This window comes from Hemiscyllium ocellatum, chromosome 49, assembly GCF_020745735.1.
Source record: "Hemiscyllium ocellatum isolate sHemOce1 chromosome 49, sHemOce1.pat.X.cur, whole genome shotgun sequence".
Lineage (NCBI taxonomy): Eukaryota > Metazoa > Chordata > Chondrichthyes > Orectolobiformes > Hemiscylliidae > Hemiscyllium > Hemiscyllium ocellatum.
The window spans coordinates 2,680,320-2,752,408 of record NC_083449.1 but is presented as its reverse complement, the minus strand read 5'-3'; the positions used below and the strand labels follow the sequence as shown (position 1 = coordinate 2,752,408).

At 44.4% G+C, this 72,089-nt stretch overlaps 1 protein-coding gene across 5 annotated transcripts; it reads right to left on the bottom strand.

Annotated features, from left to right (window-relative positions):
- Positions 1 to 25,679: 25,679 nt before the first annotated feature.
- On the bottom strand, positions 25,680 to 60,840 carry LOC132837091 (platelet endothelial cell adhesion molecule-like). 5 transcript variants are annotated; one of them, XM_060856767.1, is made up of 15 exons: positions 60,666 to 60,840; positions 57,430 to 57,553; positions 56,008 to 56,037; positions 52,103 to 52,351; positions 46,021 to 46,287; positions 45,415 to 45,693; positions 44,195 to 44,479; positions 42,570 to 42,872; positions 41,229 to 41,330; positions 40,438 to 40,468; positions 37,566 to 37,657; positions 34,772 to 34,828; positions 33,622 to 33,687; positions 30,785 to 30,816; positions 25,680 to 28,277 (listed from the first exon to the last, which is right to left on the bottom strand). In XM_060856767.1, the coding sequence occupies exons 2-15, from the start codon at positions 57,464 to 57,466 to the stop codon at positions 28,146 to 28,148; spliced, it is 1,962 nt and encodes a 653-aa protein (XP_060712750.1). In that variant the 5' UTR covers positions 57,467 to 57,553; positions 60,666 to 60,840; the 3' UTR covers positions 25,680 to 28,145. The 5 variants fall into 5 exon arrangements, with proteins under 5 accessions (XP_060712750.1, XP_060712749.1, XP_060712751.1 ...); XM_060856766.1 differs by lacking the exon at positions 60,666 to 60,840 and adding an exon at positions 58,287 to 58,366; XM_060856768.1 differs by lacking the exons at positions 34,772 to 34,828; positions 60,666 to 60,840 and adding an exon at positions 58,287 to 58,366.
- Positions 60,841 to 72,089: the final 11,249 nt, after the last annotated feature.

Here is a 72,089-nt window from a genome sequence, read left to right as displayed (position 1 = left end):
AAGATGTGGAAATGCAGTAATCAGCTCCCTTTATCCATCAGATGTGAGTACCATTTTTTATCGTTCCTTTCTTAACGGTTGAAGATTCATAATAGAGACAAATTCTCATCCTTCCCCACATTTCAGAGTCATGCATTGCAGAGCTAGAGACAAACAGCACAGAGTAATGGACGGGCCATTTAGGACTGAGATGAGGAGAAACGTCTTCTCCCAGAGAGTGGAGAGCCTGGGGGATTAACTGTCCCAGAAAATTATGGATCATATAAATGTCAACAGGCCATTCGATTCTTCCAGTTTTCTGTGCCCATTCACAAGGATTGTGGCTGATTATCCACTTCAGTCTCCAAACCCCTTGCACTCTTCCTTTCGGCCCTGATAACTCTATCCAACTCCTTCTTGAACAATATTCAATGTCCCAGCTCTGACCAATTTCTGTGACAGAAAATTCCACAGGCTTCCCACTCGCTGAGTGATGACATTATACCCGTCTGAGTGCTACGCTATCTCTTTTGGACTGTGACCCCCGGATGTCTCTCGATTATCTATAATATCTTTCCTGTATTTAACACGTCTAATTAGAAAATGTTCAGATTACATGAATATTGGTGGTGTTGTAGATACCGAGGAAGATAGCCAAATAATATAGTTCTGCCTGAAAGTTGTGTATAGAAATGGCAGATGCAGTTTAATCCTCACTAGTGGAAAGTTTAAAAATATATAGGTCCGTTGGGCCGGAAGGGATTTATCCTAGAATTCTCTTGAAAGACAGTGTCGAGATTCCCAAGCCATTGGCTTTGATGCTTATGTTGTCATTATCCACAGGAATAGTGCAGAAGACTGGAGGATAACAAATGTTGATCCCTTGTTCAAGAAGTGAATTAGAGACCACCCTGGTAATTATAGGTCCATGAACCTTACTTCGGTGGTGGGTGAAGTGTTGGAAAGGTTCAGAAGGGACAGGGTTTATAATCATCTGGAGATGAATAAGCTGATTAGGGCTGGTCAACACGATTTTGTTAAGGATAGGTCGTGCCTCACAAACCTTTCTGAGTACTTTGAGAATGTATCCAAATAGGCGGATGAAGGTAAAGTGGTTAACGTGTTGCATATGATTTCAGTAAGGCGTTTGATAAGGTTCCCCACGGGAGGCTATTGCAAAAGATACAGAGGCATGGGGTTGAGAGGGATTTAGCGGCTTGGATTAGAAATCCTCAAGCTGCAAGAAAATAGAGGATGGTGGTTCAAGGGAAATATTCATCCTGAAGTTCCATTACTATTGCATATGGCAGGAATCTGTTTAGGGGTCACTACTGTTTGTCGTCCAAACAATGACCTGGATGAGGGTATAGAGGATGAGTTAATAAATTTTCAGATGATGCTCATGACGATAGGGACGAAGAGTGTTGTAGTTTACAGAGAGACATAGATGAGCTGCAGAGCTGGGCTGTGAGCAATGCAGTTTAATGCGGAAACTTGTGAGGTGTGATTCACTTTGGAAAGATTAGCATGAACGCAGAGTACTGGGCTTACTGTAAGATTCTTGGCAGTGCAGGTGAGCAGAGAGATCTCGGTGTTTGTGTTCATCGATCCATGAAATTTGCCTGAAAGGTTAGTAGGGTCGCTAAGAAGCCATAGGGTGTGTTAGCTTGTATTGGTAGAGGGAAAGCGTTTCGGAACCATGAGGTCATGCTGCGACTCTCCAAATCTCGGCTGTGGCCACATTTGGAGTATTATGTACACTTCTGTCACCACATTCTCGGAAGGGTGTAGAAGCTTTGGAAATGGTTCAGGGAAGGTTTACTAGGAGGTTGCCTGGTATGGAGTGAAGGTCTTATGAGGAAAGACTTGAAGTTGTGTTCGTCAGACGGTTGAGAGGTAACTTAATTGAGACATATAAGATAATCAGAGGGTTAGATAGGTTGGACAGTGAGATAATTTTCTCCTGTATAGTGATGGCTCACATAGGGGACATATCCTTAAATTGAGGATTATTAGATATAGGACAGATGTTTGAGGCAGTTTTGCTACTCAGACATAGCAAGTGGAATGCATTGCCTGCACCAGTAGTGGACTGGCCAGTTTTAAGGGCATTTCAATGGACATTGGATAGGTATATGGGCGAGAATGGAATAGCGTAAGTTCGATGGGCTTCAGACTGATTCCACAGGTTGGTGCAACATTGAGGGCCTTAGGGCCTGTGCTGTACTGTAATGTTCTGTGTTCTATGTCCGAATGTAAGGTGATGCATTTTTGGGAAGTGAAATGTTACAGGAAAATATACAATAAATTGCAGAATCCTTAAAAGCGTTGATATACAGAGGGATATTGCGGTGCAAGTCCATTGCTACCTGAAAGTGGAAGCACAAATGGATAAGATGTTTAAGAAGGCAGATGGCATGTTTGTTGTCATCGATTTGTCAATTACTACAATATTTGGCAAGTCATACTGAGCCGTATAAGACTTTAGTTCCAACACATTTCGTAGATTGGTCTCCAAACGATCGGAAAGATGTGGAGGATTTTGAGAGTTGCAAAACAGATTTATCTGGATATTGCCTAGACTGGAGTATGTGATCTATGAGGAAAGTTTGGACAAACTTGAATTGTTTTCACGAGAGCAACGCAGAGTGAGGGGGGAGCCACCTGACATATACAAAATTTTGAGTTGTAAGATTGCTCGCTTGGTTGGAAGGTCTGTTTTCAGACGATTCGTCACCATACTCGGTATCATCATCCAGTTAAGCACTGGTGTTATGTATGCTTTCCCATTATGTGCTTTGTTTTCTTCGGTTGAGTGAACTTAGAGCATTGAACATTACAGCAGGGTTCAGGCTCTTCGGCCCTTGATGTTGCACCAAGCTGTGGAGACAATCTGAAGCCCATCGAACCTACACTGTTCCTTTTTCATCTATATGTCTATATAATGACCATTTAAATGCCCTTAAAGTTGCCGAGTCTCCTACCGTTGCAGACTGGTCGTTCTGTGCCTTTACTACTCTCTGAGTAAGAAACTACCTCTGATATCTGTCCTATATATCATCCCTCAGTTTAAAGTTTGGAAAAGGCTCTCACTACCACCCTATCCAACCCACTGATTATCTTATAAGTCACTGCTCGACCTTCTTCTCTTTAATGAAACAACCTCACATCCCTCAGCTTTTCCTCTTAAAACCTTCCCTCTATACCAGGCAACACCCTAGTAAATCTCCTTTGAACCTTTTCCAAAGCTTCCACATTCTTCCTGTTATATGATAACCAGAATTGTATGCAATGCTCAAAGTGCGTCCTCACCAAAGTTTTGTACACAGTTTTGACCTCATGGCTCTTAAATTCAATCCCTCTCCAAACACACCATACACCTTCTTAACAAACTTATCAACCATGGTGAAAACTTCCATGGATTAACGTAATTGGGCACTGAGATCTCTCTGCCCATCTACACTTCCAAGAGTCTTACCATTAGTCCAAGATTCTTCACTCATGTTGTTCCTTCCAAAATAAATCACCTTGTATGTGAACCCCATTAACCTCCATTGCCACTTCTCAGCCAGCTCTGCAGTGTATCTATGTCGCTCTGCAACCCAAAACATCCTTCTTCACTGTCCACAACTCTACCGACCTTATTAACTGATTCTTCTATGCCCTCATCCAGGTCATTTACAATAATGAAAAAAAAATCAACGACCGCAAAACAGATCCTTGTGGTACAGAAAAATTCGACTGAACTCCAGGGTGAACATTTCCCCTTAATTATCACCCTCTGTCTTCTTTCAGCTAGCCAATGTCTGATCCAAACGTGTAATCGCCGTCGACCCCATGTCTCCATATTTTGCGCAATAGCCCAAATAGTTGACGTCATTTCTTCCTCTTTGTCTCAGAGGATGGTAGTTGAGCTCCCAATCGATGTGTTTCTTGATAGTCATCCAGCTGGATTTCTATGGTTTTAGGAAGTCTTGTGTGTGCCTCTGTTTGGCTTGTCCGTGGATCGATGTTTGACCTAGTCAAAGTGGTGTCTTTCTTCGTCTGTGTCTAAGGATACTGAGTGAGAGTGGACCATGTCTTTTGGTGGCTAGTTGAAGTTCGTGTATTCTGATGGCTAGTTTTCTGCCTGTGTGTCTGATATACTGCTTTTTACAGTCCTTCTAAATCGGGAATTCTGTCAATAAACACGTCGAGTTGTACCCTATCTCCCATCTCCAGAGAAAAAGAACCGAACATGTCATCACCCAACCAAAGAAATCTTGAAGTTCACTGAAGATGTTATCTAGTATATGATGAAATGTCTGAAAGCAAATGTTGCAGATCAGCGAGCAAACTTGCATCCAGAACCTTAACCTGAGCTGGAAATATTTTCACAAATCAAAAAAATTATGAGAGGCATGAACAGACTGAATAGTCAGTCTTTCGCCAAGGTTGGAAATGTCAAAAATTTGGATAGGGACCACAGGTTTTGGGTAACAGGAGTACTGTGTAAGGGAGATGTGCGAGGAAAGGTTACCTCAGAGTACAAAAAAATGATCAGACCACCCAATGGACCGAGGAGAGGCAGATGGATTTTAATTTAGATAAATACGAGGTGGTGCATTTTGGAAACGCAAATCAGAGCAGGGCATATACACTTAATGGTAAGGTCTTGAACAAAGTGACCTTGTACTGCAGGTTCATAGTTTCTTGAAAGCGGAGTATCAGACTGATATGATGATGAGGAAAGCGTTTGATATACTATCCTTTATCAATTGGAGTGTTGAGTATACGATTTGAAAGGTCATGGTTAGGTTGTACTGGACATTAGGAGGACTTATGCCCGAAAGGTCGAATTTCCTACTCCTCGGATGCTGTATGGCCTACTGTGCTTTTCCAGCACCACTCTAATCTAGATTCTGGTTTCCATCATCTGATTTCCAAGGATATTACCCAGGTTGGAGGTTTTGCACGAGAAGGAGAGGCTGAATAGGCTGGGGCTGTTTTCTCTGCAGTATCGGAGGCTGAGAGATGACTCTACACTGTTTCATAAAGTCATCAAGGATATGGATAGAATAATAGACAATGTTTGTCCTATATCTAGAGCATATAGGTTTACGGTCAGAGGAGAAAAATATTAAAATGGACCAAAGGGGCAACTGTTTCACACAAAAGGTGGTGCATATCTGGAATGAGCTGCCAGAGGAAATGGTGGAGGCTGTTAAGATTACAACATTAGAGCATCTGGTTAGGTTTATGAATTGGTACAGTTTAGAGGGATATGGTTCATGGGCTGGCAAAGAGGACTGCATTAATTTAGGATATCTGATCGGCATGTCGAGTTGGACTGAAGGGTCTGTCACCGTGCTGTGCATATCTATGACCCGATTAATCTACACAGAATGATGCCTGGCACATACTGACAAAGCACGCGATAGAAACAAATATGAGAACAATGCTTAAATGCATTTAGACAGGCACTTGAATACGCAGGGAACAAGTGGATACAGACCACATGCAGTCAGATGGAATTCGTATAGAGTGACGTAACAGTCGAATGCAAACATGGTGTGTTGAAGGGCCTGTCCATGTGCCGTTCTGTTCTACGTCCAAATAATTCAGAGAATCAGCTCATGTTCTGGACTCTAATCACACCTTACCAGATGGTAGAATCTGTATTGAATTCTAATGGGGATCTACGTGACTCCTGTCTCACAACCCTTAACTACCCTCTGTGCAATTAGAGATGAGCGATAAATGTTGGATTACCCAGTGACACTCACATCCAATGAACAACAGAAGCAAAAGGATATGCATTTTTACGTGATTGTGATAATTTTCATAGTTGAGTTTGCAATTGATTTCACCAAACACAAGGATTTAGCATTTGTCTATGTTTACAGGAATTTCAATGTCAAAACCAGAATTAATAATTCAACCCAGACAGAAGCTAATCGTAGGATTTACAGGATCCTTAATCTGTTCAGTCTCCAAGGGTTCTCTGCCGATATGCTACCAATTCTACAAGGGGTGAAGTGTGGAGCTGGACTGGGAGTTTGGGAGTTTTTTTGGCAAAATTGGAGCTATGAGGAGAAGGGACGAAGGACTTTACATTTGCTCAGAGAGAAATGAGGTAACAGACCCTCAGCAGGGTGAAGACATAGAGATCACAGTAATTAGTAAGTTCACAAGAGCTGTCTCCCAAAAAGTAACTGAACCATTATCACAGGGACTACTACTGTTCGGATCAATCAAAGTTGGTACTTTGTCCTTGAAGACTAGTTTTGAATAAAGCAGCACAGAGAGAGACAGCTGTGTGTGTGTGTTGGGGGTGAGGGGTGTAAGAGAGGACGGCAGATGCTAGGGTTCAGTCTCAAACAATGTGGTGCTGTCAAGTGGCATCTGAGTAGCAGCAGCATCGACGTTTTGGGCATATGATCTTCAAAGACAAAGTTTGAGTTGATCCGAACAGCAGTAGTCCCTGGGCTAATGGTTCAGTTACTCTTTGGGAGAGAGCCCTTGTGAACTTACCTATTACTCCCAACAGCTTTCCGCCTTCCGCAAAGACCATTCCATACATGACTACCTGGTCAGGTCCACTCCCCCCTACAACCCACCCTCCCTTCCTGGCACCTTGCCTTGCCACCGCAGGAATTGCAAAACCTGCGCCCACACCTCCTCCCTCCCCTCTATCCAAGGCCCTAAAGGAGTATATCCACCAATTTCATTTATTGTATCCGTTGCTCCCGATGTAGTCTCCTCTACATTGGGGAGATTGGACGCCTCCTCGCAGAGCACTTCAGGGAAGATCTCTGGGACACCCGCACTAATCAACCACACCGCACTGTGGCCCAACATTTCAACTCCCTCTCCCACTCCACCGAGGACATGGAGGTCCTGGACCTCCTTCACCGCTGCTCCCTCACCATCCGATGCCTGGAAGAATAACGCTTCACCTTCCGCCTCGGAACACTTCAACCCCAGGGCATCAATGTGAACTTCAACAGTTTCTTCATTTCTCCTTCCCCCACCTCACCCCACTTCCAAATTTCGAACTCAGCACTGTCCTCATGACTTGTCCTTGTTGCCTATCGTCTTTTTCACCTATCCACTCCACCTTCCTACCTGACCTATCAACTTCATCCCCTCCCCCACTCACCTATTGTACTGTATGCTACAGTTTCCACACACCCACCCTCCTCTCGTTTATCTCTCCACCCTTCAGGCACTCTATCTGTATTGCTGATGAAGGGCTTTTGCCCGAAACGTCGACTTTACTGCTCCTCGGATGCTGTCTGAACTGCTGTACTTTTCCAGCATCTGTAATCCAGAATCTGGTTTCCAGCCTCTGCAGTCATTGTTTTTGCTCTGTTTATTCCTGGCATCATCTTTGCAAATTTCTTCAGCATTCTTTCCAGTTTAATAACATCCCTCCTTGAAAATTATTTTTTTGAACACATCGCATTGCCTAACTCTCTTTTAAATTATTAGCATCAAACTGGTTCCCGCTGATCATCTGAATCAATGGGTGAATTCAATGTATTTTGACCTTGGTGTGTTTTCAACTCAGTTCCTGTCACAGATACTGAGCTGATTTCCTCCACCAACGCGATTGAGATACACTCAGAGGAAAAGCTTGTCCTCTGTTGTCAGGTGAATGAAGGCATTAAGGCCTAGATCGTTTGGTACCGTGACAACGTGCTGCTAAGAAACGACAGTCCAAGCTACCATGTGACTGACAATGGCGTGGAGCTGGTTATTTATTCATTCGAGAGAGATGATGTTGGGAGGTATTACTGTTCTTCAATCAACACTGGAAGCAACTGCACCATTTTTAATGTGACCAGCAACTATATTGAATTCACGCCGCGAGGTAACAGTGACAGTCTGATCGAGCATAGACAGAGCAAAGAGAAAGCCATTCAGCCCATTCAGTCTGTGCCTGTCAAAATCAGTTAACCATCTTAATTGGGGAGGAGATGACCTTGGTGATATTATCGAGAGGTTATTAATCATGAGACTTCAGTCGTATCCCTAGAATCCTGGTTGAAATCCTGCCCATTCCAGATGGTGGCACTTGAGCGGAATAAAAACCTGGAATTGTAGGTTTTATGGGAGAGCGCAGAGGAGATTCATCAGGATATTTCCTGGAATGGAACGTTTCAGCGATGAATAGATGCTGGATAAGCTCGGGCTGTCTTTTTGGAGCAGGGTAGGCTGAGGTTGGGAGCTAATAGAGGTGTAAGGTTATAAGGACATGAACGGGGGAATAAGAGTTGTTCCCTTCCTCTAAGGTTCAATAACAAGGGTGGCATCACCGTAAAGTGGAAGGCAGGAGTTGTAGAAAGGGATTTGAGTACTGTTTCACCCAGTGGCTTGGAAAGCATTGTTTGGGAAGGAAGTTGAGGGGTAAGCTCACAACCTTTAAAAAGTACTTTGATCAGCAAGTGAATTGTCATAACATTGAAGGGTGTGGGGAGTTAGTGTGGGAAAGTGGGATTCGGAATGGTCGCTCAGTGGACCGAATTCTCGCGCACTGTGAGACTCTGGATACCCCACTATGGGTGGTGGAGATAAGTATTGTTGGGATTGGTCAGTCTGATGATAACAGTGTATCTCACACAAGGTTGATTTGGTAGAACTTCCCAGTGAATTTATTCAGGTGGGCCAAATATTCTTGTCGGATTCCAGCTTGGAGGTACTCCATGGAAATTACAGTCTCACTCCTTTCAGTTCCATGTTCGTTGGCCTTATTGTGTCGGAGGGGTTAAGTAGTTGGCAGTCCGTTTTCATTTGCCCCGTCTGGTAGCAGCAGTGTGTACTATCTACAAGGTGCACTGCGCAAAGTCACCAAAGATCACTAGATAGCACCTTCTAAATCCACAGCTATTTCCATCTAGAAGGACCAGGGCAGCAAATGGGAACATCAACCCTTGCGCATTCCCCTCTGACCTTCTCACCATCTTTCAGGAATACATTGGCCATTCGTTCAGTGTCGCTGGGTCAAATTGCTGCAATTCCCTCCCTTAGTGAATTGTGAGTATACCTACAACATATGGCTGTACAGTGGCTCAGGAAGGCAGCTCACAGTAAAATTCTCACAAGAGCACTTGGAGACAGGACAACAAATGAATTTGGAATCTGTGGGAGGCAGAGTGGCACAGTGGTTAGCACTGCTGCCTCACAGCGCCAGAGATCCGGGTTCAATTCCTTCCTCAGGTGACTGTCTGTATGGAGTTTTCACATTCTCCCCGTGTCTGCGTGGATTTCCTCTGGGAGCTCCGGTTTTGTCCCACAGTCCAAAAATGTGGATGTTAGGTGAATTGGTCATGCTAAACTGCCTGTAGTGTGAGGTGTAGGGGAATGGGTCTGGGTGGGTTGCGCTGTGGTGGGTCGGTGTGGACTTGTTGGGCCGACGGGCGTGTTTCCACACAATAAGTAATCTAAAAAAAAACGCTGGGCCCAGGCAGCGATGCTGCCATTCCATAAGTAAATGGAAACAAAATCAAACTCCCCTCCAACTACTCTGTTCCAAAGAAAGCAAGACGAATTATCCAGCTTTTCTTCATTGTTAAAATGTTCCATCCCAGACAACATCTTGAGGAATCTCTTCTGCACTACTCCACTGCAATCTCATTCTTCCGGAAGTGCAGAGATTGAAACTGCTCACAATGGCCTCACCAAAACTCTGTCCCGCTCAAACATCACCATTCCACTTCTGTAATCCAAACAGCTCACCACAGGAGCATAAGGGAATTCAACCCTGCCCTCCTGGCTCAGAGATACTACCACTGTTCCACCAGATTTCAAACTCACAGATGCTGAACTGCCTGCTGGTGATTCCCATTTTCTCACAGCGTAGTGTATCACATACTCTGCATTGAACCTCAGCGAGCCCTTGCAGAAAGAAGATGGAACAGATGGAAACGTCTATTAGAGTATTCCGCCCAAGTAAGAAGCAAGAAGACAGACTAGGAAGGAGGGGTGGGGTTCGTTTGACTCTATCGATCGTTTGGTGAAGTGTTTTCATGTAACTCCTGAGTACAGAAAACAGACTTGTGAACATTATGATGGAAATACTGTTTCACAAAGCATTTGACTCCAATCGTTTTCTTCCGTGGAAGTTATTTTCACGTCGTTGTGTCTGTCAATCTATTCTGAGCCTCACAGACCACGGCGTTTTACATTTGACATTTATTTCGGCTGCCAGTGGTCGTTGTAAATTTAATTCCTGCCTTTCCTTCGTTCTCATATACATATCTGAGGATTGAGCTTTTTCAGTTGGCCCATGTTTAAGGGGAGGAATACTGTGAATGGACGATTCGGAATCTCTCCCATTTTGACTATCTTTGAACAGGAATCGTCAGACTGATCTAACAGGTGGGAAATGCTAAACCAGAAACCGAGCAGCTACATTGGTTACTGTTCAGGGTGAAAGTGTCCTGGGACGAGGGGCTTCAACTCGCAACTTCTGGCAGCACAGGCAGAACAGACACTGAGCGACAAGTCACTGACGATCCAGATAGAGGAGACACGGCTGACAGGGAGTCCCTACGGAAAAGCCTAAATCTCCTAAAGATCCGACAACCTGCTGAAAGCCTCGGCCTGGCTTTCTGAGTTTCTGAACACCATTGTGGGAATGTATGGGATTGCTCTCGCTGCAGATATTTTGGAAATGCCACGATGATGGGAGTGGGCGTATAAAAATGTTGGAGTGGTGCTATTATGGGTGGACTGTTAATCCAGAGACTCCATTCATACTCTGGGGACCGTAGCGTGAATCACATGACGGCAGATGGAGGAATTTGATTCCAACAAAATTCTGGAATTAAGAGGCTGATGGTGACAGTGAATCGATTATCAGTAAAACCCATCTGGTTCACTAATGTCTTTGAGGAAAGGAAGCTGCTATCAGGCCGACATGTGACTCCAGACCCACAGCAATATGGCTGGCAGTTAAAGGCCCTCTTAGCTTTTAGGAATGGGAAATAAGTATTGGCCTGTCCAGTGATGCCCTCCTCCCATGTGTAAAATAAATGTTGACCTCTCAGTCCAGCGGTAGGGACACTACTATGACACAACTTAAGGGATCGGACTGATGTAAATGAAGGCTTTGTTGAAGATGTTAATAGTTTAACACCGCCCACGTGCGGATCTGATAACTGCAGCACACCAAGAAAGGAGCAGTGCGTGTCTGATTACAAACTGGTAAACAACATCAGGGACAACGCCAGCGTGAGGGCCAAAGCTCCTACTCAATACGTGACATGTGTCTATGAAAAGAACAACAGGACTATGCGAATGAATTGTTAAAGATTAGAGCAAGCACAGACTGCGATAAAATTCTCTAGCTGTTCGTTCCATATATGCACCACCCAGGTCCATTTTAAAACTTTCCTCTCTCACCTTTAACATAATCCCTCAACTTTGGACTCCCCTTCCCCGGAGGTAAAGAACTTTGTTATTCATCTTATCAGTGCACCTCATGATTTTATAAACCGCTACAGAATCTATCCCTTAACCTCTGACATTCCAGGGAACAAAAGCGCCAGCCTATTCAAACTCTCCTTATTACTCCAAACCTCCAATCTTAATAACATTCTTGTAGATCTTTCCTGCATCATTTCCAGTTTAATAACAGCCTTCTTACAGCAAGGCGACCAGAAGTGCATGCAGTACTCCAAATGTGATATCATTAATTTCTGTTACAGCTATATCATAACATCTCAGTGTCCTCAGCGTTCTTTTAACAATCCATCACAATTTACGTAATAGTCCACTTCCCGTTCTTCTTCCGGGATTGGATAACCATATGTCGACTCACTTTAAACTGCATCTGCCATGCATTGGCCCACTCACTCAACTTATCCAAATCACAATGAAGCACCTCTACATCCGCTTTCACAGCTTCCCTCCCTCAAAATTTGTGTTGAGATGGAAAATGACAGAAAAACACGATGGGCTTGGTATTTATTCAGCAGTGGAAAGTTTAATTCCTCCACAATCACCTGATGATGGAACAGCATTCCGAAAGCTAGTGTGCTTCCAATTAAACCTGTTGGACTATCACCTGGTGTTGTGTGTTTTTTAACTTTGTACATAACAGTCCAACACCGGCATCTGCAAATCATGACTATTCACGGATGGTGTAATTTGGGACGGGTCTAATCTATCACTGAGTTGCTGGAAATGTAATTTCTTGGTGGGCTTTGCTTTTGTACACAATAATTCTATATTTGATAATAAGCAAATTTCCAGTGCATAACATTTTGATAGTCAATAAAAATTAAGTAGAGGTAAGCTGGCGGAATCCTATTGGTCTGATTTGAGATGATTATCCGATAGTGAAACTCGAAATAACTCTTTATGCAATAATCAGAAGAAAAAATCGTAGCAATTGCTAGAAATGCTGAGCAGGTCTGGCACCATTTGTGGAGAGAAATCAGAGTTAATGTTTCAGGTCATTTAAACTTTCCTGAGAACTGTGTGGCTAAGAGGGATAGAATGAAGAGTTTTGGGTGAAGAGGAAATGAGCGAGGGGGCTAGAGTGCGGTGGCGGGGAAGCAGTGGAGGAGAATGGAGTGGGATCAGGGGAAACACAGGAAGGGAGTAGAGAGAGGGCCAGTGGAAACAGGGTAGGGGCATAGTGGGGGACAGGGGAAACGGGGAGGGGAATAGAGTGGGGGATGGGGAAAGAAGGGAGAGGCTTAAAGTGGGGTGTAAGGATGACACATGAGTGGGATAATGAGGGTATGGTAAACGGGGGGGTATTTAGAGTTAGAGGACAGAAAAACAGAGAAGGGCCACAGAGTGGGTACAGAGGAAACATGGGAAGGGGAATCGAGTGCAGAGGGTAGGGGAAACGGGATGGATGTAGAGTGGGGTGTGGCGAGATTGAGAGGACATGGGCGGAGGCAATATTGAGGGGAAAAGAGGGTTAGAGTGGGAGTGCAGCGAGATTGAGAAGAAATAGGTGTAGGAGATATTGAGGTAAAAAGGAGGGATAGAGTAGGAGTGCGTTGAGATTGATAGGAAATGGGCAGACAGGATATTTGTGGGAAAATGGGACAGGCAGTTGGAGGGGTATGTTAAGGGGAAAAGGGGAATAGTATAGAGGACGATTGAGGAGACATAGGCGACGGGGTCAGAGTGAACGGAGATTGGGGTATACGGGCAAGGCTGAGAGAGTAAAGGGAGAGTGAGATAAAAGCAGGGAAGGAGGAATGGGGTAATGATGAAGGGGATTGAGTGGTTGTGAAAGAGGATAGAGTAGTGGAATCGGGGTAGGGCACTGATGGATTTTGGCAAGGGGAATGGAATGTGGACGATTGATGTTGAATGACGTGAGATAGAGTGTGGAGAATGGTGAACCGGATAGAGTGTGAATGAAAGGTGATCGAATAAGGGAAATAGGGGCAGAGTATAGACTGGGGAGAGTTTGAAGGTATACGTTGCAAGGGAATGGATTGGGGCATTTTTAAGAAATGGGGAGGGGGTTCAGTTTGACAGCGATTGTGGGGAGAAGGTCAGATTAGCGGTCTGGGGATGGGTAGGGGTATAGATTGGGGGACAGGTGACACTAGTAGAGCTGGGAGGAGTAAAGAGTGGGGATCGGAGGAAACAGGAAAGGGATAGAGTGGGGGTGCAGGGGAACTGGGGAGTGGAATAGAGTTGGAGTTGGCGAAACAGGGCAGGGGTTAGAATGGGGAAACATGAGAGGGGAATAGTACGTAGGGCAGGGCAAACGCTGGAGGCATTTGAGTGGGGAGCAGGGTGAAGGTGGAGGTTTTAGAGTGGGGCACGGGAAACAGAGGATGGTGATAGAGTGGAGGCAGTGTAAGGGAGTGCGAATTGAATGGGGGTCAGATGAAACAGGGGTGGGGGATCGAGTGAAAGCGTGGAGGGTACGGAATAGAGTTGGGTCATAGGAAATGTGGAAGTATGATAGATTGTGTGGGAGAGAGTGAAGGGAAACCGGGAATGCGCATGGAGTGGGGGTAAAAGTGGGGAGGAGGGAAGGGGGTAGATTGGAATGAAGGGAAATAGGGAAGTTTGATAGAGTATAGGGCGAAGAATGAGGGGAATAGGAGGCAAATGGATTGGTGGAAGGAGGGAAGGGCATTGAGTGGGGGAGGAGAGAAGGATAGAATGAGGTGAAGGGAAATTGCGAATGGATGGACTGCAGTGGAGGAGATATCGGGAAGCGTGTGGTAGGTGTCGATTTGGAGTCGTCTGAGGGGATACAGAGGGAGGTCGATAAAGTGTAGGGCATTGATGGGAAAAGTGGACGGGATAGAGTGGGAGCATGGGAAACAGGGGAGGGTGATAGAGTAGAGGACAGGGTAACAGGGGAGGTGGAGTGACGGGGCTGAAGAAATAGGGTTAGGTGATGGAGTCGAATGACAAGTGAAAAAGAGGGGACCTGGGAGTTGGCAAAGAGTGGGTACCTGGGGATGAAAGGGAGGCGGTAGTCTGCGGTTGGGAAACAGGAGGCCACAGGCTGGGGGGGGGGGGGGTGTCGGTCAAGGGAAAAAGGAAGGGGATCAAATGCGGGAGATTGTGGAGCAGGGAGAATAGAGTGGGGGTAATGATGAGAGGGAATGTGTGTTTACTGAGGAGAAATGGGGAGGGGGATAGAGTGGGGAGACTGAGGGGAAACGGGGCAAGAAGATGCAGTGGGGAAGAGGTAAGGGAATAGAGCGAGGTGATAGAGTGGGAGATAGACCGGGGGTAATAGGGATAGAATGGGGCAGATGGAGATAGATTGGGGAGTGATGGAGATAAAGTGGGGAAAATTGGGTAGAGTGGAGGTGTAGGGGATAGAGTGTTAGGGTATAGAGTGGGGGGAGTGGGGTTGACTGTGGAAGGATAGTGAGAGGGCGGCGAATAGGGGCAATAGAGTGGGGTGAGGGGAAACAGGTGAGTGATGGAGAATGGAGTGGTGGGAATGGAGAGAGGGAAGGATGATAGAGTGGGATAAGGAAAACAGGAGAAGGGGAAGGAGGACAAAGTGGGGGAAGTGAAATTTAAAAGGGGCAAGTGGGTTGGAGTTGGGCAATGACAAAGAGTTGGGGGAAAAGGTCGTTTGATTTGGGGGGTCATGTGTGAGTGTGTGTCTGTCTGTGCGTGTTTGTGATTGTCATTTCAACCTCCTTTTCTGTAGAGCGATATCATTGCCACACAGAGAGTGCACGCGTGTGTGTGTGTGAGAGAGAGAGTACATGTGAGAGAGGGATTTTGTGTGAGAGTGAGGCAATGTGTGCATGTGTGTGAGAAAGACTATGTGTGTGTATGGGTGCCAGTGCGGGTCGCCAAGAGAAAAATGTGTGTCTGCGAGAGGGAATGTGTGTGTGTGTGCCTGTGTGTGTACGATGTGTGTGTGTGTGTGTATGTGTGTGTGTGCGCGTGTGAAAGAGGGGAAGTGCTTGTGTGCGTGCTTTTGTTTGTGTGAGATAGAGCGTGTGTATGGATAGAGAGTGTGTGTTTGTGTGAGTGAGATGGACTGAGTGCATGAGAGAGAGGAAGTGGGTGTGCTTGAGTGAGAGAGGGAGTACACGTTTGTGTGAGAGAAGGCGTGCCTGTGACACAGAGAGAAGGCGTATGTGAGAGCAAGTGTATTTGTGTGTAAGAGTGTGTATGCGTGAGAGAGAGTGCGAATATGTGCAAGAGAGCATGGGCACGTGTATGAGAGAGGTACTGCATGTGAGAGAGAAAGTGCATGTGAGAGAGGCTGTGTGTTTGTGAGAGCGAATGTGTGCATGTGTATGAGAGCGTGCGTGTGTGAGAGAGAGTGAGAGGGAGTGCACGTCAGAGAGGGAGAGCGTGTGTGTGTGAGAGAGAGAGTGTGTGCATGTGTGAGAGAGACAGTGTGCATGAGAGTGTGTGTGAGAGAGGGTGCGAGAAAGGGTGAGTGTCAAAGAGGGTGCGTGTGTGTGACAGAGAGTGTGTATGGGAGAGATTATGCATGTGTGAGACAGTGCATGTTTGTGAGAGTGCGTGTCAGAGAGAGACAATACATGTGTGTGAGAAAGAGTGCATGTGTGTGAGCGAGGGAGTGCATGTGTGTGTATGCGTTGAGAGAGAGTGTGTGTACGTGTGAGTGAGTGTGCTTGTGAGAGAGAAAGCGTGCATAGTTGTGAGAGACTGTGTGAGCGAGAGAGTGTGTGTGCGAGAGGGTGTGTGAGAGAGAGAGAGGTGGAGAATATATCTATGAGAGAGAGTGCGAGTGTATGTGTGAGGGAGAGGATTTGTGTGTGAGACAGAGAGAATATGTGTGTGTGAGAGAGCGTGCATGTATGTGCATATGTGAGGGAGAGAGAAATAGACTGTGAATGCGAGACAGATTGCGATTGCGTGTGTGTGTGTGAGACAGTACATGTGCATGAGAGAGAGTGTTCGTGTGAGAGGGAGTGTTTGTGAGGGAGTGCGTCTGTATGAGTGTGTGTGTGTGGGTGTGTGTACATGAGAGAGAGAGAACGTGTGTGAGAGACAGAATCTGTATGTATGAGTGGGAGTGCATGTGTGTGAGAGTGAGTGGGTGCGAGTGTGCATCTATGAGACAGAAAGTATGTGTGAGAGAAAGAGTGCATGTGCATGTGTGACAGAGACTGTGTGCGTGTGTGTGAGAGAAGTAAAGTGCGTGCGTACGAGACAAAGGGAGAAAATGCGTGTGTGTGTATCTCGCGCCCGCGTGTATCTGTGCCTGTGTAAAAGAGAGAGTGTGTGTGCGAGGAAGTTAGAATGCATGTCTGTGTGAGTGACGGTATGTGTTTGTGTGCGTGAGAGAGAGAGAGTGCATGTGTATGTGAGGGAGGTGGATAGAGTGAAGGTGTGTGAGAGAGACAGCGCATGTGTGTGGGACAGAGACAGAATGTGTGTGTGTGAGAAAGAGAGAGAGAGTGTATGTGTTTATGCGTGAGAGAGATACCGACTCTGTGTGTGTGTGTGTGTGTGTGTGTGTGTGTGTGTGTGTGTGTGTGTGTGTGTTTGAGAGAGAGAGAGAGGGGGCTGTGTGCGTGTGAGAGAGAGAGCATGTGTGTGTGTGAGAGAAAGAGTATGTGTGTATGTGAGGTGGTTGAGAGATTGCATGTGTGTGGGAGTGTGTGTGCGTGTGTGTGTGAGAGAGAGGGTGTGTGCTTGCTTAGGAAGAGAGCACATGTGTGTGTGGGAGTGACTGCGTGTGTGAGACAGAGAGCGAGAGACAGTATGTGTGTGATTGTGAAAGAGCGAGACCAAGTGCGTGGATTTGTGAAAATTAGTGTGTGTGTGTGTGTGTGAGAGAGAGAGAGACAGAGAGAGAGAGAGAGAGAGAGAGAGAGAGAGAGAAGGTCTGTGTGTGCGTGAGAGAGAGCATGTGTGTATGTGAGAGAATTTAGAGAGTGCATGTGTATGGGATAGAGTGTGTGTGCTTGTGTAGATAGAGAGAGCACATGTGTATGTTAAAAAGACAACGTGTGTGAGAGAGAGAGAGATTGTGTGCTTGTGAGAGAAAGAGGTAGAGAGAAAGTACCTGCTCGTACTTGTGTGTGTGTGTGTGAGAGAGAGAGACAGAGAGAGAGAGAGAGAGAGAGAGAGAGAGACAGTACGTGAGATGGTGGCATTGTCTGTCACGGAAAGACGTTGAGGCCAAAACATTGAATGTTTTTCAGTGAGGAGCTGTATAGAGTTTAATGAAAACCAGGATGTGCTTGATAAACACGAGCAGCATCTGTTAAAGAGAGAGAATAAACACGTTTCAGTCGAGTGACACTTCTTCAGAACAGAGAGACAAAGTTCAATTTATACAATGCTGAAGTGGTCCTTCGGCCCATCATATTCTTGGGACTAAAGGGATCAAATGGTATGTGGGAGGAGAGGAAGATTGTTGGGGGCAGGGGACATGATTAGTTAGCCATGATCCTGGTGAATGGCAAGGAGCGGGGAAGCAGGCTTGGAGGGCATACTCTGGATCCTATTTGTGGTGGATGTATTTTTTTTGCGATCAGGCGAGGTAATTTTACACAGAAGCAACATTTCTGTTACCTGCCACCTCAGTGTTGTGGCTGTGGTGGAGAGAATGTGACATTTTCTGCCCTATAATTCCACAGACTTCTTAGGGTGCACCCACCCCCAACACTGTCGGGTTCACTCGTGGCTAGGGACCACGTTGATGACATTACCCATTGCTATTTCCTCACGGAGCTGCCTCACAGCACACGGTGCCTTTCGCGTTGAGCTTAGCCCGGCTGTCAATCACATGTTTCACAGCAGGTTGGTTACGGTGGCGGGGTTGCTGGGGGTGGGGGAGTGGGGCGGGGGGGGGGGGAGGGAGCTCACCCAGATGGATTGAAGCAGAGGTTGATCAATCAAAATTGAACTTGTCACCAGCAAAGAGGAAATGTGCTGAAGGTCCTCTTCCTGTGCTCTCCCATCTCCATCACTTCAAAAATTAAATCCTTAGCAATCCCAAGAATGTGGTCACCAACTCAACTCTCTTCATGTTAAAGGAAGATGTCCAGTTATTTTACATTAATTCATGGGACGGGGGAGCCACTGGCTAGGCCATCGTTTATTGCACCCATCCCTAATTGCCCCGGGGGGGGGGGCTTTTAAGATCAATTGCATAGAATCAGCGAGATCTGCAGTAGAAAAAAAAGACCCATCAGCCCATTGAGTCCATGCTGGTCAATAGCAGCTAGCTCACTATTTCCTGATCCCAATTCCCCAGGTCTTGTCTCATAGCCTTGTCATCGTGTGTGCACGTGTACATCCTTATTCAATGTGATGAGGGTTTCTTCCTCTCTCACCCTTACAAGCAGTGAGTTCCAGATTCCCCACAACCCTCTGAGTGAACAAGATCATACCCCTCTCTAAAACTCCTGCGCCTTACCTTCAATAACACACTTCTTCTCTTCCAGTCTTTCATTCATTCTCTCTTTCATACACATTGTCTCTCTCCCACGCTCTCTTTCTCTCACACACACACATTTTCTCTCACACACACAAGATTGGTGCTGTAGTGGACAGCGAAGGAGGTTCTCTGTGAATGCAGTGAGATGAGAAAGTTCTCCAGTCTGATGAAGAATAGCAGATAGACTTCAATTTGTAAAATTTTAAGTTGCTGCATTTAGCTAAGTTGAAACAGGGCACGACTTACACAATCTGGAGAATGCTGTAGAACAAAGAGATCTATGGGTACAGGTTCATTGCTCCTTGAAAATAGAGTCGAAATGTAAACAGGTTGATGAAGAAGGCTTTCGATATGTGTGCGTTTATCGGCCAGAGCATTGAATATAGGATTTTAGATGTATTTTTGAAGATGTACAAGACATTGGTCATTCCACTTTTGGGTACTATGTGCAATTTCGGCTACCCTCCTAGAGTAAAGATATTTTTAAAACTAGAAATAGCTCAGAAAAGATTTATCACGATTCTACCTGGACTGGAAGGCTTGAGTTATAAGGAGTGGTTGGATAGGCTGGGACTTCTTTGCCTGAAGTGTAGGACATTGAAGGGCGACCTCGTCGAGTTCTATAAAGTCATGATAGGCATAGATAAGTTGGATAGCTGGCAGCTTCTCCCCATTTTAGGGAAACTAAAATTAGAGTGCATATGTTTAATGTAAGATGGAAGAGATACAAAATAGTTAAGAGGTGCAATTTTTTCACACAGAATGTCTGGAACAGGATGCCTGTAAGCGAGTACGGTTTTGTTATTTCAGAAACACTTAAGCAGGTGCATGGATTGGATAGGTATGGAAGGGTATGGAAGGTTATGGACCAAACATAAGCTCATGGGACTATTTTAACTTGTGAAAACTGAGTTGACAGGGCAAGTTGACCGGCAAGTCTGTTTCCATGCTGTTGATATTTATGACTCTATGTCTGAACTCTGTCCCACACTCTGTTTTGCGCACAATCTGTGTGTGTGTGTTTGTGTGTGTGTGTCTGCGTGTATGTGTGTGTGTGTGTGTGTCTGTCTGTCTGTCTGTCTGTCTGTCTCTGTCTCTCTCTCTCTAACACAGACAGCCTCACCCACACTCTCACACACTCTTACACACACACTCTGTCTCACCCACACTCTATCTCTCTCACACACACTCTCTCAAACACACAGAAGCAGTCTCACGCAAACACTGTCTCACACACACTCTGTCTCACACAATCCCTTTGTCTCAAACACACTCATGCTCTCTCTATCACACACATGTCCTATTCATTCATGATGCCATCCCCTGCATTTTATCTGAAACAAACCAGCTAAAGATACAGCTACTGTAAAGAAGAGGAAATCTGGGGATTCTGTAAAAAATTGACTCGCTGTGCAGCCAAAAAATAAACTGCCCATATTCAGAAAACAGAGGGCGAAAGTAACATGCAAATGGATAAGTTGCAAATAGAAAGTGGAGCAGATCAGCAAAACTTGCATAAGTCAATATAAAACAGAACACAAATGCTTGTTTTAAATGTAAATAGGAAAGGAGATTTGAATCCAGGCTGAGACGGATTAGGGATGGAAAGAGGGGGCAATCAATGCAGATTCGTGGTGAATGCTGATTTTATAGAGATACGAACTAGATTTCGTGTTGCTCAGGGAATGCATATCACCCACTGAATAAGATTAACATAAGATCTACCCATGTCCAGTCATACCGTGATACTCTGTAATTCTCTCTGATGTTGTGGGACATGAGGAACACTTCAAAAGCACCAGCTGCAAATATAGGAGATTGTTTTAAGACCTCAAGCACTTGAGAAAACTAATTATTAGTATCTAGTAGTTGTTCGGATTCCAGAGGTAGAAACAACTTTTTTTTAAAAAATGAAACACACTCCCATACAGAAATTCCTTATCAGCGGAATCTGGAAGTCAGTGAGTCACAAAAATCGTATCAATATTTAGCAGGTCGCAGGGAAACCTTCATTTCAAAGGAAATGGTGGATAAAAGTTCAGAAGTTTAAAAAAAAATGCAAGGCACTAGTCGTACCACACCTGGGATTCTTATCTAAAAGGTAGGCTGGTCATTAGAAACACTCAGCTGATCCCGGTTATGGAAGGACGGTCTGACGAGGGAGAGGTTGGGTAGTTCGGTCCTGTTCTTGTTGGAGTTTTCAAGAAAGAGAGGCGACCTTATTGAGGATTTTTAGATGCATTTGACAGAGGAGATGTGAATAGAGGTTGTTTTCTCTTATGTGGGAGACTATAGAACCAGAGGTGCACAGTCTCAGAATAAGGAGTAGCCACTCTTTATATACGGAGATAGGAGGAATTGCGTCTCTATGAGGGGAGTGAATCTGTGGAAATCTTTTCGACAGAGGGCTGTCGAGACTGGACCTTTCAGAATATTCAAGGCTGACAGAGAGATTTTAATCAGGAAAGGGAATGGAGGATGAGAAAAGTGCAGTTGAGAATGATCTTATCATCTCCAATCTGTTTAAATAACAGAACAGACGCTATGGGCTGAATGGCCTACTCCTAGTCATATGGACCGCATTCCCATAAATCGTAGTCACATAATCCTGTGTTTCCTTTCTGACAGGGCTATGCAGAGTTAGTTTGAAATGTGTCACCCCAGTCTTTCCTCTTCACTTGTGCAGCAGTGGACATACTTGCACCAGGAGTGGAGCAATTAGTACCTGATACAAATTTGTCAGGTTCCAACATAATGCTGGACTCAGGAAATCTGAAACCAACACAGAGAGCACTGTAGAAACTCAGCAAGTCTGGCGGCATCTCTGGAGAGAGGCGAAATGAAAATAATTAATATTACAGTTTATAAGCACAGAAAGTGCTGCAGAAAGTCGGCAGGTCTGGCAAAATCTGTTGACAGACAGAGAAAAAACAGAGGTAATGATACAGTTTATACACACAGGAAATGTTCTACAAAATCAGCAGGTCTGGCAATATCTGTGGAGAGAGAGAGAGAGAGGAAGAGAGTTAGCGTTTTGAGTATGTAGATTTTAATCAGTACTTCTGCTTTGCAGGGCAAGTGTTTCTAATAGATAAGGAGCTCACTGTGTCAACTCATGCAGCTTAGTTCCTCTTTTTATGTTTCAGTTGCAGGCATCCATCAGAGTTGTTTCTGGGTGGTTAGTAACATATCCTGTTCTCGCAAACCCAAGGTTGCCCCACAGACGCCACTAGAGTTTCCATGTGACCCTACAGAGCAGCAGACCGATCTGCAAATCCCAACTCTGACCCTTGCCCCACCCCTTTGAGTTGTCTCCCTCGACCCTGGAGTCGGGGGGGTGGGGGTGGAGTGGCGCGTTGTTGGGGTCCGTACCTCAAGGGTAATGTACCCTTTGGAAAGGCTGAGCATTGTTCGGTCATATTTTTCTGGCATATTGATGGAAGAAAAAGGGAAGAGAAAAATAGAAGCAATCCATTCCCTTTGAAGAATCTATTGTAGAAATTTATCCTAAGGCAAAGTCCTCTAATGAATGAAATAGAAATGCCTCAGATGCTACGGAGAGAATGCTATTAATCTGGAAAGTGTGCAGAAAGATTTGAAAAGGATGCTACGAGGACTGAAAGGTTAGAGTTGTAGTGAGAGACTAGATAGCCTGGGACTTCTTTCCCTAGAGCATCTGAGGCTGAGGGGTGACCTTCAAATCATGTGTAAGATCATGAGGGGCATAGATTGGGTGAATAGCCAAAGTCGTTTCTCCTGATAAAGGAGGCCAACACTGTAGGGCAATGGTTGAAGGTTAGCGGGAAAACATTTCTAATGGAGCGAAGGGGCAACTTCTTCACACAGAGGGCGGTGCATGTATGGAGTAAGCCTCCAGAGGAAGTAGTAAAGGTCGGTACACTTTTAACATTTAAAACATATTTGTACAGGTACATGAAAAGGTTAGGATTAGCAAGATATGGGCCAATTGCGGGTAAATGTGTCTAGTTCAGTTTGGGAAACCTGGCCACCATGGATGAGTTGGTCGGAAGTGCCTATTTCCACGCTGTATGATTCGATGACTGCTGAACTCCCTTTACTTCTCGCAGTTAAAGTGGGAAAATTGGGGGAAATGAAGAGGTTGGGAGAAACCAGCTTGTAACACATTCGGGGAGATAGATCATCTCAGGCTGCAACTATCCTGTTGGAAATAGAATGGGTGGCATCTTTCCCAGCTCACTAACACCACACACTCATAAATTTTGTTTGTAAGGAAAGCCAAAGGAGAAATTAATTGCCTCCTTGAAGTGCTTCCCTCCCAGAGAGGGAAGATGTCGATTTAATGTTTGGATTCCATGTGATCATGCATATGATGACATTTTGCCTGCTCGTTTTCTATAAGAGATCGTTACGGACTTATATATAAATGAAACATTGTGTTTGTTTGTCTATCAGATCAATCACAACCAAATTAGATGTCAGAGCCATGCTGTTCAAAAGAGCTAAAATAATTCAAATAGATTTGCGTATTCGAACCTGAAATTAAAATTTATGGAAGTGAGAAGGATGGGTCGAGAGAGATAGAAAGAGAGACGTGGCAGAATTGAAAGACAAAGAGGGAGAGAGAGATGTGGGCTGGTTTAAAGGAAGGGAAAGAGAGAGATGGCGGCAGGATTGAGGGAGAGAAATGGGGCCTGATTAATAGAGAGAGATGAGGCAGGATTGAGGAAGAGAGATGGGGACAGAATTGAAGGTGACAGAGAGGGACAGGTTTGAGGGAGAGAGATGAGGACAGGATTGTCGAAGCGGGTGAGAGATCCAGGCTGGATTGAGGGAGCAAGATGGGGGCAAGATTGAGGGAGATGGAGAGATTTGGGGGCACGATCGAGGGAGTAAAGTGGCAATAAAATTGAGAGAGAGATGAACGCAGGATTGAGTTAGAGGAAGAGAGGTGGGGTTAGGATTGAGGGAGAGAAAAAGAGGGAGATAGAGTAGGATAGAAGGAGGGACATGTGAGCATGATTGAGGGAAAGAGGTGGGTGCAGGACTGAGGGAGCGAGATGGGGGCAGGATTTAGGAAGATGTGGAGAAATGGGGGCTATATTGATGGAGACAAAGAGAGAGAGATGCGAGCAGGAATGAGGGCCAGAGATGGGGTTGGAACTGAGAGAGAGAGGGAAAGAGAGAAAGAGATGGCGGCAACATGGATGCAAAGATACATAGATGGGGGCCAGATTGTGTGTGTGTGAGAGAGTGAGAATGAGAGTGAGAGTGAGAGAGTGAGAGTGAGTCACAGAGAGAGAGGGACAGGATTGAGGGAGAGAGATGACGATAAGACTGAGGGAGTAAGATGGGGCAGGATTTAGGGAGAGGGAGAGATATGGTGGCAGGATTAAGGGAGGTTTGGAGAGAGATGTAGGCAGGATTGAGGTAGAGAAGAAAAGAAAGATTGGGGTATGATTATCAGAGAGAGATAGATGGGGCGTGATTGAGGGAGAGAGGTGGAGGTAGAATTGAGATAGAGAGCGAGAGAGAGAGAGAGAGAGAGAGAGTGAGAGAGAGAGAGAGAGAGAGATGAGGCCGAAATCATGGAGTGAAAGATAGATTGGGAAATGATTGGGGAGAAAGAGAGAGATGGGAGTAGAATTGAGGGAGAGGGAGAGAGAGGTGGCAGGTTTGAGAGTAGAGAGAGGAAAATTGAGATGAGAGAAGGATTGGTAGAGGGAGATATGGGGTCAGGATTGAAATAAAGTGTGAGAGATAGCGAGAGAGAAAGTTAGTCAGAGTATTGAGAGAGACAAACACTTGAGGCAGAGAGATCGAGACACGGAGAGAGAGAGATGTGGTAGGCTTTGAAGAGAGAGAGACAGAGGTGGATGGGGTTGTAAAGAAGGGACATTGCGTCAATGGAATCCAATGGCCATCCTTCAATGCTGTGAAGAAAGGAAAGAAAAAAGCCAAAATTGGTTGTTTGTAAAACTGTTCATTGTGCTTTCAAACAGAGTTAACCGTGTTGATTGTTCCATAAATTAAATTTGACTTATTAAATATTTTGCACTGCATGATGGAAACAAAATCAGTTTGCATTCCTAATCCCTGCCATACAGCAACACAAGAGCATTCCAGATCATGCATCAGGGTGATGTCCTGTCTAAATCAGAAAATAGAAGGGAATTAGCCAATTGTATTTTCTGTACAAGGAACATTATGATCCGTCAGCTACAATGCAGTTGAATTGCTCATTGCACTTTCACTCAGTTGTAAATAGATTCAGTTTACACTGATTGTTACTTCAGCAGCATTTGGAAAAGTACATCACTAAGCACTGAAACAAAAAAAGAACCGATTGCATTCTGAACACCAACACTTTTATATCATTAGTCTGTTACATTCTGCACGATACAAGAGAGAGAGTTCCATTGTGGTTCCTACCTAACTTGACTCTGAAGAACAGCATAGTCTCCTTTCAGTAGCAGTGCGTTACATTTTTACTTGTATGTGATTCTTACAGACAGCAACAATTAAAGCACTTCGGCCGTTTGCCATTCATTACAGGAGACATGTACTGCGATACAGACTGACAGCACAAGAGAAAACTCACTGTCATGCAGCCAGTGAATGCTGCAAGGAAAATAATGAAATTTAGCCTCATTTATTTCCAATATGAATTGATGTCCAAACCACTGATCACGGCTGAGGTTATAAAATATTTGCAGTGCCCAGTAGTTAACAATAAAGTCCACTACACACATATATAGACACACACATAAACAGTGAAAAGAAACTGAGACTGAAATGCAATACAATTAAATGATATTGAAAAGAGTTTATTTAGAGAGTTTATGTTGCATTTAGACATAAAATCGCAACTGAATAGCGGAGAATACTCATCAGAGCGATACTCATCACAGCCAGCACTATACATATTAAAAGTCAGTTGACTGCAGAACTCGTGTCAAATTGTCATTTCAACAGTAACAATGAGCAGATCAAGTTCACATTTACAAAATTTTCTGCAGAATTGATGCATTATACAATGTCGCAGTACAGACATAATGCGATGAATGGTCTTCTCGTGTGCTGTACCATGTCAGTTTTTCTGATGTCTGTTAGAAAGGAGATGACATGCTGGTGTGTTGTGTTGTGTCTCGATATTTAAAAGCCGTTCAGAAATGGAATAACATGCAAAATAAGACTCTCTCACGCACAAAAAATGCAATGTCTGGGTCCAAAATGAAAGCAGGTGTCTCAGTATGAACTGACTCTCAAACCAAACAGGAAATGTGCGATCCTGATTCGAAATGGTTCTCAGAATAAAGCAGTCTACCTCCTGTCGTTGCCCTATCTATTGTCTCCCCTACCCACACCACAGACTGACAGTCAACCCATAAATTGCAAAATGCAGAAGAAATTAAGACGTCTTCTCTGCACCCTAATAATAGCTCTCACAGAATGAATCACACAGTCACGGCAAATATCAGAGAATTAAGCCACTTATAGACACACTAGTAGAAACTGATAAGTACAGACTGATAGCTACACTCACTCTATCATGTTGCAGAAACAAACAAGTGAGGGGATACAGTTACTGCGATGCAAATGTGTGACTATCAGTCTCCATCGGTCCATTTCTGTTCACTTAAGTCACATATTCGCATTACAAGACCTGTCGGCGATAGATTAATAACTGTTTTCTCAGTCACAAAGCTAAAACTGGCAGGAACAGAATGATAACTACGTTCCCAGTTTCACAGAAAATAAACGGACCAGCACAGGCTGATAACGACACTCTCACATTCACAGGGCAAAATCTCACAGATAGAAATTGGTACGTGGACTGTTCACGTTCACCAAACAGGATCTGACAAGTAGAAATCGATAAGTAAATTCACATATTGACAAAGCAGAAAATGAGAGGCATAGATTGTTAACTGCATTCACATATCATACAGGATAACCTGAGAGATACGGATTAATATTGATACTCTCAAATCACAGCAGGAACAGACTCATAAATGCATTCATATCCACATAGAATAAACTTACAGGAACAAAATGTTAACTACATTGTTTATACAAATGATTAGGGGTTGGGTGTTGAGGATATAATCTTTAAATTTGCAGGTGAGAAGAGAGAATTGTGAGAATGATGCTGAGAGACTTCACAGGGATATTAACAACTTGGCCAAATGGGCAGAAACCTGGCAGTTGCATTGCAATGCCAAGAAGTGTAAGGTAATGCGTTTTGCTACCAGAAACACACGGTAATATTGCAGGTTCAATGAAACGTCTTTGAGGGGAGTCGTGGAGTAGGTGGACATCAGGGTTCACGTGTATCAATCTCTGAAGGTGGCCAGGCAAGCTGAAATCGCTGTGAAGATGACTCAAACAATCCATGTGTTTAGAAGTAGAGGCATTGAGTATAAAATTGAGGAAGTGAAGCCATACCTCTACAAATTTTTGGTCAGATCACATTTGTATTATTTCTGGGCATCTAATTTAATGTAAGATGCTCAAGATCTGGAAATGGTTCTTTGGAGATACACTAAAATGGTAAGAGGAACGAAGGATTTTATATAAAAGGAAAGATTAGGGGCATCGGGTTTATGCCCCTTTGAACAGAAACAAAGTAAAGGTCGAAGTTCTGAAGGTGTTCAAAAATATGAAGAATTTTGACGGGAAGGAAGAAGTGTCTTTCTATTGGTTGGAATATCAGTACCTAGAGGTCACAATTTCAAGATTATCTGAAAGAGAGCTAGGAGTGAGATGAGGAGAAATTTCTTTATTCAGAGAGTTGTTCGGATTGGAATGTGCAGCCTGGGGTCGTTATAGAGGTAGATTCCATGTGAGGTATGTAAAGAGAGCTGGTTAAAATTATTGAATGTGATGAAGTTAGAGAGCAGTAAAGATACGTTTGGAGAATGAACCTGTCTTGAGTTAATTGCAACACACCACAGTTTTAAAGAAAGATCTAGAGTGCATTCAATAAATTGACTCATCTTCCTCGACCAATTGACCAGATCAAATGAATATGCAAGATAGGAGTGGACTGCACAAAATTTCAAAACTTAGTTGCACAACAGCAGGATAAATTGAAACACTGAGGGTTGTGCAATGGACAATTATTTAAGTGGTTTCGCAAAGACTAGTTCATCTTTGGGACTGACATCTTGCTGCGTGAATTGAAACAAAGCCTAGCCTAGTCGCAGAAATGTGACATTGTCATGCCTTCTCTTCCTCGTCCTCCTTAGTTGCTGGAAGATAGAGTTGTTACTGATCGATTTGTGAAGCTTCGAAGGCATTCTTCTGTGCTGTCTCACAGTGTCCGTGGAAGGTTGGCATAAACGTTTCTTTCTTGGTCTTGATCAGCTTCCTCATCCCCTCCTGTATCGGTGTGTCTCAGGGTGGCGTATATGATGCAGGATTGTTGCTGCTCCGCTTGGTCAGCCTGAGAAAAGTTCAACACATAATTGCAGTAGATTGAAGCAGGAGCAAAACTGGTTGAATTTTGCACAGAGAAAAGGGATATCTAAGAGTACAATGAAAATTTGATCAGCTGTGCCAGTGGGCCACGGAATGGCAGGTGAAGTTTAATTTAGATAGATCTGAGGCATTACATTTTGGTAAGGCAAAATATGGGTAGGACTTATGCAGTAAATAGAACAACTCTGAGTAGTGTTGCCGAGCAAGGAGTCCGAGGGGTTCCCGTACATTGTTCCTTGAATGTGGCGTCGCAGCCCGACACAGTGGTGAAGACGGCGTTTGGTACACTTGCTTTCATCAGTCAGAACATTGACAACAGGAGTTTGGTACATAATGATACAATCATACAGGATGTTGGTGAGGCCACGTTTAGAATACTGTGTACAGTTCTGGTCAGCGTGCTGTAGAAAGGCTGTTGTTAAACTACAAAACATTTTCAAAAATGTTACGAAAACTGGAGAGTTTCAGCTCGAAGGAGAAGCTGCATAAGCTGGGAGCTTTTCACCACAGGAGCAGTGGAGGCTGAGGGGTGAATTTACTGATTCTTAGATAAGATGAGAAGTTACTATCTTTCCCCCCAGGATAGGGGAGTCCAAAACAATTGGACATATACTTAAGGCGAGAGGGGAAAGATTAGAAAGGGACTTGAGGGGAAAATATGAAATGAGCTGCAAGAGGAAGTAGTAGAGGCAGGTACAATTACAACATTTCAAAGACATTTGGAAAGTTTCATGGATAAGAAAGGATTAAAGAGGTATGGTACAAATGCAGACAAATGGGATTGGTTGAGTTTGGGAAACCTGGTCAGCGTGGGCGAGTTAGGCCGAAGGGCTTGTTTCCGTGCTGTGTGACTCTATGAAAATGGATGAGAATAACAAACGTTGCTTGTAAGGCAATTAGAGTGTACAGGAGGACCTCTGAATATTTGGGGTCACTACACCGATCTTTTCTGGTGGCAAGGCACGTCACTGGAATAAGACTAAACCTGACTCCGGCACATATTATTTCTCTGTACTCTGAACAGGGCATGACCATCTCTGTCGTGATGGGAAGTGAATGCCAATTATGAAATGTCCTTGAACTGATCGACTTGCTCAACCAGAAAGCAGTGAGGAGTTTGCAAAGAGTTAGGATTCATGTACAGAGCAGACCGGATAAGGAGGACAGATTTCAATCTCTTAAGGACAATCATAGAGGGGAACAAGTCCCACGAGCCCTAATCAGCCATTCAATAGCATTGTGACTGATCCCCCATTCCTCACTTTTATTTTCCTGCACTTAACCCGTAACACTCGGTTTCCCGACTCTATCTACTCCAGCCATAAATTTTCTCCCTGTCTCCACACACAACTGTCTGTGGCAAGGAGTTCTAAAGAATCACAACCTTCTGAGAGAAGAAATTCCTCCACATCTTAGTCTTAAACTTTGAACTAGATAGTTCTTTTTTCCTGGCAACAGTCGTCATTAGAATCTTCTGATCTGTTTTTGTTTAAATCGAATTCCAAATCCACCATCTGCCACAGCAAGATTCAAATTCACATCTGCAGGGCATACCCTGAGGAGCTGAAAACATAGGGTTTTGCTTCCCTATTATTTCAGAAATTGAAAGAAATCTCATCAAAATGCAATATTGAGATCAGGATAAATTACATCACATCGCTCAATTAGACATTGATATTCTTCGAATCCCTACAGTGTGGGAAGTGGCCATTCAACCCATCTATTCTGCACCAAGACTCTGGAGAGCATGCTGTACAAACACTGATCTTATCTCCATATTAATCATGGCCAGTCCCCTTAACTTGTACATCATACAAACCTAGAGTATGGAAGAAGGCTTTTCGTACCATCGAGTCTACTGTGATCCATTGAGTAGCATCCGACCCAGACCCATCCCTATAAATATGCATTTCTCTGGCTAGCCCTCCTGGCTGGCCTATCGCTCACACTTTGGGCAACTTAGCATGGCCAATGTATTTCACCTGAACATCTTTGCATTGTGGGAGGAAACCGGAACATCCAAATGAAACCCACGCAGACACGGGGAGAATGCAAAAGCTCCACATGGAAGGACAGTCACTCGAGGTTGGAAATGCACCTGTGCCCCTGATGCTGGGAGGCAGCAGTGCGAACCATTAAGCCACGGTGCTCCCCAATGTGTTTGTTACGGGCCAAGTTAGGTTTGGTTAGCTCAGTTGGGTCTATTGTTTGTTGTTAATGTATTGTCACACTGACAATATGCAGTTCAATTGCTGCTCTGCTTGAGATTGCAAGCAGATGTGGTGACCATCAGAATACACATTTCTTGCTCTCTCTCTCTCTCTCTCTCTCACACACACACACACACACACACACACACACACACACACACACACACACACACACACACATCCCTCACTCTAAACAGATAATGGTGACTTTATTTTAAAAATATAACTTTGCTGATTAAAAATTCAATGCAAAAAGACTTACTTGTTTCGTTCCTGATGCACCATCAGAGTGTGCTGCAAATAAAAAAAAATGCATTTTACCGACGGTATATATCGCAATGAACTGTGAGAGATGGAGCACAGGAAGATTTATCAGCATATTGCCTTGGGGGCTGGGTAATTACAGTGATTGAGAGAGATTGGATGAACTATAGTCGTTGTCTTTACAGCAGAATGGATTGAAAGAGAGGGAAGTATAAAACGATGAGGGGCGCAGATAGCATGGCAGGAATAAACATACGCCCCTGGATGGAGGGATCAATGATTAAGGGAGAGGCATAGATTGAAGTTAAAAGGCTGGAGGTTTCGATGGGATATAAGGAAAGTCTTGTTCACACAAATGCTGGTGGGCATCCGGAACTCACTGCCTGTAAGGTTGGGAGAGGAAGAAAATATTATCACATTGAAGGAGAATTTAGATGTGCATTCATGACGCCAAGGCTTTGGGCCAAGTGTTGGGAAATGGGATTTAGAGAATATTGAGGTGGATGTTTCGGACCATCACAAACTCGATGGACCGATGGACATTTTACTCCAACACTATGACTGAGCAAATTGCGACGTGTATTTTACATCCAAGATACGATCAAAATGTAACGTGATTTAGGGTTTGTTTTCAAAAGAAAGATTGAACAATTCAGGCCGATACTCTCTGGAGTTTCAAGAAAAAACTGAGTTCTCACTGAGGGATGTAAGATGATTGAGAAAGTGGGATTGACAAAGGAAATGGAGAAAGAATATTTTCTCATGTGGAACAATCTAGAACGTTTCAGGAGAAGGGTGTGAGGCAGATTGAAAACGGAGATGGGGAGGAATAGTTTCCCTCCAAAGGAGAGGGGGTGGGAATCGGTGGGGATTCACGACAACTCCCCCCACCAACCTCCTCCCCCCACTGCAAAATGGAAATAGTGTGTGAGACATGTCGGGACACGAATAAGTTGAAGGAGGGGGATAGACAGATTGTTATTCAGTGAGGGATTAAAGGAAATGAGCACAGGAAACTGGAGTTGAGGCTAAAATTATATCAGCCACTGTCGTATAGAATGGGGGAAGTAGCCTCCTGAGGGCTCCTATCCCGTATGTTGTGTTGGTCGTCCAGCTGCCTGAACATATTTTAGTGTGGGTGGCTCATAGCACGTGCTCACAAGCTCTAAATTGGATGGGCTAACCTGTGCGAGGCATCACATACTTTAATCACTTAGTAACCAAGATCATAAGATTTAACAGGCATTCGGCCATCAAGTCTACTCCGCCATTACATCATGGCTGTTATGTTTCTCAATCCCATTCTCCTGGAACACTCCATATCCTTACTAATGAAGAACCTATCTATCTCTGTGTTAACAACATTTAATGGAAGCCCTCTGTGGTAATGAGTGCCACGGATTCCCCACTCGCTGGCTGAAGAAATTCCGCCTCATCTCAGTTCTAAAGGGTCATTCCTTCAATCTGAATTGGCACAGTGACTCAGTGGTTAGGGACCCAGGTTCAATTCGTGCCTCGGGCAATTGTCTGTGTGGAGTTTGCACAGTCTCCCGTGTCTGCTTGAGATTCCTCTGGGTGCTCCGGTTTCCTTCCACAGTCCAAAGATGTGCAGGTCAGGTGAATTCACCATGCTAAACTGCACGAAGTGCAAGGTGGATTAGTCAAGAGGAAATGTAGGGGAATGGGTCTGGGTTGCTCTTCAAAGGGTCGATGTGGACCAGGTTGGCCCGAAGGGACACTGGAGGGAATCGGATCTAGACTCTCCTACTCGTGGAAACATCTTCTCCATGACCACTCTCTCCGGACCTCCCTATTCTGTAAGTTACAATCAGATTCTCCCTCATCTTTCTAAACTCCATTGAGTCCAGACCCAGAGTCCTCAACGTTTCTTAATGTGACAAGTTCCTCAACCGGAGGATCTTTCTTGTAAATCCCCTCTGGACTCCCTCCAAGTTTGGCACATCTTTCCTTAGATAGGGGGCCCAAATCTTCACACAATATTCCAAATACAGTCTCAGCAGTACATTCCTGGTCTTTCATTCTAACCCTCTTTATTAATTCCAACTTTACGTTTGCCTTCCTAACTGCCAACCAAATCTACCTATTAATAGGGAGAAAATCCTGAACTCGGACTCTGAAGTACCTTTGTGCTTCCGATTTGCCAAACCTTTTGCATTTAGAAAACAGTCTGTGACTCTATTCTTCCTGACCTCCTACTTTCCCACATCCTAGTATATCTGTCATTTCGTTTGCCACTCCCCAGGCCTGTCCAAGTCCTTCTGCAGCCTTCTGCTTCCTTAACATTACCTTCCCTTCCATCTACCTTTTTGGCGCCTGAGAAACACTCGCGACAATGAGATGGCAATGCTCCCCGTGAGAATGATGCGAGGCCAAGAGCAAATGGCTCCTTGCCCCAGAGACCAATGGCAGAAGGTGCCACTGTCAGACATTAAGCTGTTGTATTGGAGCAATAAACAGCTTGACTCCCCAGGGCCAAAAGATTAGGCATCCCTCAAAACAAGATGAACAATATAGTAATTAGCCATCATTGTAACTTTCAAGCTCCAGTTCACATTGCCCTGTTGTTAATTTAGTTGACGTAAAGGGAAGATGACTATGATTTAGAGGATAAAAAAACATTATCGGTTATTAATAAATTCAAGATGTAGAAAGATTTGAAACCCTGGGAAGATCTTAATTCCATGGCTTTGGGAAAAGAAACACCAGTGATGTTTAAAAGTGGCTGATGTTTTGAGGGTTTGAGATAGACCGGAGAAAATCGCCACTTTCACTGCGCCAGAAATGTGATAGAAGTATGCTTATTGTATCCTTTACCAGCGTTTCTTGGCTTTGAGACCTTTACGACCGAGTACAACAAACTCCCATCCATTTTGGAGTCATCTAATAATCGAGAAACAATAAGCATAGTGAATTGAAGGATTAGACAACACAATGTTAATCAGCAGCAAATGACTCCTTAATTTAAATACGGAGTGATAATTAAGGTCAGACTGCCAATCAAGCAGGAACGTAAACTTAAGCTATTGGCTCTATATCTTGGCTCAATACCATTGAATGGATATTTTGCATCAACGTTCACTACAAATTTTGGACGCACTCTCCCAGAACAAGCGAACAATGGGGAGAGTGCAGGCCCCAGTAAATTTTACAATTTTTAAAAAAATGGCACTCATGGCACGTGTCCATCACTCTCTGGGCCCAGCGTTTATCTCCCAATTCATCACTAGTTTCCCACTTCAGAAGGTGGGGATGAGCTGTTTTCTTGAACTGCTGCAGTCCATGTACTGTAGATAGACACACATTGCCCAGAGGGAAGAAATCCCAAGATTTTGATCCAATGATACTGAACGAATGGCGTTATATTTCTGAGTCAGGACACTGAGAGGCCCGAAGGGGAAATTGTAGAGGGTGGGTGTTCCCATGTATCTGCTGCACTTGTCCTTCTAAATGGAAGGTGTTGCGGATTCGGAAAGTGTTGTCTGAGGATCTTTGGTGATCTTCTGCAGTACATCTTGTAGCTGGTACATAATGCTGCTACTGAGCTTTGGGTGTGGAGGGAATGGATGCTTTTGGATGTTGTGTCAATAACCAGGCCTGCTTTTTCTCTTGGATGGGATCAAGCTTCTCGAATGTTGTTGGAGCTGCCACCATACAGGCAAGTGGGGGGTATTCCCTCACACTTCTGGTCTGTAACTGAGGTACTTGGAATGGCTCAGTCAGGACAGCCTCTGATCATGTAGATCCCGCTGAAGAATAAAGGAATGATATCACGAAGAATCAATATTGTTCTGTCTTCCTCCGATGGATCCTAGGGTCTATCCTACAAATCACAACTTGAGCCATACCCATCACACACAGCCTTCCTCATATAAATGGCCTTGATTTTCCACCGTTTCTTAATAATTCTCAGAGTACGCCCCCTTGCTCGACAATCTCGAGGTTTGCAAGCAAAACCAATAGTTACCATTGTGTGTGTCTGTGTTCTTTCCTGAACAGTACACGGCTGCAGCACAGCTCGAAACTAAAGAGTCAAAAGAAAAGGTAGAAAATTGTCTTCAACGGCAATAGTCAGTCCCCAGATGGTAAATAATATCTGTCCCTGCTGAGTTTCTCCAACAATTTCTGTGTTTCTTTTTTATTTCTGACATGCGTTGCCTGAAGAAAGCTAATGGAATGCTGGTCTTTACATCGAGAGGACTGGAGTACAAGGATACAGAAGAGATACTGCAGTTATACTAAATCTCGGTTAGACCCCACTCGGAACAAACTGAACACCACACCTGAGGATGGATAGATTGACCTGGGCGGGAGTACATTATAGGTTTACAAAAGTGATACCTGGACTTCAAGTAATGAGTGGAGATTAGACAAATGAGGCCTGTTTTCTCTAGTGTTTTAAGATTTAAGGGCTGATCTGAGGGATGATGTTGAAAGGAAAAGGCAGGTTGAGAAAATAGAAACTATTTCCACTGTTTCGAGATTCTGGAACTAGTGAGGGCATAGTCTGCGAATTAGTGCCAGACCGTTCAGGAGAGATGTTAGGAAGCACTTTTACCCACAAAGGGTTGGAGAGGATTGGACGTCTCTTCCACAAACAGTAGGGAATGCTAGATCAGTTGTTAGTTTTCAATCTGCAAGAGAGAGGCTTTTTTGTTGAGCTAATGTATTGGATATATTCTTCTAAACATGTTCCCAAACTAAACGAGTCACACTTGGCAGAGTTTAATTCATATCTCTCCAAACATTTCCATACTATGTACTTCCTCAGATGTTCTTTAAACATTGTAACTGTACCCACATTCACCACTTCCCCAGCAAGCCCATTCCACACACGAACCTCCCTCTGTGTAAAAAAGTAACTCCTCGTGTTTTTTTCAAAAAAAACTTTCTACTCTGACTTTAAAATTAACCCCAGTTTTGAAGTCCCTCACCATAGAGAAAATGCACCTGCCATTCACTTTATCTATACCTTTCGTGATTTCATAAACGTCTGTAAAGTGACCCTTCAAACTTTTATGGTCCAGTGAAAGTAGTTCCAGTCCATCCAGCCTCTCATATAACTCAAACCCTCCATTCTCACCAATATTCTTCTACAACGTTTCTGAGCACTCCCCAGCGTAATAACATCCACTTCTAACAAGGCAATTAGAATTGGCCACAGTACACCAGAACAGACTTCAACAATGTCCTGTACGACCACAGCACAGTGTCCGAACTTCACCACTCAATGGTTTGAGCAATGAAGGCATGTGTTCTAAATGCCTTCTCAAAGACCCTGTCTACTGTGACTCAAACTTCAAAAACATTATTTACCTGAACCCCTAGGTCTGTCTGCTCTACAATATTGCTACCGTACGCACCACTATCATAATCCCCTCCTTCAGCAACCTTCTGTGTTGTAAAGAAAATAAACTGAGTTTCTCACCAGCGCTTGCAGAAAGAGAATTAGTTTGGTTGATCATCTCAGCTAGACGAATACCAGCATGGACGCTGCCCAATGCCGGACGTTATTGAATTATAGAGTCATAGAGACATACAGCATGGAAGCAGACCCTTCAGTCCAACTCGTCCATGCCGACCAGATATCCCAACCAAATCTAGTACTACCTGCCAGCACCCGGCCCATATCCCTCCAAACCCTTCTTATTCATATACCCATCCAAATGCCTCTTAAATGTTGCAATTGAAACAGCCTCCACCACATCTCCTGGCAGCTCATTTCGTACACGTACTACCCTCTCCGTGAGAACTTTGCCCCTTAGGTCTCTTTTAAATCGTTCCTCTCTCACCCTAAACCTATGCCCTCCAGTTCTGGACTCCCCGACTCCAGGGAAAAGATTTTATCTATTTACCCTATCCATGCCCCTCATAATTTTTAAAGCTCTATAAGGTCACCACTCAGCCTGCGACGCTCCAGGGAAAAGAGCCCCAGCCTGTTCAGCCTCTCCCTGTAGCTTAGATCCTCCAACCCTGGCAACATCTTGTAAATCTTTTGTGAACACTTTCAGGTTTCACAACATCTTTCCGATAGGAAGAAGACCAGAATTACACACAATATTCCAATAGTTGCCTAATCAATGTCCTGTACAGCCCCAACATGACCTCCCAACTCCTGTACTCAATACTCTGACCAATAAAGGAAAGCATACCAAACACCTTCTTCACTAACCTATCTACCGGCGACTCCACTTTCAAGGAGCTATGAACCTGTACTCCAAGGTCTCTTTGTTCAACCACACTCCCCATGACCTTGCCATTAAGTGTGTAAGCCCTGCTAAGATTTGCTTTCCCAAAATGCAGCACCTCACATTTATTTGAATTAAACTCCATCTGCTATTTCTCAGGTCGATCTGGTCTAGATCCCGATTTATCTGAGGTAACCCTCTTCGCTGTCCACTACATCTCTAATTTGGTGTCATCTGCAAACTTACTAACTGTACCTCTTACGCTCGCATCCAAATCATTTATGAAAATGACAGAAAGCAGAGGGCCCAGCACCGATACTTGTGGCACTCCACTGGCCACAGGCCTGCAGTCTGAAAAATAACCCTCCACCACCAACCTCTGTCTTCTACCTTTGAGCCAGTTCTGCATCCAAATGGCTAGTTCTCCCTGTATTACATGAGATCTAAGTTGCTAATCAGTCACCCTTAGGGAATCTTGTCGAACGTCTGACTGAGGTCCATATAGATCACATCTACTGTTCTGTCCTCATCAATCTTCTTTGTTAATTCTTCAGGTCACAGATTCGCACTCACCATTTACTTGACTTGACACAATCTCCGCGTAATCGAAATTTCTGGCAGGTCTGTCCTCACTCGTGCTCTCAGCTCGATTTCCCATCGCCTCCCTCAGAATGAAATATTTCGGAATTATTACCCAATCAAGTTCCAAACCACTCGCGACACACAATTTACGCACGGAACTGCCCGATAACGAGTTCACTGAGCCATGGTGCCAAGGAATGACTACTTGGAATCGTCCAGAATGTGGCTCAGAACTCCTACGTTCATATAATTATAACATTTTATGTGCAGAAGGAGGCCTTTCTTGTATTTTCTAGGTCCTGATCGAGCTACACAGTTAGTCTCACTCTCCAGTTTATCTCCGTTGCTCTCTAAAATCATCCCTTTTAAATTCATATCCATCTCTCTTCTGAAACATCACATGGAATCCACTTCCATTAATCTCCTAGGCAGGCACCACATTCTCAACCCAACAACTCACTGAAAAAGTTTTCTCCTCATCTCACTCGCTTACTGATAATCTTTTAATTCTGAGCAGCCCGTTACTAACAGAGCAAAGAATGGGAAACAATAATTTTCTTTCCCCTGTCTGAATTGTTCATAACGTTCAATATCTCAATAACGTCACCACTTCACCTCCTCTGTTTGAAAGGGAATAAGCTCAATCTCTTGAAACTTTCTCTGTATCTAAAATCTCTCTCCCTTGTTGTCATTCTCATAAATCTCCTTCACACTCCCTCCAGCGTTTGAACTTTCTTCCTCGCATAAGGTACCCAGAATTGAACAAAACCTGGCTGGATAATAAAAGGCCAAAGCTGTTCTTCAACTGTATTTCTAAGTTCATCTTCTGTTGTCTCCAAAGGTAACGTGTCAAATAATTATCAGACAGATTAATAATATATCCCCCCACGTTTCAACTAATCGTCATGACCTAGTATTCTCCATTCATTACTTGTGCTCTCAGTGGAATGAATTTCTTTTCAGCGCTCTGCTTCATGTTGGGTGTTGGGTTGGCTCAGTTGGCTGAATGGCTTATTTTGAATGTAGAGTCATATCGACAGCATGGGATTGAATCTCTCACTGGCTGAAGTTACCATGAAGGAGTCTCCGTCTTCACCTCTCCCATTGTTTGAGGTTTGGCAACCAACAGGTTAAACCACCACCTACCAGTTATCTCTCTCTCTCTGACATTTCAGCTGATTTCCAACAAGTGTCTGGTAGAAGTTCAACATCACCTCCTTCCTCCTGGACTCTTCATCCCCGTTAATAATGCCGAGAACACTGTGAGCTTTATTATCTGCACTCCTCCTGTCATTGATCTTTGCACATATACTCCCAGATCCCCCTTTAAAATTGTACCCGCACACTTTAAAATGTCTTTCTGTTCCTTCCAAACAACATCCATCACCAAATTTGTGTTGAATCATTTTTGTCTTTATTTTCTAATTTTCCTGAATTAAAACCTGTTTTGCTGGATCAAAGTATATTTTCTACCACCCAGGAGTTTTGATTCATTTATTCACTAATAACTAACACTACAACTACAGGTTGAGTCTACTCAGCCTATCAGGACGCTTCTACGAAGTTTTATACAATGGTGGTTGATCTCCCCCCGGCCTCAACTCCATTTTGCTGTCACTGTTCCCTTTCAGCTGTCACAGATGAATAATTTGTCTGTCTGCTCCTTTAGTTTAGTCAGTATCCCGTGGGGATTGGTGGTGGTGGTGGTGGTGGTGGGAAAGGGGGGGAGGGGGGGAGGCTTGCATTTACACAGATTGACAAACCTCTCCTAATTTGAGAGTTTTCATTCCTCCTTCCTCATTCCATTCAGCTCAAACGATCACTCTCATTCAAAATTGTCACACATGAGGAAGCATCCTCTCTCCCTCTGCTTTGTCAATCCCCTTTTGGGATTTTCGATCTTTCAGTCAGATCTCCTCTAGTCCAACCTCCACAGAAACTGCTCTTATCTAAGTCACCCTTCGTCTCTGGAAATGAGAGAGAGAATCTTCTCTCAGCCGCCTACAGTATAATTACTCTGTCCTCAAGTACAGAGATCCAAATTGTACCAGCCTCTCCTCCTCAGATTAATCTTCCAGCTTGGTATGCAATTTAATGAATCTCCCCTGAACTCCCCCCAGTTCAACTACATCCCCCTTTAATAAGGGACCCAAACTCTATGAAGTACTGTGTGCACAGAAACTCCAATCCCGTGTACAGTTGCAGTAGCACTTCAGTACTTTCATACTCTGTCCCTTTTGCAACTGATATCATCCTTATTACTTGCTGTAGCTGTATGCTACTTTCTGAGATTCATGTACAAAGACAGCCAGATCCTTCTGCACAAACACATTTTGAACTTTCTCTATAATTCCAATGATAACTTAACTTTTTGTATTCTTCCAACAACAATGGATAACCTCACCACTGAGGGGACTGACCAACGCACCATTCAGTGTCAAACAGAAATTGAGAGTGTGTCCTCGATTTGAACTGTTTTGCTTTAAATTCAAAAGATTCAGATACAAAAGTTCGTTTCGAAAACGTGGTGCAGCAAAAGTACACCAGGTGAAGGAGCATCCGAGTAGCAGCAGAACCAACGTTTCGGGCAGAAACATGAGGCTAATTCATGATGAAGGCCCTATGCACGGAATATCGATTCTCCTGCTCCTCGGATGCTGCCTGACCTGCTGTGCTTTGCCAGCACCACATTCGCGACTCTGATCTCCAGCATCTGCAGTCCTCATTTTCTCCTACTAAAGTGCTTTTCACCCAATTTGTCTAACAAATGTAAAATGCCTGGGTTTGCACCCCAGAGTGATTTTCGTCCATTCAGAATGTGTTTGAATGCTGTTAGAAGTTGTAAATCACCTCACTGACCTACCTGTGCTGCCGGGAACTGCTGGAAGAGTCAGCTGGAGAAAATAAGAGAGAGAAAATATGGGAACGTTTTATTGTAAATGTTCCGTGTCACGAGTTGCGAATGAATCTAGTTTCTATGACTGATGCGCAAGAAGCAATTATTCTAATGATCATATTTCGTTTATATTTGTACTGACCAATCCTCTGACCGCAACACATTACTTTGTAAGTCGGCCCTTTTAATTTCATCTGCCAGTCATTCAGCCTGCCCACGTTTTCATAAAGAACTTTCATCTTCACTGTTTTATGAACTGTCATTTCTAATTTACACAAGGGGCCTATTTGTTGTCCACATCCCTCATTGCTCCTTTGAGAATTCAATGGGGAGCCACATTCCTAAACTGCTTCAGTTTGTTTGCTGTAGGTAGATTCTCAATACCCGTAGGGATTGAATTGCAACATTTTAACCACAGGAAAAGCTAATAGATTTCCACGTCAGGATACTGAGTTGTTCAGAAGGGTGGTGTCCCATATATCTGCTGCCCTTATACTCCTAAATGGCAGTGGTAGTGGATTTGGAAGCTGCCCACTGAGGATCTTTGTTGACTTGCAGCAGTGCATCTTCTATATAGTACACACTGCTGCGTCAGTGATGGAGAGAGGGGATGTGTGTAGACGTGGCTCTACACACATGCGCACACACAAATATTGCATGCAAAACTGAGATTACATGAGCAGTGTTAGTTCGAAACCCACGTCAAGTCCTGACTGGACAACTATCGCCCGCATTACCTGCTGGAGTGTATCACCCACCTTGTTTCCTGTTCTGGAGTTTAATGGGAAGCAATATGAGGAGAGAAACGATCAGAAACAGTGGGACAATGAGTGCTGCCATCTCAGCGCTGTGTTGCTGTGCTGGATTCAGAGAGAGATTTCTTGTCAATAACATCATTCCTTCAGCAAGCATCAGCCCCAGTGTTCCCTATTCCATGTTGCCCTGACTCCCTGCCAACACCCGTCGGTTTGAGGGAAACATTCGTGTCTGTCAAATACCCTCCAAACCATTTCTATTGCAGAGACATCACTGTTCCTGTGTAGCCTTTCTCATTACTAACATCCCATCAATCCAAACTATTCAGTGCTAAACTCAAAAGATCGCTCTTCAGCCACCCTCCCCAAATTGCCCACGAGAAATTATTACCCCTCATTTTCACTGCCGTCATAGCTTGAGGCAAATTTCACTTTGTCCTCAACCTGTCAGCGGCAAATGTTGCCATTCACAGAGAAAAATCGAAAAGATCATTGGGAGGAGGCCAATTGGTCTGTCCCGCCTCCTCTACCCAGTCAATGCGATCATGGTTGATCATCCAACTTCGTCCTGTGTCTCCTCGCAATCTCCTTTTCGCTACTAAGAATTACACCAACTCTTTCTTGAACAACGTTCAGTGTTCTGGCCCAGATTCATTTCTATGGCAGAGAATTCCAGAGGCACCCCAGTCTCTGGATGGAGACCTTAGTTTCCACCTCATTCCCAACCTGTCTCCGTTAGATTGTCACCCCCGGATCTGGAGTCTCCACCCAGTCATCAGGAATGCCCTCCTTGTGCTTATTCAGTCTATTCCTTGTTTGAAATCTTTGCGTTTCTATAAGATATCCCTCCTCGTTCTTCAAAACCCCAATGGATGCAATCTTAGTCCTAACCAATTCAATGTCTTTCCAAGTGTCAGTCCTGCCATCCCAGGTATCAGTCTGGGATATGTTTGGTGTCCCCCATCTTTAACTAAAACATCTTTCCTCAGATGCGAAGACCACAAACTGCACACACAGTTCTCCAGAGTGTGTTCTCATCCTGCCCAAATGCAGCGAGACATCCCTGCTCCTGGGATTGAATCATCTCACTACTCAATTAAAAAAAAACATGTTGGTGTCTCTTTCTCTCTTTTGAAAGATGCAGCCCGACGTGATGAATTTCTCCAGCGCTTTGTATCAATAAGCTGCAATGGTAACGCTAATTTTCTCTCGTTCTGTCCCTCTCCCCACAGATGTTGCAAGCCCTGCCGAGTTTCTCTAGCATTGTTTTAGAGTGTTCCTGCCACGTCTTCTGCTGGAGCCTGGTGAAGAATGGGCACAGTTCTAAGATGAAGAATGGATTACCTGGCAGTGTGAGATCGATGGGATTGCTGGTTACATTAAATATCATTCCACTGGGACCCCTGTTGATTGCGCCACATCGGTATTGGCCTTGGTGCTGGGACTGGAACGATTCAATGGCCAGCTCTCTCCAGTCTGAGCTAAAGTTGTAATTCACGCTGACATTGTTTAAGGCTTTCTGTTGGAAGTACCATTGAAAGTAAGGTCTTGTACCTCGGCTCAATACACATTCTAGAACGGGACTACTCCCAATCAGAATCTCCGTTTTATTGGTTCTGAGTTTGAGAAAAACACCAGCAACAGGGACTGGAACAAAACAAGACAAAGAGGAAATAAAAGATCAAGTGTTGCATTTCTCATTTTTCTGACAGTTATCTCTGTCTCGTGTAAAATCTGAACTTTGAAAGATTTGTGTTAACTATGGCTGGCCAAATGGTACATCAACCAACCATCGCCCTCTTGACCTTGTGTTCTTATCTTCACTGTCCCCATTCCCAAATGAGTGTCAACATCCTGGTTGTTACAGTCCCCACCCCCACCCCACTACTAACATCCTGGGGGTTAACTTCACTGTCTCCAATCCCACCCCAATATCTACATCCTGGAGATTACAGACACTGTCCCCACCTCCACCCTACTATCAACATTCTCGGGATTACAATCAACCTTCTGCTTCTCCTAAGCTTCTGCCATTCTCTGATGGATTACCGAACATGGAATCATTGAGTCAGAGTTCTACACCACAGAAAAAAAAACCCTCAGTGAATTGAGTCCATGCCGCTCACAAGAGCCTTTCTATTCTCGCATCCATTTTTTCCCTGTACTTACAGGTACATAAGGTCTTACAAGCCCTTTGGCCCAGTGCATTCATATTGACCAGGTCTCATAAACTGACTGAGTCCCACTTGCCTGCGTTTGGCCCATATGCTACAAACATTTCCTATCCCTGTACCATCCAAATATCATTTAAATATTGTAATTGTATCTGCCTTAACCATTTCCTCTCGCATCTCCTTCCAAATACACACCACCCTCTGTGTAAGTAAATTCTTCTTTCCATCCATTTTAAACCTTTCCCCTCTCTTCTTAAACCAATATCCCCTAGTTGTGGACCCCCTGCCTACGGAAATAAATTGGCTATTCACGTTATCCAAGCACGTATTTCTGCATGAAAATACAAGTGAAATTTCGACGACCATTTAATCTGACTCCAGCCTTTGCATCACAAGTGCATTATGATGAGGATTTCTGCCTCTATTACCCTTACAGGGAATTCCAGATTCACCACCACTGTCTTGATATAAATGTTTTCCCACATGTCCCACTCAAAACTTCTTCCCCGTTACTTTCAATCTCTGCCTCTTCCCTGGCCATTGATCCCTCCATCAAGCAGGAAAAGGTTTTCTTCCTGTCTATCCTATTTACACTACTCCCATCACAATCATGTCCCGGCACTCGCAATCTCCTCTGTTGTAAGGAAAACAACCGTAGTCTGTCCAATCACTCTCCATCATAGAACTCTCCAGCCCCCAAGACAACATCGTAGTAAACCTTCCACTACCCCCTCCCCTAGTGATATCACAGTACTCTGATAATGCGGATTTGTATAGAATTGCTTAGAAACTCACCAATCACTGAAACGGCGAGTAATTTGCTGTAGAGGAGAGACTCTTCCTCCTGGTTAGAAACAGCACAGTGATAATTGCCTTCTTGACTTTTGCTGATGTTCACGATTGTATGTACGATTCTACTGTGGTTGGAATACTCCCAGTAAATCTCCTGACTATCCTTGTAGAAAATATATTGAATTGGTGTCGAACCACGGGTTACAGAGCAATTTAACCAGGCGCTGTCTCCTTCCATTACTTCGTTTCCATTCTTTGCACTCAGATCTGGGACAGACACAGGGATGCCTGTGATTGAACCAAACTGTTAGGCACTTTTCCAAGTCAGGAACATTTGTCTTCATTAACAAGCTGCATTTCTAACATACAGGTGGAGATTGTGAGAGATAGTTAGAGAGAGATGGACACACTTAGAGTGTTGGACAGACACAGAGGGTCATAGAGAGACAAGGAGAAACATAGAGAGTTACAGACGTAACCGAGATATAGAGACACAGAGGTTCGTAAGGAGTTATAAAGAAACATAGTGTCATAGAGAGTCAGAGTGAGACATAGAGAAACACAAAAGTACAGAGCCATTGAGATTAACAGAACTCGAGTCATAGACAATCAATGTAAGTCATTGAGAATCAAACAACTGTTGACAGATATGGAAACATAGAGAGACTTAGAGATGCATAGAGACATAGAGAGTCAGAGAGAAGCAAAGATAGAGGGTGATAATGAGACAGATATCAAGGTTTGTGCCGTTCTGGCATGTCTCTCAATGCATTATGATATCTGCCATGACTTATAAAGGCAAGTGTCTCATCAGCCTTCTTAATCTCCCTATTAATCTATCCTGTCTCGTTCAGGCTTCTCGAGACTCGTTCACCAAGATTTCAGTGTTCCTCTAAACCTTTAAAGGTCTGTAGCTAATTCAACACAAAAAAAACCCTCAATCTTCAGATGAAATGCAGACTCAGGAAGCAGATACACTGGAAATAGCAAAATAAAATTACAAAGCGGGCGGAATGGAATAGATTTGTGAGGTATGGAGAGAGACTGGTGACCGTAATAAATAGGTGTTCACAAATTCAATAATGAGAGAGAGTGTAAACGCTGAAGACCAATAAAACAAAATTCTCCGTAGTTGGGAATGACAGGATGAGCTGACAAACCCTTACATTTTTAAAGGTTTGAGTAACAGTAAAAAAAATGAAATAAATGAAGATGTAGCTCACGTTTGATTGAAATGAGAACAATGTTGCTCCATTTCCTCAAATTACTATCGCGAGTCGTGACTTCACATTGGTAGGACCCTGAATGGTGCATTGTTGCTTCCTCTTTTGCATAACTGCTCTTCTCTGAAGGGAAGTTAAGAGAATCCCTGTTTTTGTAAAATGTGTATAAAAGGGGGTGATTTTCGTGAAAGGGTTCAGTCAAACAGACGAGGTTAAAGCCTTCACCAATGAATACTTCCACGTCGGGGTCAGCTTGCAACGTTGGCTTAGAGCAGAGATCTACAACAGAACAAAATCAAACAATATAAACGCAACGGGTGCTGGAGATCTGAGACAAAACACAAAAATTGCTGGAGAAACTTAGCAGGTCTAGCACTTTTCTTGGAGAGAGAAGTAACATTTGGAGTTCTTTGTACTGTTTTCAGCATAGCCATACTGACAAAATATATAAAATAGGAGACTCTATCAGTTTCGACACATCACTTTTTGATACCACCACAAAATTCCTACTGCACGATTGCAAGTTCCGATGGCTTTATCCAACACGTACATCTTTACCTGTGAATCATCTAAATCAAGACAGAACAACTAAAACGAAATACCTACCTTTTACAATGATGCTTACATCTTGTGAGATCCATTTCCTGAAACCCAGTTTCTGTTCACATCGATAAGTTGCTCCATCTGAAAATCTCGCCATTGCTATCGTGTACTCTGGTTCATGCTCTCCTTCAATTAAGAAATTGTTTCGATACCAAAGGAAGGAGTAATCTGTGCCAGATCCCCAGGTGTAACTGGAGCATTTCAGAACAGAGGTTTCACCAAGCAGCAGGGTCGTTGAATGGACTTGCACAGTCAATGTCATATCTGAAGCTTAAAGAAGAAAATACAACATGTAAGATCTGAAAGACCTTAGTAGCCCATATTACAATATAAGGGTAGGGAAGTCTTACTACAACAATAAAAGGTGCTGGAGGGAACCACATCTGGAGCACTGCAGCGTCTTCAATCCACCTATTTAAGGAAAGATTGAATTTAATTGGTTCAGATAATGTTCACAGAGCTGATCCTCGCAATGGAGGGGCCATCTTATGACCAAAGGGTACACAAGTTGGCATGATGGCTCATTGGTTGGAAATGTTGCCTCATAATTCCAGGGACCCGGTCTCGATTTCAGCCTCAGGCGACTGCCTGTGTGGAGTTTTTACATTCTCCCAGCGTCTGCATGGGTTTCCTCGGGGTGTTCCAGTTTCCTCCCACAATCCAGAGATGTGCAGGTTAGGTGAATCAGCCATGCTAAATTGCCCCAGTAGAGTTCAGGAATGTATGTTAGAAGCACTGGTCAAGGGTACGGGATTGTTATTCTTCGAAGGGATGGTGTCGACTTGTTTGGCCGAAGGGACTGTTTCCACACTACAGGCATGCTATAAAAATCTTGGGATTCTGCGCACTGGAGTTGAGAAGAATGAGAAGTGTTTCATTTAAATATATAGGGGCTTGACAGGGTGAATTCCGAGAGGATGTTTCCCCCTCATGGGAGACTGTAGGAACAGTGGTCACAGTCCCAGAATAAAGAGGTACTGATTGAAGACTGAGATGAGGAGGCAGTTCTCTCAGAGAGTTGGGAGTCATTGGAACTCCTTGCCACAGAGAGCTGTGTGGGGTGCAGAGTCCTTGTGTACATTGAAGGCTGAGACAGATAGATTCTTGATCAGTCGAGGAATCAGGGGAAAGGAAAGGAAAGGGGATCTGAAGAATGTTAAATCAGTAATGATCTCATTTGCAGAGATATACATGTGGACAATCTCGGGATTATCTGCACGTCAAGATTCTATGATCGAAATTCTGATCCGAGAATGCATTGTGTAAGGGGGAGGTGCTGGCCGAGTGGTATTATTGACTATTAACAATTAATCCAGTGACCCAGGTTCAAATACTACCATGGTAGGTGGTGGAGTTTAAAATCAGTTAATAACAATCCGAGTGTAATAATGACAGTAAGTTAACTGCTGATTGCCAGGGGAAAATAAATCTGTTTCACTAATGTCGTTTAGGCAGGAAATCTGACAAAAGTACCCAGGCTGACATAAACGAGAATACAGCCACACAGCAATGTGGTTTACTCTCAACTGCCCTCTGAGCAATTAGGGATCGGCAATTGGTGCCTGCCTAACTACCATCATGCACTGCCCAGAAACTCCTAAAAAGGTAATGGGGTGGAATATTAAGTTAATTATCCATTTTAATTAAAATGTAAACGGTACATGGACGGTATGAAGACTGGCTAGGTGGTTCACAGTAAGGGGGAAGGCGTTAGGTTTATAGGTGGATCAGTCAACAGGGCAGGTCATTGACAGATGGAGTTGAAAACTGTTTAATGAGAAGTAATGCACTTTGGGAAAAAAGCACATTAAATGAATGGCAGGACACGAGGAAGCTCATGAGGAACAAAGGGATCTTGCAGTGTTTGTTCACAGTGGGCGGCACGGTGGCACAGTGGTTAGCACTGTTGCCTCACAGTGCCTGAGACCAGGGGTTCAATTCCTGACTCAGGCGACTGACTGTGTGGAGTTTGCACGTTCTCCCCGTGTCTGCGTGGGTTTCCTCTGGGTGCTCCGGTTTCCTCCCACAGTCCAAAGATGTGCGGATCAGGTGAATTGGCCATGCTAAATTGCCCGTAGTGTTAGGTAGAGGTAAATGTAGGGGTATGAGTGGGTTGGGCTTCGGCGGGTCGGTGTGGACTTGTTGGGCCGAAGGGCCTGTTTCCACACTGTAAGTCTAATCTAATCTGAATCTCATCTAATCTAATCTAATCTAAAAGATCCCTGGAGGTGGCAGGAACTGGTTAATATGGTTGTGAAGAAGATATAAGGGACGCTTGCCATTATCATGAAGGTGTAGATTATAAGATCTGAGGGTGATTTTGCAGTTGGACAGGACCTTGGTGAGGCCGCAGCTGGAGCACTGTGTGCAGTACCAGTCTCTACACTATAGGACGGGTGTGATTGCACTGGAGGAGGCCATAGCAGATTCACCAGTATTTTCTCTGGGTTAGAGCATTTCAGCGATGAAGAGAAGCTGGATAAGCTTTTGAGGGGCATGGGTAGGGGGAGTTGGAAGCAACTGCTCCCCTTAACTGAAGAGTCAATAAGAAGGAGGGAGATATCATTTAGAATGAAAGGCAGAAGGTTTAGAGAGGGAATTGTGGATAGTTTCACTCAGAGGGTGGGAGAGTCTGGAATGCACTACCTGCCAGGCTGATTGATGAGGGAATCCCATCAATGTTTAAAATGCTCTCAATCACCCACTTGACATGTCATAACATTCAAGCCTATTGGTCTAGTGCAGGATAGTTGGAATAGTGTAGATAAATCCGTTCAGAGTTGATGTGCCAAAAGGTCCCTTCTGTCGTGTACATGAGCAGAACTCTATGACTCACTCACGAAAACAAATGAGAAGCTAAATTAACATGCGAGTGAAAAGAGATGATTGATTCAATTCAATGCCATTCCCCTCACTGTATTGTAACTGGGAATAGTGAGCAGAACGTAGGAGACGACGAAGCTGCTTTGACACTTCTTCCATAATCAGTTGGACCCACAGCAGTGTTTAGGATGTGGAAGAGTGTACGATGCAGAGTGTTAAGGACACAATGTGACACAGCACAGGATGGAAAAGATATGCCCCAGTGCAGGATGAGGTCCAGTGAAGGATGTGAGCCCAGTGTAAGCCGAGTGTAGTGTGAGGCCTAGTATAGAGTGAGGCCCAGTCTAGGATTTCATTCAGTTTAGGTTGGGGCCCAGGTTAGGATAACGCTCACTTTAGAATTTATTTTCCCAGTTTATAACGGCAACCAATGTAGGATATTTCTCATATTCGAATGGGGCCTGGTTTAGGATGAGACCTAGTTTACAATAAGGCCCGAGTTTACATCATGCCTCAGTGTAACGTGTGGCCTAGTTTAGGATGTGTCAATATGTAGGAAATAGCCCAGTGTGGGATGTTTCCCAGTTTAGTATTAGTCTCAGTTTAGGATGAACTACACTTTGGATGACGCCTAGTGTAGGATGAAGTTTAGTTTGAGATGTGGAAAGGTTTAGTACGAGGCCCAATTTAGGATGTGACCCAGTGAACAATGCACCTAGTTTAGAATGAGATTCAGCGTCCACTATAGTCCAGTTTAAGATCTGTGCTAATATAGCAAGTGGTGAAAGTGAGGACTGCAGATGCTGGAGATCAGAGCTGAAGAAGGTCTCATGTCCGAAACTACGATTCTCCTGCTCCTGCCTGACCTGCTGCGCTTTTCCAGCAACACATTTTCAACTCTAATATAGAAAATGGTCCAGTATAGGATGTTTCCCATTGTAGAATCAAGTCCAGTTTAGAATGAGGCGCAATTTAGGACTTGCCCTAGCTGAAAGGTCGACTCTCCTGCCCCATTGGATGCTGCCTGAATGGCTGTGCTTTACCAGCATCACAGTTTTTGACTGTTTAGAATGAAGGGCATTTGTGGGTAAGGTCTAATTTGGGATGTGGCCCAGTACAAAGTATTTCCCAGTTGAGGAGGTATTGCTGTTTAGACTGAGACACAGTTGAGGATGTGGCCCAGTTTAGAATAAGACCCTGTTTAGAATGTGACTCCGTTTTGGATGTCACCCAGTTTAGGCTGAGACCCAATTTTAGAATGTGGCAAGATTTATGCTGAGTTCCAGTTTAGGATTGGGCCCAGTTTAGGATATGGCTCAATTTGGAATGATATCTAGTTTAGAATGAGGCCCCGTGTAAGGTCTGGCTCAGCTTGGAATGAGTCGGTGTTTAGGATAACATCCAGTTAGGATGAGGCCCAGCTTACAATGGGGCGCAATTTATAATGGGGCCCAGGTTATGATCTGAACAACATTTGGATAAGGCTCATCTTAAGGTGAGACCCAGTTTGGTACATGCTGAGGCCAAGTTTGGGATCAGGCCCAATTTAGCAATAGGCTGAGGCCCAGTTAGGGAAGTGGCCCAGTTTAGTATGAGGCCAATTTAGGTTATGGCCCAGTTGAAGGTAACGTGTCCCAGTTTATGTATCAGGCCCAGTTTGGGATTTGTCCCAAATTACGGTGAGATTCCAAATGGGATGTGGCCCGGTATAACGTTGTAATGTGGCCCACTTTTGGGTGAGGCCCTGTTTGGGATGTGACCCAATATGGGATGTGGCCCAGTTTAGGGTGAGGTCAATTTAGGATGCAGCCTACTTTAGGGCTAGGCTTAGAATGGGATGTGGCCCAGTTTACGGTGAGGCCCAGTTAACAATGGGGCTCAATTTACTATGGGGTCCATTTTATGATCTGAAACACATTCGGGTGAGGCTCAACTTAGGGTGAGACCTAGTTTGGCATGTCGCTCACTTTAGGCTGAGGCCCAGTTTGGGATGTAGCCCAGTTTTGAGTGAGGCCAATCTTGGTATGGCCAAGTTGAACGTTAGGATCAGAATGGGATGTGGCCCAATTTAAGGTGAGGCCCAAATTGTAATATGACCCAGTTTAGGCTGACGCCCTGTTTGGGGCATGTCCCTGTTTCTGATCAGGCCAAATTTGGGATGTGACCCAATTAAGGGTGAACAACCAAATGGGATGTGCCCCAGTTTAAGGTGAGGCCAACGTTGTAATGTGACCCACTTTAGGGTGAGGCCCTGTTTGGGACATGACCCAATTTGGGATGTGGCACAATTTAGGATGAGGTCAATTTAGGATGCAGCCTACTTTAGGCTTAGGCTTAGAATGGAATGTGGACCAGTTTAAGGTGAGGCCAACTTTGTGATATAGCCCAGTTTCGGGTGTGGCCCAGTATACAATGGGGCCCAATTTACGATGGGGTCCTGTTTATTACCTGAACCACTTTCGGGTAAGGCTCATCTTAGGGTGAGTCCCAGTTTGGTATGCAGCTGACTTTAGGATGAGGCCCATTTTGGGATGTGGCCCAGTTTTGGGTGAAGCCAATTTAAGTTATGGCCCAGTTTAAGGTGAGGCCCAGAATGGAATGTGGCCCAGGTTAAGGTGAGGCCCTCTTTGTAGCGTGGCCCAGTTTAGGCAGAGTCCGTGTTTGGAATGTGGCCCAGTTTAAAATGAGGCCCAATTTGGCGTGTGGCCCAATTTAGGGTGATGCCCAGCTTAGAATAAGGGCTAGTTTAGTGTGAGGCCCAGTTTGGAATTTGGCCCAGTTTATGGAAAGGCCCCTTTTGGAATATGGCCCAGTTTGGAGAGAGACCTAGTTTGGAATGTGGCCTAGTTTGGGTGAGCTCCAGTTTGAAATGTGGCAAAATTTAGCATCAGGCCTAGTTTGGAATGTGGCGCAATTTAGGATGCAGCACTGTCAAGTGAGAAAACTGGGTAAATCTCTTTGGAGCAACTGGGTCCTGACACCAGATCTCCTATCAGTCATGTAACCGACCTAATACTGGAGCAGGTTTAAGGGGCCAAATGGCCTACGCCTGCTTTAATTTCTTCTGATCCTGATGTTCAACATTAAAATCTGGGGAGTTCGAGAATTCCCTCCCTTGGGAATGGGATTGCCTCTGTGCATCGCTGTGTCCCTTGGGACTTGATGAATGGGACAGCATGCAGTATGATATATTGTGTGGTCTCTCCAAAAAGATATGGTTTTCGACACAGAGTATGTAAATCAAAATTCAACGTTTCCGTACCAATGGTCACCACTTTCAAAGGTTCACCTCGTGAAGGGGAGCTCCATTCACTCCATTGACACTGGTAATAGCCTCCAGTTTTACTGTCAGCTTTTCTTCGAAAGTGTTTAGCAAAACTTTCGGGAATGTTGTTCTTATACCAGAAAGCTGTTATATATCTATTGATGTACCAACACTTCAGAGTGAACCATTCCCCTTCTTTGATGACACCATCCCTGGGATTCGTTATGACGACCTCTGTGGATTGGCCTGCAGAACAACAGTAACAGACATTTCTAATGAGTAAAACATCAATCGAAACTTTTCACTCTTCATCACAGTTAATGCATTTGCTGTTTCTGCCCGATGCAAAACTGCAATCAGTCGATTAATCAATGTTAATTGATTAATTAATCCAAATACTATCCACCATAAACTAGGAACAAGTCAGGAATGTGATTCAATAATCTCCATTTGTTTGGATGGGTTCAGCTCCAACAAAACTTCGACACCATCTGGGGACAAAGCAGCCCCTGCTTGTTAGGAACTACATCCCTGAACATTGATTCCCTCCAACGCTGATGCTCAGTAGCAGCAGTTTGTACCATCTATGAGATGCACTGCAGAAGTTCACCACAGATCCACAGACAGCACCTTCCAAAGCCACAGCCAACTCCATTCAGAAAGACAACATGCGAACACCACCGCTTGCAAGTTCCCCTCTGACACACTCGCAATCTTAACTTGGAAATGCACGAGCCATTGTTTAGTGTTGCTGGGTCAAAATCCTGGAATTACCTTCTTTAGGGTATTATGGGTTTGCCAATACACGTGGACTGCTGTGGTTAATGAAGGCAGCTCACCACCAGCTTCTCATTTGGGTAACTAGGGATGGTGACAATAAATGACGTACCCAGCCAGCGACGCCCAGGTCCCTTAAGCAGAATTGATCTTCAATGGGACTCCATCTGTACAAGGACTGTGCACGGGTCATTCTTACTGATACGGTCATAGATAGATGCATCTGCAGCTGGCATGTTGGTATGGATGAAGTCAGTTTGTTTTTCCCACTTGTTTGGTTCCCACGCCACCTGCTGCAGACCCCGTCTAGCGGCTATGTCACTTACGACCCAACCAGTCTGCACAATAGTGCTGCGGCCGAGTCACTGTTGATATTGGACACTGAAATCCCCCACTCAGGTTAGATTTTGAGCCCTTGTCATCTTCAGTGCATCCTCTAAATGTTGTTTAACACGGAGGAATACCGATTCATCACCTGCGGGAGAATGGTATAAGGTATTCAGGAGGAGGTTTCCATGACACCACATATTGTCCAGAGCCAATGTTGAGGACTCGCAGGGTAACTCCCTCCGGACTGCATCCCCCTGTTCAGCTACCTCTGCTGTGTCTGTCCTGCTGTGGGACAAAGCATATTCAGGGATGGTGATACCGATGTTTGGGAAATTGTCTGTGAGGTATGATTCAGTGTGTCCGAAGATGACTCTCCCAATTTTTGCACTAGCCCCCACATGTTAATGAGGAAGTCTCTGCAGGGTCGACAGGGCTGTTTCTTTTCCATTTTCTTTTCTGGTTTCTGGTTTGATACTGGGTGATGCATCTGGTTTCATTTCATTGTTGAGACTTCGCAGCGATGGATAAAACTGAATAGATTGCTTAGCCATTTCAAAGGACAGTGATAAACTGTTTCAGGACTCGACATGTGAACACTACTTCTCTCTCCCTGTAGATGCTGCTACACCTGCTGTGTTTCTCCAGTATTTTCTGTGTTTATGAATTTTAATGTTAATTCTATTTCTCTCTCACTCCATAGATGCTGCTAGACCTGCTGAGTTCCTCCAGTACTTTCTGCATTTATAACGTTAAGTCTGTCTCTCTTTCCCGTAGATGTTGCTAGACCTGCTGGGTTTCTGCAGCAATTGCCATTTTTGTAAGCTGTGACGTTAATTCTCTCTCCCTCTCTCTCTCTCTCTCTCTCACACACACACACACACACACACAAACACACACACACACACACACACACACGCACACACACACACACACACACACACACGCACACAAACACGCACACAAACACACACACACGCACATAGTCTCTCATTCTCTCTCTCTCGTAGCCTCCCCACCTTTTTCCCCACAGATCTGCTAGAATGTTGAAACCTGGCATTTTCACTTTCCTGTCCTGATTAATACGAGACAAAAAAAACCTCGAACAGAATTGGCTCATTCCCCAGGAGCAGTGCTGCCAAGTGTACATCGGCAAAGAACCCCAACATCCTAAAGTGACTAGGATCTATTAAATGAATTATTATACCGGGGCAAAGGGTGTCAAGGTCAATGAGATCCACCTTTGCAGTATTGGCTGCTGCAAAATACAGCGTTCTGTTAACTTTGAATGTTTATCAAGGAACATGTGATTGGAACATTGCTGTCAGTTACACATCATGGCAAATTCACCACAGTCTTATCAGATCATTGGGTTGCTCTCTCATTACAGAGAGATGACTGGGTGATGGTTTAACTTGAGGGTCACCACTCCTCAGGCGAGGAGAGTGGTTGAAAAGGAGAGTGATTCACGGTTACCTCAGCTGGCCTTGGGAACTGATCTCAAGTTGATGGCATTTCAGTGTATTATAAAGCAGCATTCTAAGGGGGTTCTCCAACCCCAACCCTCGATTCTCAGGCGGCAACGGGAGGAATTCTGGAGCAGGGGGGAATTACAATTTAAATAACTTTAATCCACACCCAACCCCAACTTCACTGGAGACAAATAAACTGATTTATTCCAGAGTTTTATTTTAAGAAGTGTGATTGAGCAGTTTATGCCAATACTCTCTGGAGTTTAGAGGAATGAAAGGAGATCTAACTTATGGATATAGGAAAGTAAAGCGGGGGGGGGGGGTTGACAAAGGAGATAGAGAGAGGATGTTTCCTCATGTGAGACTATATAGAACGAGACGTTATCAATTCAGTAAAAGAGGATGGTGCAAATTGAGAACAGAGATGGGACGGAATGGCTTCTGTCAAAGGGTATGTGTGAAACTGTGGGACTATCGCAACCACCCCTGTCCCCACGGTCCCATGGAGAGGGGGATTTCGGGATAATGGCTAAAATTAAGGAGGAAATGGACAGACGTTTAGTCACTGGCGAGTTAAAGGAAGCGAGGAAAGAAAAATGGCATTGAGGTCCAGGTGGCATCAGCTGCGATTGCATGGAATAGGAGAACAGGTTCCAAAGGGGCTGAACATAACCTCCTGCTTCTAGCCCTTATGTGTTTATGATGTACAATGCACAACAGAATAGAATTTGCACACTGTGTGAGTACCGAGGGACAATGCCGATAGCAAACACAATCAATCCTTCACACCGAGGATCCGTCCAGTGCAGAAACAAGCCATTTGGCCCATCAAGTCAACACCAACACTCTGAAAAGTATCCCACCCGGACCAACCTCCCTACCCTATCCCTGTAACTCTGCATTTTCCACAGATAATTCACCTAACCTACACATCGCTGGACATAATGATAATTCCCCACGGCCAATCCGCCTAGCCTGCGCATTTTAGACTGTTGGAGGAAACCCAGTTAGACACAGGGAGAATGTGCAGATTCTTCACAGACCATCATCCGAGGCTGGAATTGAACCTCGGCACTGTGAGCCAGCAGTTTTAACCACTGAACAAACGTGCCACACCCTGAGCCTGATCTGCCATTCAATAGCTGATCTGCCGCCTAACTCCACAAACCTACCGTTGGACTCTCGCCTGTCAATACCTGAGGAAGCACAATCTCTTAGATTGAAAACTAACACCTGGTCCTAGCCTCCACTGTGGCTTGTGAGTGAGAGTTTAAACATCCCCTGCCCTTTGTGTGTAAATCGTGAAAGGTAACATTTTCAACATACCGTATGCCACCAGATACGAAACATTTCTTACTGTTAAAAGAAAAGAGAGAGAATTCAGCGTCATGTCTACAAAAGTTCTTATTTTCAATTGTAAACTCTGTGAGATGATGCATACGCTGATGCGATCAATAGTCCTTTGTTTAAAGAGGAATCGGCTGTTGGCCACAGGACTTGAGCAAGATTTGTGTTTGTTAAAGGGGTAAACCATTTCTTTTTGCCCTGAGTTTGTACGTTTGCGTGAGAAGCATTGTAGCCTCTGAGAAAATTTTGAGATATATTTCAGGGACACTAAATATTGAATGGTAATGTATATTAAATCTGCTCAGATCGTTAATCAGGGCATGCCACAGTAGACTCATGGAGTCATTCAGCAAGGATACAAGCCCTTCAACCCAACTCGACCATTGTCAACAGGATTTCCACAATAAAGTAAACTAGTCCTACTTGCCAGCAATTTAGCCCAAATTCCTCTAAACGTTTCCAATCCATGTCCCTGTCCAAATGTCTTTTAATTATTTTATTTGTACCCATTTCTACCACTTGCTCTGGCATTTTTTTCCAAATACGTATTACTTTCTGTTTGAAAAAGATCCACCTCAGGTCCCTTTTAAACCATTCCGCTCTCACCCAAAAGCTATGCCATCAAGTTTTGGACAAAGACAAGATAGAAGTCTGGGTAACAGTGTGTAATATGGAATTCCAACTTTAATACGATCGTGTCTCACAGCATAGCCCTTTGAACCAAGCAAACTGTACCCACCAACACTAAAGAATGTTCCCATTCAACGGATGGGGGTGAACTGAAAGTGGGGGTCACAGTCTAAAGGAGACTGAGATGGGGAGAAATGTCCTCACCCAGCGAGTGGGACCGCTGTGGGATTCTCTTCCATAGTAAACAGTCAGGGGAAGAACACAGAAGTGCTCCCATCCATCTATCTCCCTTGTCGTCATCCGTTTCGTTTCCTTCAATACTGCCCCTCATTTCTCTCTCTCCCTCATTTATATCCCTATCTCTCTCACTCTCTCTCCCTCAATTCTAACATGATCTCTCTCTCTCTCCTTGAATTCTATGTAATCAATGTTACCTCAGTCTTTAATCCTGTCGCCACATTGTCTCTTCCTCAATTCTACCCCATCACTCTCTTTCTCCATCAATCCTGCCCCATCTCTCTCCCCTCTTTCAATCCTGCCCCATTTCTCTTTCTCTCCCTTTCCCTCAATCCCGTCCTTCCCTTTCTTTCTATCTATCCCTTTCAACCCACCCTTCTCTCTCTGACAGAATTTATAACTACAAGCTCAAATACACAAAATAATTTGAATAATTTTAGCTCGTCCAAACATCATGGCTCTGACATCTCACTAATCCGAGAGGCAAATTGACATGATGCTTCTTTTAGATATAAAGCTGTAACAACCACTTACAAAAAATGAGCAGGCACAATTCCTTCGCATACGGCATCGTGTGGAATCCAAACACAAAAGCCTTCTCTCTTTCTCTGGGAGTGTAAATACTTCAGGGGGGCAATTAATTTCTCCGCCAGCCTTCCTAAGAAAGGAAAATAAATAGGTTTCTGGTTTCATTGAGCAGGGAATGAGACCGCTCAGTCTATCCACCGGCAGTGGATACATGTAATCTGTGACTATCCGTCTCCCTGTTTGTGTTACAAACTGTTACTCTACACGGTTCCTTTTATGCCCATAATTTTCTCTCTTTACCTGTGGAAAGGAAAAGGAGCTCAGCAAACAGAGAATTATGTGGCATGGGAGCAGGCCTTTCTACTCATATCATCCATGCCTACCAGGTGATTCAAACTTGTCCCATTTGTTTGTGATTGGCTCCTATCCTGCTAAACCTTTCCAACCAAATCCAATCCAGCACCAATATCTTTTAAATGTTGTAATTGTACCCATCTCTATCGCTTCCCCTGGCATTTAATTCCATATGTGCAATCAGTTATGAAAAAAAAATGCCCCTCAGATCCCTTAACCTTTTTCACCTCTCAACTTAAACCAATTATCTCATGTTTTGGACTCACCTTCCCTGAGGTAAAGACTTTGGCTATTCATACTATCCATGCATCTCATGATCTTAGAAACTTTCATAACGTTATTCTTCAGGCTCTCATGCTTCAGGGTTAAGACATCCCAGCTTATCCAACCTCTCCTGATAATCCAATCATCCAATTATTGTTAATCTTTTCTGTACCTCTTCTAGTTTAACAACATCCTTCCCATAACATCTCAGTCATTGCTATTTCATTCATTAGAGGAATTCTCACCAGAATTGATCTCTCAATCGATTCTTCAATTAGAGTGAATTGCCTGCAGTTTTCCTTTCCCCGTTCTCTCCCACTCAAACAGTCAGAGAAATATGTCCAGCCGGTGCACAGTCTGTCCAAAATGTAGATGAACTACGAGGGATTGAACAACACCTTCCCCCATTCCCCCACCACGTCTTTTACACCCCCGGAACCAAGGAGACAAAGCTAAGAGGGAAATCTGGTTCTGGTTTCCGCAGATCAGTCTGCAGTTCTGAATCTTCAGCTGTAGGCTGTAGAGGCAACTTTAGCGGTGTCTGTGGGATGACGTTCGGTTTCAGAGAAAAGATATTAACCACACGTAGACAAGTATAATTTACTGCCTACAACTGAAACACAAAAAAAGGCACTAAGCTCCACCAGTTAACACAACGCGCTTATTATCTGACAGAAATATTTGGCACAGCGCAAAAGGATTGATGTGGAATCAGCATACTCAAAAATTAAATTATCTTTCTCTCTCTCTTCACAGAGACTGCCAGATCTGTTGAATTTCTGCGGCATTTTCTGTGTTTATAAATTGTAACATTAACTCTTTCCCTCTCTCTGCACAGATGCTGCCAGATCTGCTGACTTTCTCCAGCATTTTGTGTTTATAACCTGTGATATTAACTCTCTTTCCCTCTCCCTCTCTCACTCGCTCTTTCTTTCTCTCTCAATCTCTCTCTTTCTCTCTCTCTCTCTCACTCTACAGATGCTGCCAGATCCGCTGACATCCTCCAGCATTTTGTGTTTATAACCTTTAAAATTAACTCTGTTTCTCTGTTGTCTCTGTCTCTCTGTCTCTCTCTCGCTCGCTCTTTCTCTCGCTGTCTCTCTCTACACATGCCGCCAGACCTACTGAGTTTTACGGTACTCTCTGTGTTATTTTCAGATCTCCAGAGTGTTGCACTGTGTAACTTTTGAAACCGGAAAAAAAATGTATTATTTGTATCAGGCGACAGTGACACCACTCCTGGTGAAAGTGTGTCTGCTGCTGTTCACGAGAAGAGGAAAGACGGGGGCTGAAACACTTCAAAATAACTTTGCAACGCTCTGTCAGAAACATGAGATTATGTGGCTGCATCTTATGCGAAAGAGGTACATATCACCATAGGATTAGGAGTAGAACTGTTAAGCCCATCGAGTCTGTTCTGCCATTCAAAGAGTCTGTGGCTGATCTGATCATCCTCAAATCCATTTTGCTTATCTTTCCTTACAGTAAAAAATGAGGTCTGCAGATGCTGGAGATCAAGCTGCAAATGTGTTGCTGGTCAAAGCACAGCAGGTTAGGCAGCATCTCAGGAATAGAGAATTCGACGTTTCGAGCATAAGCCCTTCATCAGGAATAAGCCTTGTAGAGGGAGGAAGAGAGCTTCTTCAAGGAAGGCATCCTTGCTTGTAGAGGGAGGAAGAGAGCTACTTCAAAGAAGGCATCCTTGCTTGTAGAGGGAGAAAGAGAGCTTCTTCAAGCAAGGCATCCTTGCTTGAAGAGGGAGGAAGAGAGCTTCTTCAAGGAAGGCATCCTTGCTTGTAGAGGGAGGAAGAGAGCTTCTTCAAGGAAGGCATCCTTGCTTGTAGAGGGAGGAAGAGAGCTTCTTCAAGGAAGGCATCCTTGCTTGTAGAGGGAGGAAGAGAGCTTCTTCAAGGAAGGCATCCTTGCTTGTAGAGGGAGGCATCCTTGCTTATTCCTGATGAAGGGCTTATGCTCGAAACGTCGAATTCTCTATTCCTGAGATGCTGCCTAACCTGCTGTGCTTTGACCAGCAACACATTTGCAGCTATCTTTCCTTACAACCTACTGTTTCCTTTCCGATTTAAAAATCTCTCTAACTCAGCCTTGACTTTCCTGAAAGACCCAGCGTTGACAACCCTCTATGTTAAAATTTCTACAGATTCACTACCATCAGAGAGAAGAAATTCCTCCTCATCTCTGTCTTCAATGATTCTGACATGGCATCCCTCTGAGCCCATGCTCTCCCACACAAGGGGAACCAACATCTGTCCACACCTCCCCTGGCAAAGCTCTCCAAGAATCCACAATAAAGTCATCTCTCGATCTTCTGAACTCCAATAAGGACAGGCCCAACCTACCCAGCCTCTCCCTCATCAGGCAGTCCTTCCATACCAGGGATCCCCCCGCTGAGTAACCTTCTCTGTACTGTGTCTAATATCCAGTCTATCATTTAGATAAGGATCCCCAAAACTATTCACAATCTACCAGCTGTAGTCTGACTAGTTCCTTGTATAGTTCTTTTTTCAGCAAAACGTCCAAAGTTTTATACACCATTTCTTTTGAAATAAAGGCTGTTTGCAGTCCCGATGAACTGATTAACTTTGATGCTATTTTTTGTAACTCACCAACAATGAATTCCCGATCCCTCTAATAAGGAAATTCTCCGTGGGAATGTTTTTGCAACTTTCTCAGAAGTGGTTTCAGCCTCTGGAATCCAAGCAACACCTCGATCGCAAGAACTAATTTTCTCAACAGCTTGGGGAGTTCAGAGAATTTCTGTATCTTGCGAAGTGCAGTTGGTGTTTTTGAAGTGGTTCCTCATTTACAACAACATCGGACAGAGTTGCAAACGTCATGGCGTTATGGGAGATCCCAGTGGGTAGATTTTATGTTCATCCTACTCTGTGATTGACATGCAATCCCTGCAGAACAAGATAATCTAATTGCCTCCCTCTGTAAAATTAGGTGTCACTACAAATCTGCATTATTTGTCCCATCATTCTGTTCCTAATCTGCCCCAGCCTCAATTTAATTCTGTTTTTATAGTTATGTTTAAAACAAACATTTGTTCTCCCCCTTTCTTTTTACTTTTTTAAACAATTTGCTAATCTGCTCACTAACTTTATTTGCAACTTATCAATTTGGCTGTTACTTTAACCGTCTATTTTCTGTCCTGGGCAGCTGAACTATTGACTGCACAGCGAGTCAAATTTTCACAGAGAGAGAAAATGTAGATGAGACGGAGAGAGTGTGTGTGTGTGTGTGTGTGTGTGTGTGTGTGTGTGTGTGTGTGTGTGTGTGTGTGTGTGTGTGTGTGTGTGTGTGTGTGTGTGTGTGCCTGTGTTTTCGAGAGAGTGTGACAGAGTGATTTTTTGGCAGAGTGTGTGTGAGACAGAACATGTGTGTGCGAGTCAGTGTGTGTGTGAGTGTGTAACTGTGTAACTAAGTGAGAGAGTGAGATACAGTATGTGTTTCAGAGTGTGTGTGTGCATGTGGCTGTGAGAGAGTGCGTGAGACAGAGAGGGTATGTGTGTGAGAGTGTATGAGGCAGAGTGTGCATGAAAGAAAAGGTATGTGTGAGACAGAACGAGTGAGAGAGAGAATTCTTGTGACAGTTTGTGTGTGAGTGGGTGTGAGAGAGTGAGAGACAACTTGTGAGCCAACTTGTGAGACAACTTTAGTCTGTGTGAGAGTGTGTGTGTGCGAGAGAGTCTGTGTGTGACACAGAGTGTGTGACAGAGTAGAGACATAGAGTTGTAGATGTCTACAGCATGCAAACAGGCTGTCCGGCCCAACTTACCAATGCTGTCCAGTTTTCACAAGTTAAACTAGCCCCATGTGTCTTTGCTCGGTTCATATCCTTACATACCAATCCCATCCATGCACCTGCTTAAATTTTTCTGAAATGACAGATCCGTATTCGCTTTCAGCATTACTACCGAGAGCCTGTTCCAGACTCTCAGTATCCTTTGTGTGAAAAAATTGCGCCATTAGATTCTTTTGTATTTCTCCCCTCTCACCTTGAAGAAGCCCTGATCACATTGAAGAAGGATTTAGATGTGAATTGTGATGCTAAGGCTATGGGCCACGTGCTGGAAAAAGAAGAGAAGAGAATAGTGACGTGGTTGTTTTTGATCAGCACAGACTCAATGGCCCAATGGGATTTTTTTTCTGTGCTGCAGACTTCTATGATTCCCTGCATTGACTCTTATCTGTCATCTAGGGCAAAAAAGAATGCGAGTGATAAATGCTAACCCAGTCAGTGATGCCCACATCCCATGAGTGAATGTAAAAAAAATGTTCATCTGCCCTTAATATGCGGCGAGTTGAGTTGGTGTCCACATTCTTGGGATTGCGAAGGATTTGGCCTTTGAAGTAATGGGGACGGAAGAGTTCATAAAGAGGAAGTTGAGCACATTGCGTCTGTGCTGGATAATTTTGAGTGACAGTTCAATCTTGACTGATTGATCGTTCTTCAATCCATCTGGGTGACCTCCAATTATAATCAATGGCCTACTCTGAAATATGTGACTGATAGCCCGGCAAATCTGAACCCTAAAGGCAACGTGTGATATGAGGCAGATTAGTGTGGAAATGCTGGTGGGTCATTTCACCAATGTGCTCCCCAGTCACGGATTCACCCTGTGGGTGTTGGGTGTGTGTGCACGCTAACCAGTCTGTGATGTATAGGGCTTTACAACGGATATCCCACATTCTCTCCATCATAGTCACAATGCTGAGGTGAAGCATAACAGAAGTGTTGTTTCTGTGTAAATTTATCTTGCCTGACCGCAACAAATTATAGACACTTCACAAATAGGAGCAGGGATAAGTTCTTCCAGCCTGCTCCCCCATTCAACAGGTTCGTGGCTGATCATTGAATTCCGTCCCCTTTGTCTTCCACTATCTCCCCTATACCCTTTATCGACATCCCCAATAACACGATTAGCCGAGTGGTCACTTCTATATTGTGCCATTCTATAATTCGAACATGTTCTTTCAGTTCTGAAGAAGGGTCACTGGACTGACTTGTTTTCTTTTTCTATCTTTCCCCACAGATGATGCCTGAGTTTCTTCAGCATGTTCTGTTTTGTCTGAACTCTAAGCAACCCCTTCCTGAGCAACATTTTTCAATGTTTTGGCTTCAATCCCTTTGCGTTGCAGAGAATTCATCCCTCTCATGCACTCCTTTTCTTTCACACACACATGCAGTTGCTCTGTCTCACATACATTCACTCTCTTTCTTACATGCACACACATCCTCTCTCAACACACACATGCACTCTCTGTTACACATTCACTTTCTCACTCTAACAAACACGCACTTGCTCTCTCTCACACGCACATCTCCCTCACACACACACTCTCTCACACACGCATACCCACTCTCTATCACATAAACATACACTCTCCAGCCCTCTCACACATTCCCTCTCTCACACACTGTCTCACATACACACATATATTCCCTCTCTCACACACCAGCACTCTCTCTCATACATGCACACGCACTCTCTCACACGCATGCACTCTTTCACACACATTCAGTCTCCCCATATGCAAACACGCATTCTCTCTTTCACACATACACGCACTCTCCCACACACACATATGCCCTCACTTTTCACACACTCGCTCTCACACACATGCATTCTCACACACACAAGGGTACCCTTTCTCACACACGCACTCCCCCTCCTCTCTCACATGCACACGCTGTCTCTCTCACATACACTCTATCTCTCTCACACATGCACTCTATCACACACATTCTCTCTCATACACGCACTCTTTCTGTGGCAGTCGTATCCCGTGACAGATAAGGTTGTAAACACACACACACACACACACACAAGCCTGCACACATGACACATGCCCCAACTCTATCGCCACCTCTCCGCATTTTACCTAAATTCCTCCATTTCTCTCCTCTCACAATCCCCCTGCTTTCCTTCAATTTCCCCCACTATGTCCCCATCTCTTGCTTCCCCTCAATCTTCCCACATGCAGTTTCCTTCCCCCATTCAATCCACCTTTTCCCCCAATCTCCACTCAAATCTGCTCACATTCTTCCCATATTTCTTGTCCCTCAATTCTAAACCCTCCCTGTTTCATCTCAACTTCACCCCCACTTCTACCTCCCTTCACACCTTCTCTTTTTCTGCCCATTATGTCTACTCCCCAAGAACCTATCCGTCTTCCCTGGTTCCCTTCGACCTGTCACTCTGATCTAATATCTTTCCCTCCGTTTCCTTCAAATTCCCCCTACTCTATCCTCTATTTTATCTCCAAAGTTTCTTTTCAATCACCCCCATTCTATCTCCCCCATTTTTGCTCAATAACCCCAATAATTCTATGCACTCCCAAACATCTGCTGTCTCCGCAGCACTCTACACTCGCTATCTCCCATACTTCGTCTTGATCTTGCCTCACTTCGTCCCCCTTCCCCCAATATGTCCCCTCACTCTATTCCATTTCCTACCTTTCTCTAAATCTCCTCCACTCCATCCTCCACACTCTACCACTCTCTACCATCCCTCCCCATTTCGCCTCAATCTCCCCACACTCTGTCCCTTAACGCTTTTTTTGCCATCAGTTTCCCTTTTACACTATCCCACTTCCAGATTTCACCTCGGTCTCCACCCAGTCTACCCCACTTTCACTGTGTCCCGTCCTCCCCATCTATGGCACTTCTCGCCTATCACTCTATCCCAATTCGTGTGTCGTCTCAATTTCACCGTCCCACTCTGTGTCCATCCCATGTTTCCCCTCAATCTCCTTCCACAGTCTATCCTCCTTCTCCCGTTTCCCTAACCAGTCTATAACTCTCCCCAGTTTCATCTCAATCACATTCTCCACACTATGACCCTCCTTCTCTATCCCCATACATCGTTTACCCTGCCCACCACTCCATCCAGTCCGCGGTTACTCCTGATCCCCACTCTATCCCTCTCCCTGTTTCCTACCAATGTTCAACCAGTCTACCCTCCTCCTTTCATATCCTTTCAATCTCTGTCCACTCTCTACTTCGCCCATCATTCCCCTTCAATTTCGGCCACCACAGTCTATCCTCCTTCCCTATTTCCCTTCACCACACTATTTGCCCCTTCCCTCCTCCTCCCACTCTATCGCAACATATTTCCCCTCAATCTCACTCCCGCTCTATCCCCACTCCCTGTTTCCCTTCCCAGAAATCTATCCCTGTCACCTCTTTCACCTGTCCCTATACTCTATTCCCCCACCCCCGTTTTCCCGGCCTCCTCTCTACCCACTCCCCTTGGCCCCATTCTATCACCCTGCATGTTGCCTCTGTCCCCCATTCTATACCCATCACCTGTTTCCCCATCTATACTCCTCTCCCAACTCTATCACACTCCCTGCCCCCAATCCATCTCGCTTCCATCCCCTGCACCCCAATCAGTCTCGTTCCCCATAATCCTCCCACACTGAATCCCCTTCCCCATTTTCCGTCAATGCCCCCGGATCTACTCCCCTGCTCCCATATTCCCAGTATCCCTTCCCACTCTATCCCCTACCCCCATTTCCCTCTCTATCCCCTTTCAGTCCCCTCGATCTTCCTCCACCATTTCTCCTCTCTATCCCCTTTCACCCCTACTCGTTCTAATTCACCATTCCCCTACTCTACACCCCACACTGTTTTACCACATTTTCCCTCCACTCTGCCTCCTCTCCGTTTCCTTTCAATCTTCCCTAATCTGCCTTCTCCCCATTTCGCCTAAATCTCCTCTCACTCTGTCGCCTTTCCCATCAACGTCCCCCCACTCTATTTCCCATGCCGAGTTCCCCTGAATATCCTCTCTGCTAATTCCTTCTCAATCTTGTCACACTCTATCTCCATCCCATTTTCCTTTCCCTCTAACACTATGCTCCGCCCCCTGTTTTACCCGGACGACTTTATCTCCTCCTGTTTTTCCCCTACCCTCCCGATGTAGCCCTCCACTATATCCCTGCTCCACCACCCTATCCCTCTCCACTGTTTCCCCGAATCTCCCACTCTATTCTCTCCACGGTTTCCCCTGCTCTCGTATTCTTTCCCTCTCCCAGTCTTCCCCAACACCCCACTCTATTCTCTCCTCTGTTTCCCTTGTCCCCCCTCTCTACACCTCTCCTCTGTTCACTATATCCCCCTCGGTCGCCTCCCCTGTTTCCCCAAATTCTTAATCTATCCCCTCCACTGTTTTTCCTCCCCATCCTGTCCTCCTCCCCTCATTTCCTCTCAAGTTTTCTCCATTTTAGAGACTTCAAAATTGAGTGCATAAGATGGATGATGCATAGATGGAACGAACAGCCAGAGTTAGTTATGCGGGCGGGTATGGTTACAACATTTAAGGGACATTTTGACAAATATATGGATAGGAAAGGTTTAGGGGGATATGAGTCAACTGCAGACAAATGGAGTTGGTTCAGTTGAGGAAGTCTGGTCAACACGGATGAGTTGGCTTGAATTGTCTATTTCAGTGATGTATGACTCTACGACTCGTTGATCAGGGAACTCATGCTGTTGTTGCCAGCAATGCCCTGCTGCTCAGTCACAGTCTTTGATTGCTCCAACCTTTAACAATTCATCGGCTCGTCCTGCTGTTCCGTTCAAATATACATGGCACCTTTTGACCAACACCTTCAGTATTCACGCTGTCGTTGTCCCTGATGATGTTTATCGGTTTGTAATTAGAGCTGCACTTATCATTTCTTGGTGGGCAAGAATTTACAGATCAGTACGAGGGTTGTTAAAATATTAGAATCTTCAACAATGCCTGCATTTTCATAAGCCGATCCCTTAAATGTTGCCCTGGTATTTTATCTACCTCCGGACTGAGTGGCCAACTTTTATTTTATTCAGTGGAGGAGGGCATCACGGGATAGGTCAGCATTTATTGCCCATTCCTAATTTCCCAGAGGACAGTTAAGAGTCAACCACATTGCTGTGGGTCTGGTGAAACATGTAGGCCTGACCAGGTAAGGATGGCAGTTTCCTTCCCTCAAAGACATTGGTGAACCAGATGGGTTTAATGGTCAATGGAGTCACGTTCAGTATCAGCGGTGTAATTCCAGAATGTTGTTGAATTTAAATTCCACCATCTACAGTGATGGGATTCACACCGAGTCCCCAGAATATTACTGAGGTATTTGGGTTAACAGTTCACTGATAAATCCACCAGGTAATCTATTCCTTTTTTCTAAATTGACGTCTGCTGCTTTGGAAGTGTTTGACATCCCAATCCATATTTTTGTGGCGTTTCCAAAGCATCTACAGTGAGAGAAAACTCATGCATTCCCACAATGGGATTCGAAATCTCAGAAAGATAGGGAAGACTTCCAGCAGGTTGTCGGATCTATGCTTTTCCGTAGACACTCCCTGTCAGTCGTGTCTCCTCCATCCGGGTCGTCGATGGCTTGTGGCTTAGTGTCCATTCCGTCTGTGGGGTCAGAAGTTGCGAATTGAAGACTCACGCCCAAGTACACTTTCACTCTGAAAAGTAAACATTGAAATTGCCTGGTTTCTGTTAAAGTATCTCCTGCCCGTCACATCCGTCAGACATGTCCTGTTCAAAGTTAGTCAGAATGAGAGAGATTGCTTATCGTCCATTCATTGAAAGGGGCAAGGGATGCATTCCTTCCCTTATACGTGGACCTACGGAAACGCTCAATTTTCAGATAAGTACATGAGAGCGAAAGAGAGGCAGTATTAAAGTTCTAAAAAGCACTAGCAGCCTAAAGAGTTTGGTAAATTCAAAACCAAGCAAGTGCGAGGTCCAGAAAAGATTGACAATCGCAGTCACGTGAAAATAGCTTCCCCAGAAGAAAATGAGTGGCATCAAATGACTTGTGAAACAATGATTCTTTCATAACGTTCACAAGTTTGTTAACTATACGCAAGAGTTATATTGTACCTCTTCACCGCACTGTTGATAGCGTTGAACGAATCCCTCCCATCCTCCCTGTCTGTCTTATTGCAGTTTACTTGCATGGATTATTCTCGTAAACGTTTTCATCTTGTCCGTCTTCTTCCTGCGATGGCTCGCTGAGGTTCAGCGTGCAATATGTGACAAAATAATCATCGGGGTCAGTCTTGGGATCCTTCAATTGAACGATTTCGGAAGAAAACTGGAATGGAGAGGGAGAAGGAAGCTGAAGGGAGGGAAAGATCTCTTGGTAAGCAGTTAGCATCGCGTATCTGGGGAAAATGGGAATGAACAGCAGACCTTTCAGGTTTTGAGAGTTCGAAATCTGGTGACACAGTGTTAATGTCCCAACAGGCCGTGTTCAAGTCCCACACGCTCCTGCGGTGTGCCATATAGACTATAAAAGCAGAAAGGTGATGTTGAGTGTTTCAGGACTTTGTTGAAGTCACAGCTGGAGCACTGCCTGCAATTCCACACTCCACACTATAGGAAGGATATGATTGCACTGGACGGGTGCAGAGGAGATTCATCAAGATACTCCCTGGGATGGAGCATTTCACGATGAAGAGAAGCTGTACAAGATCGGTTTGTTTACTTTAGAGCAGAGAAGTCGAATGGAATTTTGATTTTGTTGCCATCCACATATGGGACGGCAGTATCCCTGGCTAGGCCAGACTTTTGTTGCCCACTTTCTAGTTGCTCCCTTGAAAATGCGATGGTGAGCTAAATGCGATGGTGAGCTGAAGGACAGATAAGAATGCGGAATACAGGGTTAACGGTAGGGTCCTTAGTAAGGCGGAGGAGCAGAGGGATCTTGGGGTCTATGTTCATAGATCTTTGAAAGTTGCCACTCAGGTGCATAGAGCTTGTAAGAAGGCCTATGGTGTATTAGCAATCATTAGCAGAGGGATTAAATTCAAGAGTCGTGCGGTGATGTTGCAGCTGTACAGAACCTTGGTACGGCCACATTTGGAGTACTGTGTGCAGTTCTGGTCTCCTCACTTCAGGAAAAATGTGGAAGCTTTGGAGAGGGTGCAGAGGAGATTTACCAGGGTGTTGTCTGGAATGGAGAATAGGTCGTACGAGGATGGGTTGAGACTGCTAGGCCTTTTCTCATTGGAACGGCGAAGGATGAGGGGTAACTTGATAGAGTTTATAAGATGATCAGGGGAATAGTTAGAGTAGACAGTCAGAGACTTTTTTCCCGGGTACAACAGAGTGTTACAAGGGGACATAAATTTAAGGTGGAGGGTGGAAGGCATGGGGGCATGTCAGGGGTAGGTTCTTTACCCAGAGAGTGGTGGTGGCATGGAATGCGCTGCCTGTGGGAGTGGCAGTGTCAGAAACATTGGTGACCTTGAAGCGGCAATTGGATAGGTACATGATTCGGTGCTTAATCTAGGACAAATGTTCGGCACAACATTGTGAGCCGAAGGGCCTTTTCTGTGCTGTATTGTTCTATGTTCTATGTCCTATTCCTGAGCCACTGTAGTCCCCGTGTTGTAGGTGGACTCACAACTCACTTAGGGAGGGAATTCCAGTATTTCGACCCTGTGACACTGAAGGCTGATGTTTTTCCAAAGGATGGTGATTGGCTCAGAGCGGATCTCACGAGGGTAGTATTCCCATCTGCAGCTCTTGTGCGTCCAAACTGAAGTGGTGCTACTGCTGCTACCTTTTGGGTACAAATGATAATGGACAATTGTACGTGGAATGACATAGAGTGAATGGTCTATCGCATTGGGAAAGTATGGCTGATTATTTCCAACTGTGCTTAAAAGCAGACACAGAGTTGGGAGAAAGGGGAGTTATGAAGGAAGGTTCAGAGATTTTTCAGTATGATTTAGACAATGTTGAGCAAGTGAGCCAAAGCATGGCAGATGCAGTTTAATGTGCATCAGCGTGAGGTTATTCAGTTGAGAGCAAAAACGATAAGGTGGATTATTATCTGAAGGATAATGACTGGGAAAGGGCAGAACTGCAGTCAGTTGCTGAAAGTGAACACTGCAGGATCAGCAGACGGTGAACACGGTACATGGGATGTTGGCCTTCATAGTGAGAGGATTCTCACTATGATGTGGGATGACTTGCTGCAATTGGACGGAGTGGTATGTTACCCTAAAGTGTTGTCAGTGCAGTGTGGATTCTCCTTATTTGAGGAAGAACATTCTGGCTATGGATGGAGTTTCCGAGACTGAGTCCTGGGACGGCAGGACCAATGGATGGCGTTTAGAAGAATGAGGGGAAATCAAATAGAAATCTATAAATCGCTAAGAGGACTAAAGAGGGTAAACACAAGAAGGATGTCCCCGATGAACAAAAGGGAGTACAGAACCAGGGAGTAACATTCTAAAGGAGACAGGGTATGATTGATGCGGGGAGAAACGTCTTCACCCAGAGAGTGAGGAGCCTGTGGAATTCCTGCTGCAGAATGTGGTCGGCGTCAGGACGCTGAATGTTTTTATCAAGAAGGACTGCTTGGGGTAAAGGGAGAGCTTGGGAGAAGAGGGGCAGGGGAGTGAGTTGGATGGTCCTAATGAATAGGGGAAGGAGGCTATAAAGGCTGAGAGGATTACACCTGCTCCGACATTCTAACGTGTAAAATTCGATTGGTCTGATTAGAATCAACAGCTCAACTTTTACACTGTGGATGCAAGGTATAAATCTACCTGCACTCCGGCAGCAATAGCCATGATCTATTTCGACTGAAAAGGAAACATGCCATCTTCCTGTCAGAGGAGAAACCAACACTGTCGCCTAAAAACTATAACATAATGAGCTGCGAAGGAACACTTTGCAGACATGAAGAATTTGAGCGGACTCACTAAGGGCTTATCAACATCAAAGATGTAGCTGAATCTTTCAGCAGCGTAGCTGTGTTTTAGTCAACTTTTAAAAGATATCAGTGCAACACTTTCTGAATTGACCCTCTCAAACAACCCAGACACTTCAGAATATCGCATTTAGAAAACTCGCTCTGATTAAATCCTTCTAGCTGTTCTTTTTTAGGAAGCGGGTCAGTGTAACACCTTAGGCAGACTTTCTTAATCGCATCAGCCTTTACATCACTTGCCCCGCTGTTGCACATGAATTAACAGGAGTGAACCATGCAGATGACATACATTGGTGTCTCAGCCACTGTATGCTGTTAGTTCCCCAAATAGTTCAACTGGCTGAAGGATAGCTTTTGTCATGCATTGCATGCAAAACCTTGGGAATAGTGTGTGGATAGTTTTCAAACCAGCTGAGTCCTTGAAGGACTTTCCTTCTGATCCTCTCCCCTCTCATGGGACATGATGGCTCTCAAGTTAAACCACCACCCTTCTCTCTCTCTCTCTCTCTCTCTCTCTCTCTCTCTCTCTCTCTCTCTCTCATGAGGTAGCAGGATGATGGTCTGGCAGGACATTCCGATTTACTGTGCATTCATCAAGACAAAGTCTAGGATGTGTTCTGAGAGACAGATTTCAAAGCACATAAGGTCAAGTTGAGTTCAAATGTCCCTTGTGGGCGTTGACAAGGAGACATGTGATAATTTTCAGTTCATCTTTTTGAGCAAAAAATACCACGCAGTGGTTTTACTTTCTCTAACATCTTCACTCAGTAGATGATAGCATTTGAGAAATTGTCTTGCCTTGAGTATGAAGTAACGAAAATAATACTTGCTCTCCAGAGATGCTACCAGACCTGTGGAGTTTTTCTAGAATTGTCCAAATTTGTTTCAGTTCTCTAGCAACTGCAATTCTTAGTTTTATATGAAAAATATTTATATTTGCATCAGTTAGGCGAAAAATGCACATTCCATTTCCTTTTTCACACACGTAATTGTGAAGCAACCACCATCGTAACCCATACGACTATATCCTTCTCTATTTGATCTGCGTGTTTTTTTGTTCCTTGTCACTACTAACATTTAAACCATATCTGAAACGTTTGCCTTTACTCTATCTGCAGGAGATTAAAGGTACACAGCAGTTCAGATCGGGGCTTGTTTCTGATTAGCTGGTTTACTCTCTGTTCCTTGTAAATGGTGGAGAGGTATTTTGGCAGACCCTTTGTACCTTACACTCCAGTCACTAGAAACACTGCAGTATTTATGTGTCCAGAACTGGTCACACACACAGAGAT

Coding starts and splice junctions, on each gene's coding strand:
- LOC132837091 (XM_060856767.1), bottom strand. CDS start 57,466: ATGCCGTATGCGAAGGAATTGTGCCTGCTCATTTTTT. Junction 45,694..46,020: donor TGTAAGCATCATTGTAAAAG/GTAGGTATTTCG, acceptor GTTCTGTTGTAG/ATCTCTGCTCTAAGCCAACG. Junction 40,469..41,228: donor ACTCCAGAACAGGAAACAAG/GTGGGTGATACA, acceptor TATTTTCTCCAG/CTGACTCTTCCAGCAGTTCC.